General features: G+C 41.2%; 1 long non-coding RNA gene across 1 annotated transcript; it reads left to right on the top strand.

Moving 5' to 3' along the window:
- Positions 1-28,438: 28,438 nt before the first annotated feature.
- Positions 28,439-45,014, top strand: LOC135229902 (uncharacterized). Its single transcript, XR_010320570.1, has 4 exons — positions 28,439-29,339; positions 36,353-36,526; positions 39,573-39,613; positions 43,303-45,014. It is a non-coding gene; the product is annotated as an uncharacterized LOC135229902 (long non-coding RNA).
- Positions 45,015-72,089: the final 27,075 nt, after the last annotated feature.

The raw sequence follows: 72,089 nt of genomic DNA, 5'->3' as shown, positions 1-72,089 counted from the left end.
TAGTCTGTGCAACTTGCTGTCTTTCCCTGAGTGAAGCGCCTCTGGAACGCTACTGCCAGCCCCACTGCAGTCGCTCCAGGGAACGGTGCCTGAGGGTTCTTGGCAATTCAGGTCCAGTAACTCCTCTCCACTTCTGAATAGTCTCTCCCTCCCCATGCCGTTGAGTCCATTTTCTAACTTTGCCTTTGATGTTCAGGGTTCCTAGCTTGTCATAAATATAATCGCTTCACTTGTTTTTTTGGGTCTTTTTTGTAAGAGGGATCACTGGCAGCGTCTCACTAGTCTGCCATCTTGGCCTCGCCTCTCTAATATAATCAACAATTTTTTTAAAAAAGAAAGAAAAGAGTGAAACCTGTAGAAACAACAAATAACAGAATGAGATCCACAGAAAAACTAGATATTTGAACTATCAGACAAAAACAGTGAAATAACTCTATTATGTTCAAAGAAATAAAGGCAAGACTTAGAAATTTGGCAAAAAACTAGAAACTACGAAAAAGATCAACTTAGAAAGTCAACTGAAAACTACAGCTGAAGTTAAAATCTTAATGTATGTATATAACAGCAGATTACAAATGCTGAAGAGAGATTTAGTGAACTGGAAGACATGTTGGAAGAAAATAGAGGCATAGACAAAAGGAAAAATATATATAATATAAAAAGGAATAAGATACAGAGAATACAATGAGAATATCTAGCATAAAATACTTTAAGAAGGAAGAAAAAGAATGAGGCAGAAAAACTGAGATCATTGCTGAGAATTTTCCTCAAATGATTAAAGATATCAAGTCACGGATTCTAGAAGACTTACAAAACCCAAGCCAAAAAAAAAAAAAAAAAAAAGAACAAAGCCACTGCTGTCAAGTCGATTCTGACTCAAAGCGACCCTATAGGACAGAGTAGAACTGCCCCGTAGAGTTTCCAAGGAGCGCCTGGTGGATTCGAACTGCTGACCTTTTGCTTAGCAGTCGTAACGCTTAACCACTACGCCACCAGGGTTTCCTTATAAGACCCATGTAGGGTAAATACAAAGAAATTCATAGTAGGACTGCTGAAGCTAAAGACAAAAAACCCCACAAAAAGCAAATAATTGAACACTACTAAAAGATTATCTTTAAAGGACAAAGAAACTGACCGATGACTTCTGTACAGAAATAGTGAAAACCGTAAGACAATAAGATGGTATATTTAAATTATAGAGAGAAAATCCATGGCAACCCAGAACTCTATGCTGAGGAAAAACATCCTTCATGAACGAGCAAAGACCTTTTGTTTTCAGACAAACAAAACCTAGATAAGTTAACATCAGCATGCCCACATTAAAGAAAATTCCAAAGGTATTCTTCAAGCAGAAAGAAAATAGGGTGAAAGGCTTAAGATGCAAGAAGGAATGAAAGTTAATGAAATGGGTAAAAATAGAGGATTACTGACTGCATAACATAATAAGAATAGACTTTATTGGGTTTAAAATATGTAAGAAATTAAAATGTATGATAACGACAGCATTTTGACTTTTATGGCTTTATGGTCAGGAAACATGCTGTGTAATATTTTGATGTCTTGGATTCTGTTAATGCTTGCTTTGTGGCCTAATACGTGGTCTATTCTCAAGAATGCTCCATGAGCGTTAGAAAAGAAAGTTTACTTGACTACCGTTGGGTGAAGTGTTATGTTTAAGTCTATGAGATCAAGTTGGCTGATTGTGGTAGTTAGATCTTCCGTGTCTTTATTGAGCTTGTTTATGGATATCCTGTCTGTCATCAGAAGTGGTATGTTGAAGTCTTCGACTATTATTGTGGAGCTATTTCTCTTTTCAATGCTGTTTGAGTTTGTTTTATGTATTTTGGAGCCCTGTCATTGGGTATGTAAGTATTTATTATGATTTTGTCTTCCTGGTATATTGACCCTTTAATCATTATATAGTGTATTTCCTTTTCCTTTGTGGCGGATTTTACTTTAAAGCCTGTTTTATCAGAGATTAATATTGCCACTCTTATTTTTTATTGTTGTCTGCTTGATATATATATATATATTTCCATTCTTTGAGATTTAGTTTGTTTATGTCTTTGAGTCTATGGTGTGTCTCTTGCAGTCTGCATACAGAAGGATCATGTTTTTTAATCCATTCTGCTACTCTCTGTCTCCTTATTGGTGCAATTAAACCATTTACATTTATCGTAATTATTCATAGTTATGAGTTTAGTGCTGTCATTTTCGTCTTTTTTGTGAATGTCTTGTTGACATTTTCCTTATTCCACCTAATTTTCTCTGTTGAGTCGTTGTTCTTTGTGCATTTTCTTTTCATCCTCTTCATTTTTGTTGCCTTTGTATTTACTGCTAATTAATTTTTTCTGTGCTGAATCATTTTTCTTTTTAGTCTTTCATCTTTTTCCTTGTTGTTGCTTTTGTATTTGCCGAAAATTTATGTTTTCCTTGTTTTTTTTATTTTAATGTGTAGGATTGTTAGTTTCCTTTGGGTTACCTTAACATTTACCTCTGTTTTTCTAAATTTAAACCAATCTTTTATTTCTTTATATCGTCTTGACTTCCTCTCCATATGAAAGATCTATGACTACATTATTTAGTCCCTCTTTTTTCTCTTAATGTTGTCATCTTTTACAGATCGATGTCTCTGTTTCTACATTTTCAGTGTTTTAGCTTTGATTTATTTGTGACATCCCTACGTGGGTTGATATCTGGTTGTTCTGTCCCGTGTTCTAGTGTTGGGTTGTTAGCTGATGTTATTGATTTTCTAACTGGAGAACTCCCTTTATTATTTCTTGTCATATTGGTTAGGTTTTTAAAAATTCCCTAAACTTCTGCTTATCTGGAAATGTCCTAATTTCACCGTCATATTTGAGAGACAGTTTTGCTGGATATATAGTTCTTGGCAGGCGATTTTTTTTTTTTTTTCCTTCAGGGCTTTGTATAGGTCCTTCTTGCCTGCATGGTTTCTGCTGAGTAGTCCGAGCTTAGTCTTACTGACCCTTCTTTATAGGTGACTTTTTGTTTATCCCTAGCTACTCTTAAAATTCTCTCTTTATTTTTGGTTTTGGCAAGCAAGATTATAATACGTCCTGGTGACTTTATCTTGGCATCTACCTTGGGTGGGGTTCAGTAAGCATCTTGGGTAGATATCTTCTTATTTTTCACAAGATCAGCGAAGTTTTTAGCCAAAAAGTCTTCAACAGTTCTCACTGTGTTTTCTGCTATCCCTCCACCCCCTGCCGCAATTCTGGTGTTCCAATCACTCTTGATAGAGTCCCGCATAATTCTTAGAGTTTCTTCAATTTAAAAAAATTACTTTATCTGATTTTTCCTCAAATAAGTTGGCGTCAAGAGCTTTATCTTCAGTCTCACTAATTCTGACTTCCAGTGCCTCAATTCTGCTCCTCTCATTTTCTATTGGGTTGTCTAATTCTGAAATTTTATTGTTACTCTTTTGGATTTGCTTGCTGTCTTTCTATGGATTCTTGCAGCCTGTTACATTTGTCATTATATTCTTGTGTAACTTTCTTAAGTTCCTCTATTGTTTTATCTGTGTGTTCCTTGGCTTGTTCTTCGTTTTGCCTGATCTCCTCCTGGATCTCTTGAAGGGCTCAGTCTATTAATCTTTTAAATTCTACCTCCAGTAATTCCTGGAATTTTTCTTCATTTGGAAGATTTCTTGATTTGTTGTTTTGGGAGCTTCCTGAATCCATCATGGTCTGCCTCTTTATGTTATTTGATATTTACACTTGTCTCTGAGCCATCAATAAGTTATTATATTCATTTATTTTATGTTTGCATACTGAGTCGGAACCTACTTGATGGCACTGGGTTTGGTTTTGTTGTTGTTGTTGTTGTATTGTGTCCTAGTTTCTTGTTTTATTTTAATATGCCCAAATAGGCTGCTTGGTTGAGCTAGTTTGATTATTGGCACCTTTGAAGCTCTTACATCCTGTCACCAGGTGATCAGAGCTGTTACTAGGTATGTGAGCCTAGGAGCCCTTTTACTTTTCTTGTATGGATTCAGCTCAGTTGTCCACGTAGTCGGTCACCAAGTGTGTGGTGTAGGCTCTCACCTACAGTCCTGCATAGACAGGGTTGATTGGTGTAGGTACAGGTGTCTGGCTACTGTGGGGGGAATGACTGCCCCTGAGTGTCTGGGAGGAAAGCATGTCCCTGTTCCCTAGAGCACATAGGTGTGTGGGTTTTACAGCCAGACCATGGGCACCCAATGCTGTTGGTTGTAAGGACTGGGATTCACCACTTATTCTTGGACTCCTGAATTGGGTGGCTAGGTGACGTGGGTGGAGCCACCAACCCTCAGGTCACTGATGTGGGTAGGTGAGGACCCTGTTTAATTGGCAGAACATTGTCAAATATCCCGAACCTGCCACTCCACTTTATAGCTGATAGAGTTGAAAATAGGCTTCAGGTATATACCCTGTTGTAGTGTGCTAATGAGGGCCTACGCTGTTGAAATGGGCCCACACAGGTCTATGCAAGGGTGAAAGTCTTTGGACCCCTTATGTCTGTGCCTTTCCTGAGTTCCTGGCTTAGGGAAGCTGGCAGATTATTTTTTGTTGTTTGTTCCTGCTCCAGGGCATGTGATAGTTCCTACTTCTGGCCCAGGGGACCCAGAAATAGCCGAAGCTGGTCTAAGACTAAAAACAGAGAGGGAGGAAGCAGGTAAATGGGAGAGATGTTCTTCCCAAAGGGGATGATTTTTGATTTGTGTGGCATTTTAAATGCGTGTACTTATCTTTTGCCAACTGAGCACTGCTTTTCACTGGTTCTGGAGACTTGTGTAGACTTTCTACCACTCAGTCTCTTCTGATGTGAAAAACATGTCCCGAGCGTCACTGCTTGTGTCACCGCACATGCCATCCGATCCAGCCTGCAGGGTGCTGGTTTCTGCCGGGTCAGATCTGTCCACCTCTCACTGCTTCTGAACCATATCCCCCTCCCCCTGCCACTAAGTCCAATTCTGTGACTTCACCTTTGATGTTCAGGGCTCCTAGATTGTCATATATAATCGATTTACTTCTCTGGGTCTTTGTTATAAGAGGGGCTACACAAAGCATCTGACTATTCTGCCATCTTGGCCCCACCCCTACAAGAGACATTTTTCATCACATTCCTGAATCTGACACTATCACAGAAACTTATCTCTGAGAAAATGAAATAGGGATGAGGCAGTAGGCAGAACAAACCTGTTGGGTTGGAGTCGATTCTGATGCATAATGACCCTATAGGTCAGAGTAGAACTGCCTCATAGGGTTTTCAAGGAGCGGGTGTTGCATTTGAACTACTGGGCCAGAGTATATTTGGAGCACTGGTGGTGCAGTGGTTAAGAACTCAGCTGCTAACCAAAAGCTTGGCAGTTCGAATACATTAGCTGCTCCATGGAAACCCTATGGGGGCAATTCTATTCTGTCCTATAGCGTTGCTATGTGCTGAAATCAATTCACCAGCAATGGGTTTGGTTTTTTGGTTTACACGCCTACATGAGTAAAATTTGTCTTGAATCTCTAAACTTAATTCTAATGTAAGAATGAAATTGTAGCACTTCTCCATAAAGGTTTATCTTAAGTCATCAGGATAAAAACCAAACCCACTGCCGTCGAGTCGATTCTGACTCATCCCGCCCCTATAGGACAGAGTAGAACTCCCCGATAGAGTTTCCAAGGAGCGCCTGGTGGATTTGAACTGCTGTCCTCTGGGTTAGCATTCGTAGCACTTACCCACTGTGCCACCAGGGTTTTCTCGTCAGGATAAGCCTGTGCTGGTTTATTGGGTACCTTCAGGAATTCTTCATCAGTTATATTCACATTAAGAAGGAAAAAAATATCAGAAGGAACTTCATACATCTTCACCCTTCATTTCATGCAAGATTCAGGTGTGTCAGTGAGGATGGTTGTGTGAAATTGATCCCTGGCACTCAATACTTCTGGAGCATTTCTGTCATTTACTTGTTTCTTTTAATGCTTCTGCAACAATAAACTGCTTGATAATCAGTATTTGGCAGTATTTGTTTTATTGTGTTTTCAAAATATTCTCTTATGTAAATATCTTGTTAATAGCTGGTAGAGATCCATGCATGTCTATAAATTTACTTCTGAATCTTGGAGAATTGACTCGTCAAATGAAAATAATGCAATATATTATTATACATAACAAACATAAATATATGGGCTGTGTTTACATTTTGTTGGCGACGTTTTAAGCTTCTGATCTGGTATCTCCTTTTTGTGACTGGTCTTCAGCAATATTCTCTATGGCACCTAGAATCTGAGTGTGTGATTCCAGGATTGCACTCGTTGCTATAGCATGTGCTTCCCAGTGGGTATTAGAAAGACATTTTAATGCTGATCATTTCCTATGAAGAGCTCATCGGTGAATAGAGATGGCAAAAAATTTTGTAAAATATCTGAATAGAAGAAAAAATCATTTTTTTGACAAAAATCCATTGTGATACATCCTACAAAATTAAGTGAATATGCAGCACCTTGGTATGAAAATGGCATATTCATTACATTCCAGAATTTTCTGTTGCATGCCTTTATAATGCAGTGACATTTCACAGCATTGTCATAGGATTGGTCTCTGCACTTAGAAAAATCAATTTTGCAAGTTTCTCCTAATTAGTGAAACACTTGGTTTGCAATGTCTTTGAGGGCTAATGCGATGTGTTCTCCTGACTCGCTTGGTGCATGTTACGCCTTCTTTCCCTCAAGTTTCTTCAGTTTGTAATGCAAATGTCTAGCTTGTGCCTTTTATGCCATTGTACCTTTGGAAGCAGATAACTTGTGTCCTAGATTTCACAGATGAAGAGGGATTTTTGAATTTTGGACTTGGACTTGATTTAAGACTTTTTCTATGCTATGATGGGATGAGGAAACCCTGGTGGCGTAGTGGTTAAGTGCTATGGCTGCTAACTGAAAGGTCGGCAGTTCGAATCTGCCAGGCGCTCCTTGGAAACTCTATGGGGAAGTTCTACTCTGTCCTATAGGGTCGCTATGAGTCAGAATCAACTGGACGGCAGTGGGTTTGGTTTTGGTTTGTGATGGGATGAATATGTTTTCCATTTGCAAGAATGTGATTTGGGGTGGGGGCCAAAGGGTATAATGTCATGGATTGAATTATGTCCCCCCAAAATGTGTGTATCAACTTGGATAGGCCATGTGAGGTTGTCCTCCATTTTGTGATGGTAATTTTATGTTGAGAGGATTAGGGTGGGATTTTAACACCTCCCTGATCCGAGATACAGGGAGTTTCCCTAGGGTGTGGCCTGTACCACCTTTTATCTCTCAGGAGATGAAAGGAAAGAGAGTTGGGGACCTCATACTACCAAGAGCAGAGCATGTCCTTTGGACCCGGGGTCCCTGCGCCTGAGAAGCTCCTTGACCATGGGAAGATGGAGGACAAGGACCTTCTTCCAGAATCAACAGAGAGAGAAAACCTTCCCCTGGAGCTGACGTCCTGAATTGTAACCTTTTTTTTTTTTTTTTAGACTGTGAGAAAATAAATTTCTCTTTGTTAAAGCCATCCGCTTATGGTATCTGTTATGGCAGCACTAGATGACTAAGGCAGCGATGATTTTAGCTTCTGTTTTGGTGTTTCCTTTTTGTATCTGGTCTTCAGCAATATTCTGTGTGGCACCTAGAATTGTACTTGTTGCTATAGCATGTGCTTCCCAATGTGTATTAGACATTTTAATGCTCAATCATTGCCTGAATGTGTTTTAAGAACAGCTCATCAGTGAATAGAGGTGGCAAAAAATTTGTAAAGTAACTGAATATTAGAAAAAATATCAATTGCTTTTGGACAAAAAAAATCTATTGTGATACATCCTACAAAATTAAGTGAATGTGCAGCACCTTGGTATGAAAAGGGCATATTAATTTCATTCCAGAATTTTCTGTTGTATGCCTTTATTATGCAGTGACGTAATGGCAGCATTGTCACAGGATTGGTCTCTGCACTTAGAAAAATCAATTTTGCAAACTTCACATAATTAGTGAAACACTTGCTTCGCAATGTCTTTACTAGTATGATTTTTTAGATTTTTTAAGCTAGCAAATGTGATAAATCACCACACAGGTTTTCTGTCTGTTGGAGATATGGATCTTTAAACAATACTTAGCTGGCCTGTATGAGAAGGCTCAGAAGTGGAATCCACAGACAAAATAAAATATCGAGCTATACTTATTTCACTGACAGTGGTTGATTGAACTTCATCACTTATCAAGATTATAAATTTTTTACACATTATTTTAGAATTATAGGATGGATTGCCCTTTCCTGTGTTACCGTATTTTGAGATGTGACTTGCTAAAAATAGATCAAATGAGCAACAAGTTGAAGCCAACTTTAAAATTTTCCATTTCGTGGGGACCCAAAGACTTCATTTCTTTTTCACGAAGATAGTCCACATTCAGTGATTGTTAGGAAAACAAAGACACATTACAAAATGGCTTTTCAATACTGATGTTCATTAATTTGTGATTCCAGTTCATAAATTAAGCCAGAACAATGTGTTTGGTTTAAATATGATAACATAATCTCTGTGAATTGAACTATTTTCATGTTTACCGATCCTATTCAATTTGCACCAATTGCTAAATTCATCTGTAACAATTCGAGAATTAAATGAGGATGACGGGTTTGTTTGTTTGGTTAGTAGGTTTGCAAACAAAACAATACACAGAGCTGACTGATGGAGATTGCAGTAGCCACTCCCTCTCATAATTTTCATCATTAACATTGCACTCTAGAAAAAATTCTGGCTACAGAAGTTTGTTTACCGTCCAGGAATTTTCAACACAAATTTACAAGTGGAAAAATGTGATGTTGACAATCACTTGGGCCTCTTTTGATCCAGTAATTTACTTCATTGGAAGAAAATTATTCCACAAGGCAGGATCTGCATTTCTGTTATTTATGCGCTCTGCAGATGTGACAATTTAATATTCTTAGTTTCACTTTCTAGATCATTACTAATTTCTTTTTTTTTTTTTACTACAGCAAGAAATAGTTGCAGAATTTGGAACAAATTCTGTTATATTTGTATTGCCATTGTTAATTTCAGCACTAGTGGTACTAGTAAGATGATTCCCACCCATTAAGCACGTACCTTTAATGCAAGAAGTCTCTGCTGATTTATTACATTCTAAAAACGAATTTTGGAATAGTCTTTAGGGATTCACAGATCATTTTCTTTTTATCTTCTGCAGGCTTCCATTTTTGTACGGCACTTAGTTATTGCCGTTTCATTTTGCCTGGATTGAAAATTAATGTCACTTTTTAAATTTGATTCTACCATAACAATAAATTTGAATAATAGAAAATAAATTTATAAAACCGGAAGTTTATAAAATAAAATTTACTTTAGAATTTAGATATTAACACAAAAAAATTTATATTTGAAAATTAAATAACTCATTGCTGTGGATTAAATTTTAACTAACAGTGACCCTATTGGACAGAATAGAACTGCACAGTAGGGTTTCTAAGGAGAGGCTGGTTGAGACCTTTTAGTTTCAGCCAAGCTCTTAACCACTGTTCCACCAGGGCTACATTTGAAAATTAGTAAGTAAAAATGTTAATTTGGACCATGAGATTTTGTTCTTGAGGTCTTAGATAGTCCAAAGAAATAGTACATGATATCCTTCTCCATGGACTAATTCCTTCTGAAAACAGGTCCAAAGTATTGTAGGATGTAGTCTAGCCAGCCATCTTTGCTTCTAGGCTAGGGTACATTCTCGTTATACTTCTTTCAGGATAGATTTTTTCCTTCTTTTGGCAGTTCATGGTATATTCAGAATTCTTCACCAACACAATTAAAAGGCATCAATTCTTCTACGGTCTTCCTTATTCATCAGCCAGCTTTCCCACACATACGAGGCCACTGAAAACACCTTGGCTTGGATCAGTTGCATCTTAGTTTTCAAGGTGATGTCTTTGCTTTTCAACACTTTGGAGGTCTTTTGGGCCGATTTGCCTGATGTCAGTGCATCTTTTGATTTCTTAACTGCTGTTTCCATGGGTGTCGATTGTGGATCCAAATAAAATGAAATCCTTGACAACTTCAGTCTTTTCTCCGTTGATCATGATGTTGCTCATTGGCCCAGTTGTGAGGATTTTTGTTTTCTTTATGTTGAGGTGCAATCTATACTGAAGGCCGCGGTCTTTGATCTTCATCAGTAAGTGCTTCAAGTCCTCTTATCTTTTAGCAAGCAGGGTTGTGTCATCTGCAAAATGCAGGTTGTTAGTGAGTCTTCCTCCAATCCTGATGTCGTGTTCTTGGTAAAGTCCAGCTTCTCAGATTATTTGCAGATTAAATAAGTATTGTAAAAGAATACAACCCTGACACACACCTTTCCTGACTTTAAACCACGCAGTATCACCTTTTTCTGTTTGAACGTCTACCTCTTGATCAGGTTCCTCATCAGCACAATTAAGTGTTCTGGAATTCCCACTCTTTGCAATGTTATCCATAATTTGTTATTACCCAAGCAGTCAAATGCCTTTGCATAGTCAATAAAACACAGGTTTAAACATCTTTCTGGTATTCTCTGCTTTCAGCCAGAATCAATATGACATCAGCTGTGATATCCCTCCTTCCATGTCCTCTTCTGAATCCTGCTTAAATTTCTGGCAGTTCCCTGTCAATGTACTGCTGCAGCTGCTTTTGCATGATTTTTAGCAGAATATTACTTGCATGTGATATTAATGATATTGTTTGATAATTTCCACATTTGGTTGGATCACCTTTCTTAGGAATCGGCATAAATATGGATCCTTTCCAGTTCGTAGGCCAGGTAGCTGTATTCCAAATTTCTTGGGATTAGACAAGTGAGCGATTCCAGTGCTGCATCCATTTGGTGAAACATCTCAGTTGGTATTCCATCAATTCTCGGAGGCTTTTTTTTCTCACCAATTCCTTCAGTGCAGCATGGACTTCTTCCTTCAGTACCATTGGTTTCTGATCATATGCTACTTCCTGAAATGGTGGAAGGTCGACCAATTCTTTTTGGCATAGTGACTGTGGGTATTACTTTCATCTTCTTTTGATGCTTCCTGCGTCATTTAATATTATACCCGTAGAATCCTTCAGTATTGCAACTCAAGGGTTGAATTTTTTCTTCAGTTCTTTCAGCTTGAGAAATGCTGAGTGTGTTCTTCCGTTTTGGTTATCCATCCCCAGATCTTTACACATGTCATTATAATACTTTTTCTTCTCAAGCCACCCTTTGAAATCTTCTGTTCAGCTCTATTACTTCGTCATTTCTTCCTTTCCCTTTAGCTACTCGACATTCAAGAGCAACGTTCAGAGTCTCTTCCGACATCCATTATGGTCTTTTCTTTCTTTCCTGTCTTTTAAAGGACCTCTTGCTTTCTTCATGTGTGATGTCCTTGATGTCATTCCACAACTCACCTGGTCTTCAGTCATTAGTGTTTAACACATAAAATGTATTCTTGAGGTGGTCTCTAAATACAGGTGAGATATACTCAAGGTCATACTTTGGCCCTTTTTGACTTATTCCACTTTTCTTCCGTTTCAACTTGAACTCCCATATGAGCAATTGATAGTCTGTTTCACAATCGATCCCTGGCCTTGTTCCGACTGATGATATGAGTTTTCCCATCTTCTCTTTCCACAGATGTAGTCAGTTTGATTCCTGTGTATTCCAACTGGTAAAGTCCACGTGTATAGCTGCCGTTTATGTTGGTGAAAAAAAATATTTGCAGTGGATGAGTCACTGGTCTTGCAAACTTCTTTCATGAGATTTCTGGCATCATTTCTATCAGCAATGCTGTATTTTTCAACTACTTTTCCTTCTTTGTTTCCAACTTTAACATTCTAATGACCAGTAATTATCAATGCATCTTGATTGCACGTTTGATCAATCTCAGACTGCAGAAGTTGTTTAAAATCTTCAATTTCTTTGTCTTTGGCATTGGTGGTTGGTGCATAAATTTGAATAGTCATATAAACTGGTCTTCCTTATAAGTGTATGGATATTAGCCTATCAGTGACAACATTGTACTTGAGGCTAGATCTTGAAATGTTCTCTTTGATGATTAATGTAACGTCATTCTTTTGACTCTGGTGGAATATCCGTGTTTGTAAAACTGCTCACAGACTGTTTCACCAGAGAGTTTTCTGGTACTGCAATATCTACCACTAATCTCTGTGATCCCTGTGAATTGGCAAAATAAGAATAGTGCTATAGATTTCTTCCAAATACAGAAAACATAATTATGAAAATGTTCTTGCTATTGATTATGTTCTTTACCAATCCGTTCTGATGGGATTTTTGATACTTCACTCGAAAAACGAGTCCAAGGTACTGTGATGTGATTGTTTACTTTGTGTGGCCTTTCTAGCCATGGTCTTATAACATCTACCCTGGTGCTTGGGCAGGACTGTGTGATAGGGTAATTGTGGCTCACCAAGGGGATTGTTTAGTTTTCCCTTCAAAGAGAACCAGTTCCAGAGCAAAGAGGAGGATTCAACTCCCATCAAGGAAGAACAGCCAGGAGCTGAGCATATATTATGGACCTGAGATCCCTGCACTGAGAAGCTCCTAGAAGCAGGAGACTGAGATAGAGAGAGGAAGCTGTAACCCTGAAGACGGTAAGATGCCATGGCAGGAGAGACCAAGCAACAGGGACCCGGGTATAGGAGATGATGGCCCATGGAGAAGGAAAGCTGAGTGCCTTTGGAGAGAGTCCCAAGGCCAGGCAGAGGCACACCTATGAGCACAGGAGGGAAGAGGCTGTCCTAATAGAAGAACTGTATTCTGAGTATCTTTGAGCCTGAGTTATAACTGTTACTTCCCTAATAAACCCCATAATCATGAATATGGACTGTGAGCTCTGTGTGGCTGTTGCAATGAATTATTGAACCCAGCAGAGAAGTAGGGAGTGCTGTGTGAGGGACAGTTGGTGTCAGGGTTAGTGAAGATGGTGGAGAGAGGATAGTTTTTTCACCAATGCCTTCAATGCAGCTTCGATTTCTTCCTTTTATACCATCAGTTCTTGATCTTATGCTACCTCTTGAAATGGTTGAAAATTATCCAGTTCTACTGCAGTACTATATTAATATCAGACAAATTATACTTCAGAAAAAGGAGTATTATTGGGAATAGGTAGGGACATAACAAAATAAAGGTTCACTTCTCCAAAAAGATAAAACCATCCTAAATGTGTACATATTTAACAACAGGGCTCCAAAATACAAAAACTAATAAATCTGAAAGGGGAAATGGACAAATACGCATTTGTAATTGGTATCAGTACTTTTCTATCAATAATTAATAGAGCCCTGCTAGTCGAAGTCCAAAGCATCTGTATGAACCACTCATGGATGTCTATGTGTGTGTGTATGTATATAGTATAAAGACAAGTAATACAGAAATAAACATAGAGTCCTTGGGAGGTGCAAACGGTTAATGCATTCAGCTGCTAACCAAAATGTTGGAGGTTTGAGTCCACCCAGAGGCACTTCGGAAGAAAGGCTTGGTGATCTACTTTTGAAAAATTAGCCGTTGAACTGACACACTTGTGTGTCACTACTACTCTGACACACATGGGGCGAGGGGTCACCATGAGTCAGATCAGCTTGATAGCAATCAAATGATTTTTTTATTCATTCTGCCAGTGTTTGTCTTTTAATTGGTATCTTAGGCTGGGTTCTCTAGAGAAGCAAAACCAGTGAGATATATATATGTATGTATTTATATATAAATAGATTTATATCAAGGAAATGGTTCCCGAGGCTGTAGAGGCTGGTAAGTCTCAAGTCCGTGGGTCAGGCTGGTGGCTTCTCCTGACTCACATAGATGCAGGGACTGCAGAACTCAAGATCTGCAGGTCATACAACAGGTCTGTGGCTCACAGGCTGCAAAGGCTGACAAATCTCAAGATCGGCAGGTAAGCTGGCAGGCCGCGGCTCACAGACTGCGGAGGCTGATGAATCCCAAAATTGGAAGGTAAGCTGAGAGTTCAAGTCCCAAAAACTTGAGATCAGATGAAGAGGAGACAGCTGCAGGATTCAGAGTGAGCAAAAGCTCAAGAGCCTTGCCAGAAAGTCCACCTATATTGGATGCAGTCCACACCCCTGAGGAAACTCCCTTACATCTGATTGGCTACTCACAGCAGATCCCATCATGGAGGTAATCACATTATATCACATCTCATCATGGAAATGATTGCATCGTTATTCGACTGCTAAACTACATCATAACTGCCAAAGCACTGAGAATCATGGTCCAACAAAGTTGACACACAACTTTAATGATCCCAATTGTGAATTTAATCTATTTATATTTAAAGCGATTAATGATAAGGAAGGACTTATATCTTCTACTTTGTAATAGTAGGTGATATACGTATTTTGTTTCTCATTTTCTTCACTACTGTCCACTTTTGTGTTTGAATGATTTTTTTTCAAGTGTACAATTTTGATCCTCTCCTTGTTTCCTTTCCTTATATTTTTTAACTTCTTAGTGGTGAGCATGAGGATTACAATTAATATCTTATATTTATAACAATCTTCTTTTAATTAATACAAATTTAGCTTCAACAGTATAGAAAATTCTGCTTTTATTCAGCTCAGTTACCTCCCCTACTTACGTTGCTGATACAAAAATTGCATCTTTATACATTGTGTGTCCATTAAGAGAGATGTGTAAGTATTTTTATGCATTCGTGCTTTAAATCATATATGAAAAAAAGAGAGGCGTGATATAAAAATATTACTGACTTTGTTTTATCTAAGTAGTTACCTTTACGGAGTCTTTGTTTCTTTTTATGGCTTCCAGTTACTGTCTAGTGTCCTTCCATGCCAGCCAGAATGATTCCCTGTAGCATTTCTCATAAGGCAGTTCTGCTGCTAACACACTCCCTCAGGTTTTGTGTATCTGGGCATGTCTTAATTTCGCCTTCATTTTTGAAAGATAGTTTTGCTAGATATTGACATCTTGGTTCATAGTTTTGTTTCTGTATTTTTTTTCCAGTATCTTAAATACATCATCCCACTATTTTCTCATCTCAATGGTGTCTGATGAAAAATCAACAGTTAAACTTGTTGAGACTCTCTTCTTGTACATTAGGGGTCACTTATCTCTTGCTACTTTCAAGTTTCTGTCTTCGTCTTTTGACATTTTGATTATGTCTCTCTGTGGATATCTATGTATTTATTGTCCTTTGAGTTTATTGAGCTTCTTGGATATCTAGATGACATTTGGGAAACTTCCAGTCATTACGTTTTCAAATATTCTTTCTGTCCTTTCATCTTTCTTTCCTTTCTGGGACTCCTTAATGAGTATATTGGTATGCTTGATGTTGTCCCGCAGGTCCCTTAGGCTCTGTTCATTTTCTTCATTCTTTTTCCTTTACGCTCCTGAGTTAGAACAATTTCAGTTGTGCTTTTTCAAGTTTACATTTTCCTGCTTTCTTGCTCAAATCTGCTGTTGAGCTCCTCTAATGAAAATTTTATTTCAGCTATTCTACTTTTCAGCTCTATAATTTCTATTTGGTTCTTTTGTATAATATTTCTTTATTAATATTTTCTACTGGTTCATACATTCTTCTTTTGGTTTCCTTTTTTTTTTTTGTCTATGGTTTCTTGAGCTCTTTGAGGAAATTTAAGACAATTGGTTTAAAATCTTTGTCTAGTAATCCCAGTATCTGTGTTTCCTTAGGGATGCTTTCTGTTCATTCTCTTCTTTCTTTCTTCTTAACAAATGAACCATCCTTTTCTTTTTCCTTTTATGACTTAAAATAGTGTGTTGAAAACTGGATATCTTAAATATTATAATGTAACTCTGGAAATCAGATTCCCTCCAGTCATTAGGGTTTGCTTTTTTTTTTTTTTAATTGTTGAGGGCCAGTCATCCATTTGCTTAGTGATGTTTCCAAACTATTTCTGCAAAGATTGTATGTCTTCTCATGTGTGGACACTGAAGTTCTGTTCTGTTATGACAGCAGTCAGTTCATGACCTGACAGTGATTTCTTTAAATACTTGTAGCCAAAAAGAAAAAGTAACATTATCCCAGTCTTTGCAGATTGGCTCTGAACTGGGGTGTTCTTTCAGTGCTAAGCAAGAGCGCCTAAAACTCTGCCTTAGCCTTCACTTCCTGCCCCCGTGGAGCCCAAAGATCAGCCAGAGGTGCAAGCCTAAAGCTTTGTCAGGATCTTTATGAGCATGTCTTCATCCTTAGGCAAGAATATTGCACTCCAGATTCCTCAGTATATGTGGTAGCCCTTCAAAGCCCTTAAACCACCAACCATTGTCCTCTCAGCCCCCTTTTTTCCAAGCTTTTGGATGTCTCTGCTGTTTTCTCTGTCCTTCATCCTTTGACCCTGGAGGTAGGACCAATTCTTATACCTTTGTACTGCTCAGTTTCCATCACATCATACATTTTTTCTTATGTGCTGTTGAGTCAGTTCTGACTCATAGTGACTATAGGATGGAGTAGAACTTCTCCAAAGGGTTTCTAAGGCTGTAATCTTTATGGAAGGAAACTGTCATATCTTTCTCCTGTGGAATAGTTGGTGGATCAAATCAAAAGGTTTAACAGCTGAGTGCTTAACCACTGCACTACTGGGGCTCCTTTTGACATCATGCATCATAATAGATTTTTAACACACCCCTCAGAAACATAGAAGTCCATAAATTGTCAAGGATACAGAAGATTTAACATGTATAAAAATACCAAATTGATATATGTGTATGTGTGTGCATTATCTAACCACTAAAGAATATACATTCATCTCATGCATATACATAGTGTTTATAAAAATTAACTGTATACTGTGTTATAAAGCAAGTCTCAACAAATTTCAAGAGTCTGCAATAATATAGAGGATACTGTGTAAATACAGCATAATTAAAAAAAAATCTTAGAAAAAGAAAATACAAAATCTCCATGTGCTTGGATATTTTAAAATACTAGGCGTTAGAAAAGACATCATAATGAAAATTAGAATATATTTTGAAGTGAACAATTATGAACATAGTGCATATAAAAATTGGTGCAGTACAGACAATATAAAATAGGAAACTTATAGCCTGAAAAATATAATTGGAAAGAACAAATTTTGAAAAATAAGTGAGTTAAACATCCATTCAAAATGTTGGGAAAAAAACAGAAACAAACATTCATAGGAATTTTTGTTTCTATTAATGATTGGATACGTGCAAAAGACGATCAACGAAGACGAAAGTTGATTCTTAGAAAATGCTAGTAAAATTGACAAACTTTAGGCAAGATTGATCAAGTGAAAAAGAATGAAGGTATAAATAACGAATATCAGGAATTAGAAAGAAAATGACTATAGATCTTGCAGAACTTAAAGATAATGTGAGAATGTTATGAACCATATTAGCTAATAAATTTGCAAATTTAGGTAAAGTAGGCAAACGTATCATACCATGTAAGTTAATAACAACGATTCAAGAAGAAACAGGAAGCAAAAGTAATTCCACAATTGTTAATAGAATTGAATCGGAGCTCAAACTATTCTCAAAAAGAAAACTTCATGTCAGATGGCTTTTCCTGCAAATTCTGCCAAATATTCAAGAAATACTTCACAAATTCTTCAATATAAAATGAAATATATACCCAAACTCATTTTATAAAGCTTGTAGAATGAATATTGATACCAAAACCTGACAAGAGCAGCACAAGATGGGAAAATTACAGGCCAATGTCACTGATGAACATAGATGCAAAATATAAAAAGAAATAGGCAAAACAAATCCAGCAATACTCTAAAGAAGAATATATTATGACCAAGTTCGGTCTATCCCAAGAATTCAAGGTTAGTTTAACATTCAAAAATGAATCAGTATAATTTGCCATATGTACAGGAAAAATAAATGTGATTATACTAATAGGTGTAATAAAATAAGTATTTGATAACCTCCAGCATCCACTCATGTTTTTTAAAAGAACATCTAGCATGTCATGAGACCAGAAGAACCAGAAGGTTCCCGGCTACTGTCGCTGAACATTTTGATCAAAGAGTCCATAGAAAAGCCCTGATCAAAAGGGGGAAAATGCAGAACAGAATTTCAAATTCTCATGAACCCTAGACTTTTTGGAGCCATTGAGGGTGAATGAACTCCTGAAACTATTGCCGTGAGATAATCTTTAAACATTACACCAAAAGCATTCCGTTGAATCATCTTAAAACTGAAGTATAAAAAAGGAAACACCATACTGTTGCTGTTGAGTTGATTCCGACTCAGAGACCCTGTAGGACAGAATAGCACTGCCCCATAGAGTTTCCAAGGTGCAGGTGGTGGATTCAAACTGCTCTTCTTTTGCTTGGCTACCGTATCACTTAACCACTGTGCCACGAGGGCTCCAGAACATTAGCTACTTAACTAATAAAAATGGTCTACCTTGAGCATATGCTCTTTTAAGAACTGTCTATATGGCATCAGATTGACAACAGCTACTGAAAAGATTAGATAGGAACCTTAAGGAGCAGTGGGTTTATGCTAATGACAGAGGAACTACTCAGAAAAGGAGGGTAAGAATGGTTGCACAACTTGAATGTAACCAGTGTCGTTAAATTGTACAGGTAGAAACTGTTGAGTTGGTGTATTTTTTGCTGCATATATTCTCAACCACAAAAAATACATTTACAGGTAATAATTAACAAAAAATGTCAAGGAGAGCTAAATATTTTGAAAATAAGACAGAGTTGCATGTGAGGGAATGAGTGGGGTGAGCTGTTTTAGATTAATAGTTAGTAAAGGCTTATGGGATCAGGATATTTGAGGAGATAACTGACCTATATTAAAGGAGAGAATAGCTGTATGAAGTTCTGGAGGGAGGATATTGCCAATAAAGGAAAGAGTTGTTTCTGAGGCCCTTAAATAACCAAGTGTTCTGGCATGTTTTGAGGAAGCTCAGGAAATAAGTCATGGCTAGTGTGGAGTGAACCGAGGGAAGACTGTTAGGAAATGAGGTTAGTATGGTGGGCAAGCCCTGCATCATGAAAGACCATGGGAAGGATTTGGGAATTTTTCCTAATTGCCATGAGAAGCCACTGAGGTGATGCTGTTATGTAGACTGTAAGAGGGAAGATCGGTGGCATGGAGTCCAGTTTTAACCAAGAGATGATGGTGGCTGTAAGGTGGAGGTAGTGAGAAGTGGATAGAGTCAGGATTTATTTTAAGGTAGCGCCAAGAGTCCAGAATATGTGTCAATGGATTGGATGCAAGATTTGAATAAAGGAGAGAAATCAAGGATGATTTCTAGGTTTTTGTCCTGACCAACCCAGACGATAGTGAGAACATTTGCTGAGATAAGGAAGACTGGGAGGTAGATAAGACACTTGGACGAAGAATTTTATTTGAACCACATTAAGTTTGAGATGCCTAGTAGACATTCAAGGGGAGATGTGAGGTCAGCCATTTGTGAAGGAACAACAGGGCAGAGTATGTAAATGAGGGTATCCTAGGGCTCAGGTGGAATTGACTGCCATGAATTGGCTCAGATAACCTAGATAGTGAGAAGTAATGAATGATGTTACTTAAACAGGGCATGGAAATCAATGAAAAAGGTGTGGGAGTGGCAGGGAGGCTAAGGTAGAGAAGTTTCTCTGTTCCTAAACCTGATTGGCTGGATTTGAAGACATCATAAGTTCCTGTACGAGAAATATCCAGCAAATTACCAGTTGATTTAATAAATTGATAACAAAGTCTACCTTTCAGCCAAAGATTGAAAAACAAACAAACCAATTGCCATCCAGTGAATTCTGACTCTTAGCAACCCTATAGGACAGAGTAGAACTACCCCATACGGTTTCTAAGGAGCAGCTGTTGGATTCAAACAGCAGACCTTTTGGTTAGCAGCTGAGCTCTTAACCACTGCACCACCAGGCTCAAACCAAGAATAACACACATGAGGAACTTACTCCTTAGTTCAATCAAGTATGTAGAAATTCAAATTTGTGATTTTGGAGATTCCCCTCTTTTTTTTCAAAGTGGGGGGCATTGAGATGGAGGATTTTCCCATGCCCACCATCCTAAGGGATTTAATTAACCCATAGTTGAGACATTGTACACATCTCAAGAAATTATTACCTTTGAGAAACTTGAGGGTGAGTAGGCATATCACCTGGCTCCTCTTAAACTCCTTTTAAAAACCTGACTTGAAGACTCACCTGCCTTTTTGAATAAGTGCCAGCTTGAATAGGCAGGGTTCAGGGAATTGCCAACCAAAGGTAGGGTTTCTCCAGAGGCCTCCAAGGGGTGTAAAAGAAGAGTGGAGCCAGACCCCGTGCTTGGGACACACCCTTGGTAGGAAATATTTGAGTGTGTGTGTGGTGAGGGGAGCACTCGGTGTGGGAGAGTGGGGTGGGTGGGTAATAGGGAAATGCCTGTTTTTTTTGTTTTTTTTCTGGTTTTAAGAAACAGTTTTTTACTTTTTTTTTTTTTAATTACAACGAACAGTTCAGTGGAGACATGTTCCTTATCTGCACGGGCTAGTGGAATTGCTGATAGCTGAGAATGTAGCCTGCTCCCCAAGTGCGAGTTGGCATTTTGGAGAGAAATCTTGATGTTTGGAGCACTGACTGGCCCTGCCTTTTCTAAATAATTAAGGGTGGTGGGGTGGTGGTAAGAGAAAGAGGATGGTCTATGAACACTGACCCTGGAAAATTAACTCCCAAGTGTGTGGGTTGTGGATAACAGGAAAAGAACATCACCCGCAAATGACAGCAGCGCCTTTATTTATTTATTTATGTTTCTTTTTAGTTCTGAGTTGTTTTTAAGCCACAAATTAATGGGGCCACCATGAGTTTTCAGAGAATGAGTTTTACAAAAATCTAAGTGTTTTAAATATTGCAAGGATTTACTTATATATGCTGTATATGAGAAAAGTCCTTACAGTTACAGGGAGGAGAAAGAAAGTATATTCAGGAATTAAATTTTCACAGTTCTCTGAATTCTTATATTTCTCTTGTTGTCCATTTTTCTTTTTTTGTCCTTCATCCACCTCTTCCACCTTTACCCACTGTCTTCATCATCTAGTGCTGCCGTAACAGAAATACCATGAGTGGATGGCTTCAACCAAGAGAAATTTAATACCTCACATTAAAGTAGGCGAATAGTCCAAGGCATCAGCTCTAAGGGAAAGTTTTCTCTCTCTTTCGGCTCTGGAAGAAGGTCCTTGTCCTTAGCCTTCCCATGGTCAAGGAGCTTCTCAGGTGCAGGAACCCTGGGTCCAGAGGACATGCTCTGCTCCTGGTGCTGCTTTCTTGATAGTCTGAGGACCCCAACTCTCCGCTTGCTTCCCTTTCCTTTTACCTCTTGCGAGATAAAAGGTGGTGCAGGCCACACCTCAGGGAAAGGTGACCTGAGTGAGGGTGGTGTTACAATCCCACCCTAATCCTCTTACAGTAAAATTACAATCACAAAATGAAGGACAACTATGCAATAGTGGGAATCATGGCCTAACCAAGTTGAGACACACATTTTTTAGGGTCATAATTTAATCCAAACCAAATCAAACTTGTCACCATCAAGTTGATTCCAACCCGTACAGACCCTAGTTGATATTAACTCATAGAGACCCTATAGCATAGAGTAGAACTACCTCATAGAGTTTCCAAAGACTAGTTGGTGGATTCGAACTGCTGACCTTTTGGTTAGCAGCTGAGCTCTTAACCACTATGCCACCAGGCCTCCTCTTGATACACAGTCCACCCTAATACACCACTGTGTTAGAAAAAGGTTTTGCTATTCTGAAATAAGAACTTTTTACTATACTTTTGTGTTCGTGGTTGCTTTTGATATGTCTTTAAGCACTGAACAGTTAACTCATACCCATTAAAAACCCATTGCCACTGAGTCTATTCCAACTCATAGCGGCCCAATAGGGCAGAGCAGAACTGTGCCATAGACTTTCCAAGGAGCGCCTGGTGGATTTGAACTCATGACCTTTTGGTTAGCAGCTGTAGCTCTTAAACAGTACACCACCAGTGTGGGAGGGGTTTAATTGATAACATGATGTCTGGGCTCCAAGGGAGATGGAATGGATGTGCAGGAGAAGGGCATGCAGAGTCAGCCTGTATAGTCCCCTGAACTCTGTTCAAGATCATAACACACCTCAGTAATCACTTGAATCTAAACAGACAACTTTAACAGTTGATGTAAATGACTTTACACATGAATTTTGGAACGCAACTATTTCTCGATGGAAGTTTCTTCAACTAAGCTGTTTGTATTCCCTTAATAATTATGAAAGCTAACATTTATTGTGTTCATTCTGTGTGTAAGGCCTTTTTCTAAGTGCCTTGTGTGTTTTATTTAACCTGCGTAACAACCTTTTGAATAAGACCCATTTTAGAAATGGGAAACTGAGGCAGTGAGAGGTAAAGTAACGTGCCCAGATCAACCAGCTGATAGATTGAGTTAGGATTTAAACCCAGGCAGTTTGTTTCAGAATTTGCTTATGTAATCACTGTACATGACAGCAGTGAGCCCTAGTGGCTGTGTGGCTAAAGAACTTGGCTGCTAACTGAAAGGTCAGTGGTTCGAACCCACCAGCCTCTCTGCAGGAGACAGATGTGGCAGTCTGCTTCAGTGAAGACTTACAGCCTTGGAAACCCTATGTGGCAGTTTTACTCTGTCCTTTGGGGTCACTATGAGTTAGAATCGACTTGATGACAGTGGGTTTTGGCACATAATACTAATGTGCAGTGTATTCTGTATGCCGTGTATATGTTCAGAAACTAATTTTCCCAACATTTATGCCATATATAGATTACCAATCCAGTTGCCGTTGAGGAGATTTTCACTCCTGACGACCCCGTGAGTTTTCAGAGTAGGACTGCCCTCCATACGGTTTTCAATAGCTGTGACCATTTGGAGGTAGATTGCCAGGCCTTTCTTCCAAGGCAACTGAGTGGATTTAAACTGCCAACCTTTCAGTTAGTAGCTGAGCACTTAACTCTTTGTGCCACCTAATACATATATATACTAGGAGGTTTTCCTCCTTATTTGTACTTTAATGTTTTGTAGCCTCTTATGAATACTTGTTCCTGGCAGTGAACTAGATGCTAAAGAACAGAATAGGCACATGTAACCCTCTCTCACCTTCTCCCTCCCCTCTTGCACAGAGATGAAATGAAAAGGAATTAATGAGGACAGATTATTGGATTAGGGCCCACACTCAGGGCTCTAACAGCATGGGGAGTTTCTCCTGTCACTTCAGTTCTTGTTCAGGAATTGGCACCTGCTTTTTGTGAATCACAAAGACCAGTGCTTTATATCAAGCCATTTAGATTTGGGCTATGGAGCAGTGACTTAAAAAAATTAAATTTTATTTTCAGAGATTTTTTCTATTAATTGTTTACATTTATTTTAATTGTATATTCTGAAACCGCTACAAAAAGGCATGAAATAATTGTTTAAATTTTAATTCGTATGGGTCAAAATGTATGTTAAACTACCTATCGTCGCCTTCACAGTCGTTGTTATGTTTGAGCCGATTGTTGTGGCCACTTGTTACCAAGTATGACTTTCTTCTCCAGGGACCGATCTCTCCTGACAACATGTCCAAAATATGTGAGATGAAGCCTCGCCATTCTTGCTTCTAAGGAATATTCTGGCTGTACTTCTTTCAAGACAGATTTGTTCATTCTTTTGGCAGTCCGTGGTATATTCAATATTCTTTGCAAATACCGTAATTCAGTGCCTTCAATTTTTCTTTAGTCTTCCTTATTCATTGCCCACCTTTCGTGTGCGTATGAGGTGACCGAAAACACCATGGCTTGAGTCAGGGGCACATTAGTTTTCAAGGTGACATCTGTGCGTTTGAACACTTTAAAGAGGTCTCTGGCAGCAGATTTGCCCAATGCAATGTGTCGTTTGATTTCTTGACTGCTGCTTCCGTGGGTGTTTATTGTGGATCCAAGTAAAATGAAGCCCTTAGTGATGTCAACATTTTCTCCGTTGTCATGATGTTGCTTATTGGTCCTGTTGTTAGGCTGTTGGTCTGTAGTCTTTGATTTTCTTCAGTAAATGCTTTAAGGCCTCTTCACTTTCAACAAGCGAGATTGTATCATCTGCATATCTCAGGTTATTAATGAGTCTTCCTCCAATCCTGACGCCTTATTCTTCTTCAGACAGTCCAGCTTCTCGGATTATTTGCTCAGCATACAGGTCGAATAGGTATGGTGAAAGGATACAATGGAGATGCACACCTTTCTTGACTTTAAACCATGCAGTATTCCTTGTTCTGTTTAGATGACTGCCTCTTTTTCTGTGTACAGGTTTCTCATGAGAACAATTAAGTGTCCTGGAAATCTCATTCTTCCCCATGTTATCCATAATTTGTTATGAGCTGGAGTAGGTCTCAGAAATAATGTGCCATTTCTTCCAGTTGGTCCTGCACGGCTGCCTACTTCCCTAGGTGGTAGCAAGTAAGGCCTGTCTCAGAAACACTCCCCTCCTCACTAAGCATGATTCTTCACACTGCTCCATCTTCTTTCCCGTGTGTGTTTCCTGCCCTCCTCAGTGGCTGGGGAAAATGATAGTAGTCCACTATGAGATTTATTCTTTTATTATACTTTATTTTATCATTTGTTTTTATAACATAGTTCCGTTAAAATCAAGGGTAATAAAAATGTTTGTGTGATGGAAGTGGATAATCCCACCCATTGTGTCCATCTAAAGTTTCATGAGAAAACTGTGCCCACAACAGAGGGCTCCCACTCCTCTGGCTCACTGTATTTTCTCCTTGTTTATTTGCTCTTCCCTCTTTCCTGATGCATGCATGGGACCACTGAGCTTCAGGACTCCACAATTCTGCTTTTCATACCAGTGTTACTGTAATCTTGGGTTCATGGGCTGCCTTGCCACAGATTTACTCATTCTGTTTCTGTTGATTATTTCATTACTTAAAAATCTCTCATGAATTTTTCCAGAAGTACATTCTATTCCTCAAAAACTTGGAAGCAATGGGAAAGTATGCAATAAATAACAAGAAAACATACGTAATGCATAGAATAAATTATTAACGTTCCGATATGTCTGTTATCTTACTTACATTGGCATGTATGTGTGTTAGAGTCTCTGGTTGGTGCAAATGGTTAATATCTTGAGCTGCTGACAGAAAGTTGGAGTTCAGGTCCACCCAGAATTGCTATGAAAGAGAGGTCTGGCAGTCTACTTCCGAAAACTCAGCCATTGGAACCCCTATGGAGTACAGTTCTACTCTGGCACGCTGGTGTCATCATGAATCAGAACTGACTCAATGGCAACTGGTTTTATGTGTGTATTAGCACACACATTTATGTATATTAACACGGATATTATATCCTGATATTTTCATTCATCATTAGTCTTTTCTCATGATAATTTTTTTTGTTTTTTTTAATGAGAGCATTAAATTACTTTATAATATTCTGTGTGCATGTAGTATATTTTTTTTAACAATTTGAACTATAGTTGCAATAATAAATGTGCATGTTTCTAGTAATCTTCAACGTATACTTACATCTTTTTAACATACATCTCTGCCATTAAATCTCTTTGTTTAATTATTGTTTAACACTCTTTACGCCTAAGAGATGGTCTCAGAAGCAGCCCTGATCAGTTTTTCTCCCTCTTACTCATGAAGCTCCTTAATGTATCCCAAGGTATCAACTACGAAGGATTTTACGTACTTATCGTTTATTTTTCATTCAGTCAGTATATTCCATGGGCCAGAAGTAGTCTATGTTATGCAGATACAGTGGTGAAAGGTACACACTGTCCCTGTCCTCATGAAGGGGACAACCCAGTGCAGGTGGGAGGGGCACTGGGGAAATGCAGCTGAGAGCAAGGACAGACAACCCTCCAGGAACCACACTGGACTTCAGAGAGGCTTGTTGGCTGCTGTTCACCTGGCAGGCTTCTAGATACCCGAGTACCCTTGGGCTTGGTGCCTGTTCCTCTCTCTATTGACACCCTCCCTCTAGGATGCCTCAGTGAGTTTACTGCTGTCTATTTGTAGCTAAGGACGTGAGGTTTATACCTCCATCCATTCAAACTCCTCCTGGGTCCAGACTCATATATTCAAATGTGAGCCTAGCTCTCTGTATTGACCTCTTTATGCATTATAATGATACATTCCTCATATGGCCATCATGAAAAGCAAACATGAAAGAAAAAGCACAGGAGTGCCTGGCACCAGTGTAGGTACTCAATGAACATTAGCTGTTGGTATTATCCTTGACATCCCCATGTGGGGTGAAGTTTTATTACCTGACATCTCCATGTGAATATCTAACACCTGTACCATGTTATCTAGGCTATGAAACAATTCTTGGTTCCAACCACCATTCTTTTCTTATCCATGAATTTCTCAAGGCTTTGGTGATGGGATTGTGTGTTTTTCCACACAATGGACTTGATTAGGAATGGTTGGCCAGGTCCTACACAATAAATTGCTCTAGCATTCCTTTGGGTGACCATTGAGACAAGTTTCAGCCAACGAATGTAGCAAAGAATTGGAACCACTCTCAGCTGTTCATGCGAGTACTCTCAATCCAGAATATCTGGTAAGTCGACTGTTAGGGATTGAATTGTGTCCCTCCAAAATGTATGTGGAAATCCTAATCCCTGTACCTGTAAATCTGACCTTGTTAGGAAAGAGGGGGCCTGCTTTTATTATGTGAATGAGGTCATACCAATGTAGGGTGGGTCCTAAGCCTAACTCTTCTTAGTTATAAAAGGAGCAGAATACACACAGACTCAAACAGGTGAAAAGGAAGACAGACAAAGAAGACAGATGCTTCTAGAAGGCCAGGAACACAAATGATTGCTGGCATCTACTAGAAGCTGAGGTAGACAAGGAAGGACCTCCCACTACAGCCATGCCCTGAATTCGAACGACCACCTGCTAAACTGTGAGAAAATAAATTTCTGTTCTTTAAAGCCATCCAGTTGTGTTATTTTTTGTTATGGAGGGACTAGGTAACTAACACACATACCCGTTCTTATAAGTTCAGCCCAGTGCAGAATAATTTTCTTCCCTCCTTGGTCTAGACCACCCGAACCTGCTCTTTCCCTATCAGTGTCCTTTGCTTTCACCTAAGAGCTATGACAGAGTCAGCTTGATGCTGATGCATTGAAATTTCAATTTATTTTTTATTTATGATTACTATTAATTCCGGTATTTTCTACAGTTTTCAATGGAGACAGTCCTATAATCTATGAATAGCAGTTATACTTTTTCTCTTTTTGTACTAGCTTACACTTCTGGTGTTCAATGTTTAATAAAAGTAATGATAGAAGCACCCTTATTTTATTGTTTATTAATTTTAAAGAGAATGTCCCACACGTCACCATGAACTATCATGCTAGTTGTAGTTTTCCACGTTCGGGAACTCCTTTTCTGTTCCATATTTGCTCCTAGTCCTTATCTCTCCGTGTGATTGGATTTTATCAACCTGCTTTGCCCCCATCTCTTGAGGTGAGCATATGTCTTCTCTTCTTTCACCTATGCATGTGGTGAATGAAATTACTAAATCTTTAACGTTCACTCAAATTTGTATGCCTACATGATCATGGCATGTTACGTGGTTTATACTTTGCTGGATTTCCTTTGCTGGCATCTTACGTAGAGTTTTGCATCTCAGTTACTGAGTGTGCTTGTCCTCTAACTCTTCTTCTACCATCCTTCTCTAATTTGTTATCATTTTTAAACTAGCCTTAAGGATCAAGTTAGGGGAGTATCTCATGGTTTTCTAATCTCTGTTGACTATGTACAAGATTAAAATGACTGTTTCTTGCATGTTTGCTGGAACCTGACTGGAAACGATCTAGGTCTGCCGTTTTCTTTGTAGGGAGATCTTGAACTACTGACCCATTTTATTTAGTGGTTAAAGGCATCTTCTGGTGCTAATTTACTTAGAAAAAATTCTGATGCATGTTCTAGGTTGCTCGAATCTCATCTTCAAATATTGATTATCAGGGCTTGTAGCCTCATGCAAGGCAATTCATCAATCCCAGATTTCCCCAAAGTCAGGCTCTGCAACTCTTCCCGGTACCAAATTCCCTCATTTAAGACTTATTTGCAAAGAGACAACAGTATGCTATCTACGCGGTTGTTTATCCGCAACTTTCTTGAGTCCATAATGTGAGGATACAGTCTTCTAATACTTTTTTTGTAATTGTTCTCTTTCTTATTTTTTTTTTGCTTTTTTCACTGCCAATAACCTCCCCCCCCCCCCCCGTCTAGTAGTTTTAAAGTTGTGCGTTTCAGGTTCAAGTCTGTAATCCAACTGAGCTTCTGTGTGTGCTGCATGTGTACATCAAAAGAACACGCTTCTAGAAGCAGAAAGCAGGCAGTGCGACTGTTGGGTGGTTGGCGGGGGAGGGGGAGGGGAGCTGCTGCTCAGACAGGGCTCCCAAGGGAGGCACGAGATGCCGGGCTGCCCACTGCAAGCCCACAGGCTCCAAGGAGGAGGAACCTGAGTGCGCCATGAGCCTTTTGAGACAGGCCCAAGCCCACCCAGCCGGGTGCTAACCTCGCATCCGCCAGGCTTGCAGGTTCCACCAGGACTAGGGAAGCCTAAGGCCAAGGAGGGCAAGGTCTAGGGTCTGGACCTGAGAACTGGTTCTGCCACTTGTGATCGCAGCGCTTATGCTGGAAAGGAGGGCAGAAAGCATATCGCAACGTGTGTCCGGACGATGACCCAGAACGGGGGAGTTGTGGTCACCCACGGACTCTGGGTCTGCATATGGAGGCCCCCAGGGTGCAATTCCAGGAGCAGAAGGCAAAGCCACAGAGGCCAAAGTGCACCTCGCCGATGCTTCCCAGGGGCATTGCCCCAAATATGGGGAGCAGTCCCTCCTCTGGGCTAGGGACTTTGTTTCCTCCATTGTCATCACTGACTGTGAGCAGACTCTAGTCTATGCAGACTAATGAGGAGTTATCAAAATGAGCTCCAAACTCCAGATTTGAGTTAAGGATCATAAATTAACACAGAGAAATACGACTTTAGCAATATGTGACTGTTTGAAGCCCAAGTTGCCTTAAAACACGGAATTTCAGTCTTTCAGCTCCTCTGCTAATCTAGTGACTAAGAACAGGATCTCACTGGAGCTCAAAGATGTGGGGCACTGGGAATACTCTGGGTCTGTCTGCTCACGGCTGATTGCCTGATCCCAGTTTTATTATACAGCTTAAATACAGACCAGAAGAGGAGTTTGGGGCTTGACACCTGACGTCTTAACACCAGTTCCTGTTTCTTGAGGAAGGAAGAGGTAAAATAAATCAGCGTTTACTGTGTCCTTCTCCATCCCCGGAAGTCTTCATGAAGACCCTCTCAGGTAAGGATTGACAGGGAGTGGCTTGGTTTACCATTTGACTTTGTCCTTCAGTCACTTTGTTTATGTCCTGCATGTAAACTATTATGCATTGACAGAAGCATTCTAATTCTTATGCAGAAGGACTAGACCTGCTGCAGAATGACTATATTGTGCCTCCCTTGGGCACCCCTGTCTGCGCAGCACCCCCCACCCCCAACTGCCCAACCGCCTCTCTCCTGGCATTCTGCTTCTAGAAGCATGTTCTTTTGATGCAGAGATGCAGCACACACAGAATCCCAGCTGGATTACAGACTTGAACCTGAAGACCTTATGCAGAATGACTATTTATGAACCCCTAAGCTTAGTACTAAAGCAGGTACTTACTCCTCAGAGAAGGCCCTGGGGGAAGTTGATACATGCATTCCCCAGTGCTCCTGCTGCTCTAGAAGTGCCTGAAATGCCTCTCTGGGAAAGGCCTTCAGATTAGGCTCATGGCCCACGTGGGAATTCAAGCCTATTTTTCTGTTAGAACATCTCATTTCGCTCTGAAAATTTTATTATCCAGTTTATTCACCAGACATGAGTACAGACATCTCATATTTTCAAAATAATCCCATTCTCTAATACTAATTTGCCACCAAGAGTATATTCCAAAGTGTTTCCAATAGGCTAGCAAGTCTATCCAAAGAGGGGAGTCCTGCGCCATGTTGTGCAGTGACAGCAGGGTTGGCGTAATATGTTTACCCAGATACCTACCACTTTTTAAAAAATTTTTATTGTGCTTTATTTGAAACTTTACAAAGCAAATTACTTTCTTGTTCAGCCATTTATACACAATTGGTTTGTGACATTGGTGGCAATATTCATGATGTGTCAATATCCTCTTCTATGCTCCAGTTCCCCGTTCCCATCCGCCATGATTCCTGTTCCATCCTGCCCTCTTTTCTGTGCTTTTGGGCAGGTTTTGCACCTTTGGTCTCATACACACGATTGAACTAAGAAACACTTTCTTCACGTGTGTTATTGTTTGTTTTATAGACCTGTCTAATCTTTGGCTGAACGGCAAACTTCAGAAGGTACTTTCGACTTTGTTGCTTTCCATAATTCCTGAAATTCCAAGTCTACCACCTGAAGAACTTCCTTAGTGTTTCATTTAGAACAAGTCTGGTGGCGATGAATTCTCTTAAGCATCCTTCACCTGAGAATGTCAATATTTTTCCTTTACTCATGAAGGAAATAACAGCCTATAGAACACTGGGTTAATGTTTCTTTTCTTTCAGTGTTGAAAAAATGTTGTTTTCGCAGCCTTTTGGCCTCCATGGCTTCTGATGGTGAATACAGAGTCATTCCAATTGTTTCTCCTGTGTGAAATGAGTTGTTTTCTCTCTAGCTTCTTTGAAGACATTTTCTTGGTCCTTGTTATTCCACAATTGACAGTGAGGCATTTGGGTGTAAAATTATGTGAGTTGAACTTGTTGGAGTTTGCATAGCTTCTTGAATCTGTAAGTTTATGTCTTTCAACAAATTGGGAAAGTGTTGAGCCAGTATTTCTTCAGATATTTTTTTCTACACCACATATTTTCTCTACACCTTATGGAATTCCAATAAATAAATGTTAGGTATTTTTGGATTTTTTTGAGGCTCTGTTCATTTTTTTTTCAATATTTGTCCTCTGTTTTCAGATTGGATATTTTCAATTGAACTATTTTCATCTCATTGATCCTTTTGTCTGTCAACAGCATTCCGCTGGTCAAGTGAATTTTTTATCTCTATTTTTCCTGTCTAAAATTTTCATTTGTGAATGGTTTCTATGTATTTTTCTATTTTTCTAAGGTGTGACTGTTACTTCTTTGAGCATGGTTAAAGTAGCTTTTTAAAGTTTTTGTCTATGATTCTAAGACTATGTCTTACTTCAATCTTACAGAAAATGTCGATGTTGTTTGTTTTAGCAATCACTTGACCCAGTTATGTTCAGGCTGCATGTTCTTTCCCAACTTCTGGATGCTGTGGCTCAGATGTCAGTTCAGATTTTGAAGACTTTGCAATGATATTTGGATGTAATCTATGGGAGTGTCACTCAGTCTGGGACCTTGTTGGTGTTCTAACCCATAATGCAGTTCTCAAAGGATTGATCTACTTCTTGGGGTCAGAGGAAAGCATATGCAACTATGGGAGTGGAGGGGGGTATGAAAAACAACTTTATGGTATCCCTCTCTTGAGCCACCTGGTCTCTGTCTCTCTGAGGCTCTCTGATGTCTGAGCAGCTACCTTCCTGGTCCACTGGCAAGAATGTTGGGGCTTTAATCTCTTCATTCTGCCGTGCAATTAAGTGACTGGGTCTGCCTATGAGGCCAAATAACGGTAAGATGGAGAAAATGTAACAGAGATTCCTCTATATTATTTCGTCCTTATATACTTAGGTCAGAGAGAAGGCACACTGTTTCTGGTGATACTTCCAAATGGGTATGGAGAAAAAGGCATTAACAGGTCGATAGCTGCATACTAGGTGTTACGGATTAAACTCTGTCTTCCCAAAATGTATATATCAGCTTGACTGGGCCATGCTTCCCAGTATTGTGCGATTATCCACCATTTTGTCACCTGGTGTGATTTTCCAATGTATTGTAAATCCTACCTCTATGATGTTAATGAGCGAAAATTTGAAGCAGTTATGTTAAGGAGGCTGGGCTCAATCTACAAGATTAAGTTGTGTTTTAAGTCAGTCTCTTTTGAGATATAAAAGAGAAAAGAGCAGAGAGACGGGGGACCTCAGTACCACCAAGAAAGAAGTGTCAGGAGCAGTGCATCCTTTGGACCTAGGATCCCTGTGCTGAGAACCTTCTTGTCCAGGGGAAGACTGGTGACAAAGACCTTCCCCTAGGAGTGACAGAGAGAAAAAGTCTTCCCCTGGAATTGGCACCCTGAATTTGGACTTATAGAGCCTCCTGGACTGTGAGGGAATAATTTTCTTTGTTAAAGTCATCCGTTTGTGGTATTTCTGTTACAGGAGCACTAGATAGCTAAGACACTAGGTACCAGGAGATGTACATTTCCCAGCTCTTTCACTCCCAGGGCCACTATGACTAAGTAGCCATTGCCATAAATCCATGTGAGCAGACTATTCTGATTACTGCTTTGACTCTACTGTCTGTTATGGTAACCACACCCACCTTGTCTTTGTTCATTGAGTGCCACCACTTGGCTGTTACCACCATGGGGTCCAGTCAGCTGCATTGTAGTTAGGTGTCTTAATTCAGTTAGGGCAGTTCTCACTGTGGACTCTTACTTACATAAAATAGCAACCACAGAAGTCTTCAATAATGCTGGGGCTTGCTGCACAAATTTGTACCTCACTGCTATGGTAAAAAGAGAGCCCTCTGGGCACTCCGTGTGTGGGTCTGTGGGTCCAGCCTAATAAATCCATTCTAACATGCCAGTTTCCCTCAGCCTTTGGTTACCTTCTCCTACAGTATACAATGGCAGATCTGCCATTTCCACTTGATTTATTGTAGGCCACCACTTAATCCATGCTTCAGTAAACCAACCAAATAAACTATGAGATCCTTTTCTAACCTCTGAAGCTGAAACACTGAATGAAGAATCTATGCTTCCTGGGTCTATATCAATAAACTCAGACTAATCCACCTTTATGTTGCTTGCACCGTTATCCCACACCCATAATAGCCATTCCCACACATAGTCACCAGGTTTCTGTATATATATATTAGAAAAATCAAGTAGTTCTTTCGGAGTTTAGCATACCTTCTCCTGGGTCACACTTCATAGTTCACCTTTTGGGGCTTGTTGGGACTGAAGTCTAGGTATAGGTCTAGAAGCAAAAATGGGCAGTGGCAGTGGGATGTTCAGCCGTGTCTTATAAGACATCTGCCTAAGGTGATGCCCCAGGCAATGCCCCAGATACCACCCCAGGAGATAACTCAAACAAGACACTTCAGGCACAGCTGGGGTAATCTCATCAGATGGAGGTGGAAGGGATAATTGTTTTACTGGGAAGGGTGCCTTAGCAGGCAGAGTTAGAGAATCTCTTCAGATGGGAGTAAGAGGTCTGGTTCTGTTAGGAAGAGCGATACAATAGAAATTGGAGGTTCATTGTCCCCCGCTTCCTGACTGTCTGCCCATATGTCCTCATCCTGAGTTTCAGGATCCCATTTCTTCCCAATCAGTGCCCTCACTCTAACTTCAGACACCATTTGAGGCTGGATATTCAACTAGCGCTTTAATTCAGTCACTCTTATGATAAGAATCTGAGTTTATTTTTGGCAGCATTAGCCTTGTTACTATAAGAAATATGGTTTTCTTTCTGGGCACAAGTGGCAGCTTTCAGATCTTGTATGTGGTGCTTCAGCTTTGAGCCCATTTCTTTCATTCACCAGTGTGGCTAGCAAAAGCAGGACTAACCAAGCAGTTTCCTTATTATTCTTATTCTGACAAAATTATAGAAAAGTATCAAATATGTAATCAGGCAGAGCCTTGTCTCTCACAAATATTTGATCCAGTGGTAGTAGTATTTTGTGTATTTCTATTGTCACCTCCCACCATGGATTAGCAATAGCCTGTTTACTACTGGAGACAGTCATCAGTGCCTTTAAGACTAGCCAGACTTGAGAATCAATTCAGAAAACTCATCCTTAAGATTTGGTTCCTCTAGAACCACAGTAGGTACCAAATGTCTTAGCCTGGGATCTCTAGAGATGCAAAACTAGTGAAGAGAATATATATATATATAGAAACCCTAGTCGCATAATGGTTAATAGCTATAGCTGCTAACCAAAAGGTTAGCAGTTCGAATCCACCAGGCGCTCCTTGGGAACTCTGTGGGGCAGTTCTACTTTGTCCTGTAGGGTCACTATGAGTTGGAACCGACTCGATGGCAATGGGTATATATATATATACACACACACATACACACATACATATATACACGCATACATATGTTAGTTGTGGCTGTTAGATGCCATCGATCCTGTGTAAAACAGAATGAAACACCGCCTGATCCTGAACCATCCTCACAATCATTGCTATGTTTGAGCCCATTCTTGCAGCCATTGTGTCAGTTCATGTTGTTGAGCGCCTTCCTCTTTTTTTCTGACCCTCAGCTTTTCCAAGCATGATGAGCCTCTCCTGGGACAGGTCCCTCCTGAAAATATGTCCAAGGCACGTGAGACGAAGTCTCGCCATCCTTGCTTCTAAGGTGCATTCTTGGTGTACTTCTTCCAAGATGGTTTTGTTTATTCTTCTGGCAGTCCATGGTATATTCAGTATTCTTTGCCAACACCATATTTTAAATGAATCAGTTCTTCGGTTTTCCGTATTCATTGTCTAACTTGCTCAAGCATATGAGGTGATAGAAAATATCATGGCTTTGCTCAGGCACACCTTAGTCCTCAAAGTGACATCTTTCTTTCTCAACACTTCAAGGAGGTCTTTTGCAACAGATTTGCCCAATGCAATACATTGTTTGAATTCTTGACTGCTGCTTCTGTGGGCATTGATTATGGATTCAAGTTAAATGAAATGCTTGATGACTTCAGTATTTTCTCTGTTTATCATGGTGTTGCTTACTGGTCCAGTTGTGAGAATTTTTGTTTTCTTTATGTTGAGGTGTAATCCATACTGAAGGCTGTAGTGGTTGCTCTTCATCAGCAACTGCTTCAAGTCCTCTTTACTTTCAGCAAGCAAGGTCGTATCAGCTGCATATCATAGGTTGTTAGTGAATCTTTCTCCAAAACTAATGCCATGTTCTTGTTCTTCGAGACCAGCTTCTCAGAATGTTTGCTCAGCATACAGATTGAGTAAGTATGGTGAAAGGATACCACCATGACACATAACTTTCTGATTTTAAACCACAGAGTATCACCTTGCCCTACTCAAATGACTGCCTCTTGGTCTACGTAGATATTCCTCATGACTACAGTTAAGTGTTCTGGAATTCCCATTCTTTGCTAAGCTATCCATAATTTGTCATGAGCCACACAGTTGAGTGTGCTTGTATAGGAAACAAAAATAGGTAAACATCTTACTGATATTCTCTACTTTCAGCCAAGATCCATCAGACATCAGAAATGATATTCCACATTCCATGTCTTCCTCTGAATCCAGCTTGAATTTTTGGTAGTTGCCTATCTGTGTACTGCTGCAACTGTTTTTAAATTATATTCAGCAAAATTTTTCTTGCGTGGGATGTTAATGACATTGCTCGATAATTTCCGCATTGCGTTGGACCACCTCTCTTTGAAATGGGTACACATGTAGATCTCTTTCAGTCATTTGGTCAGGTAGCTGTCTTCCAAATATATTGGAATAGTCAAGTGAGCGCCTCCAGCACTGCGTCCCTGTGTTGAAACATCTCATTTGGTACTCCATCAGTTCCTGGAGCCGTGTTTTTTGCCAATGCCTTCAGTGCAGCTTGGAGTTCTTCCTTCAGTACCATCAGCTCTTGATCCAATGCTACCTCCTGAAATGGTTGAACGTCGACCAATTCTTTTTGGTGTATTGAGTCTGTGTATTCCTTCCATCTTCTTTTGATGTTTCCTGTGTTGTTCGATATTTTGCCCGTAGAATCCTTCCTTCAGTATTGCACCTAGAGGCTTGAATATTTCCTTCAGTTGTTTCAGCTTGAGAAATGCCAGGTGTTTTCTTCCCTTTTGGTTTTCTAACTCCAGATCTGTTCACATTATTATTATCATACTTTGTCTTCTCCAGCTTCGCTTTCAGGTATTCTGTTGAGCTCTTTTACTTTATTTTTCCTTCCATTCTCTTTAGCTACTGTACATTCAAGAGCAAGATTCAGAGTCTCTTGTGACATCCTCTTTGGTCTTTTCTTTCTTTCCTGTCTTTCTAATGACTTTTTGTTTTTTTCATATATGATGTCCTTGCTATCATCCCACAACTAATCTGGTCTTCGATCATTAGTGTGCAGTGCATCAAATCTATTCTTGAGATGGTCTCTAAATTCAGGTTTGATATACTCAAGGGCATACTTTGACTCATGGACTTGTTTGAATTTTCTTCAGCTTCTACTTGAACGTGAATATAGCAACTGATCATCTGTTCTGCAGTCAGCCCCTGGCCTGATTCTGACTCATGATATTGACCTTCTCCATCATCACCTTCCACAAATTTGATTCCTATCTATTCTGCCTGGAATAGTTCATGAGTATAGTCACCATTTATGTTCCTGACGAAAGGTATGTGCAATGAATAAGTCATTGGTCTTGCCAAATTCTATCATGTAAGCTTCATTGTCATTTCTATCATCAATACCTTATTTTCCAACTGCTGATTTGTCTGCTTTGTTTTCAACTTCGCATCCTAATTACGTAATTATCAGTACATCTTGATTGATTAATGCATCACGTTTGATCAGTTTCAAACTGCGGAACTTGGTAAAAACCTTCAACTTCTTCATCTTTCACATTCATGATTTGTGTGTAAATTTGAATAATAGTCTTATTAACTGGTCTTCCTAGTAGGCCTGTGGATATTATCCTATTGTTCGTAGTGTTCTACTTCAGAAAAGATCTTGAAATGTTCTTTTTATCGATGAATATGATGCCGTTCTCTTCAGTATCTCAATCCTGGCATAGTAGAACATATCATTGTCTACTTTAAAATGTCCAAAACCAAGCTATTTCAGCTCACTAATGCCTTGGATTACTGACCTTTATGCATTCCATTTCATTTTTGATGACTTCCAATTTCCCTAGATTCATACTTCCTTCATTCCACATTCTGATTATTAAAGGATATTTGCATCAGTTTCTTCTCATTATGAGTTGTGCCCATCAGGAAACGTCATTAAACTGGGATCTACTTTGAGGAGGTAGCTCTTCCCCACTTGTATTTTGAGTGCCTTCCAACCTAAGGGGTTATCCTCTGTCATTCAGTCAGACAGTGTTCCAGTACTATTCGTAAGATTTCACTGGCCAGTTTATTTTAGAAATAGATCACTAGGTCCTTTTTCCTAGTCTGTCTAAATCCAGAGCTCCACTCAAACCAGTCTACCATGGGTGAACCTGGTGGTATTTGAAATACCGGTGGCATAGCTTCTAACATCACAGCAACATGCAAGCCACCACAGTACAACAAACTGACAGAAGAGTGGTGGGAGTTAAAAATAAGAAGAACCAAAAAGAGTGCTTCTTCCATGTCTGCTGATTTAGAGGAACCATGAAAAATTGTCAAGTGAAGAGTGATTCAGAGGAAAACGTGGGTAGAATGTGACCTAATTTCCATAAAAACAAACAAATGAATGTACTTACATGTGTCCAAGCAAAAAGAAGTGTGTAAAAGGGTACATATGTATCTTTGGACACTGGACACTTTGGGGGAGCAGGTACAATATACTTATGTGGGGATGGCTCTTATTATAACTTCTGTATACAAATCTCTGTTGTTAAATGTGTTATAAGAATGTAACACCTTTTAAAGTTTAATAACATCATACGTGTATGTGTGTGTATTTGAAACATTTTTTTTTTTTTTTGACTATTTTATATATGTGTTTTTTAGTTATCTAGTGTGGCTATAGCAGAGATTCCACAAGTGGATGCCTTTAACAAACAGAAACTTATTCTCTCACAGTTTAAGAAGCAAGAAGTTTGAAGTCAGGACACCAGCTCTAGGAGAAAGCTTTCTCTCTTTGTGGCTCTGGGGGAAAGTCCTTGTCATCCATCTTCCCCTGGCCTAGGAAATTCTCAGTGCGTGGACGCTGGGTCAAAAGGACCTGCTCCACTCCAGGCACTTCTTCCTTGGTGGTATGAGGTCCCTCTCATTTCTGCTCACTTTTCTCTTTGTATCTCAAAAGAGACTGACTCAAGACTCACCCTTATCCTGTAGATTGTGTCCTCCCTCATTAACCTAACTGTCTCTAATCCCGCCTCATTAACATCACAGAGGTTAGAATTTACAACACATAAGTAATCACATCAGATCACAAAATGCAGGACAACCACACAATACTGGGAATCATGGCCTGGCCAGGTTGACACACATTTTGGGGGACACTATTCAATCCATAACAATAGAGAAAACACTGTCTTCAATGCCAGATTCAGAGACTTTTATCCATTTGTGAAGGGCAAACACAGAAATTGAACAAAATTCAGACCAGCGAATTATTGCTTGCTCTTGTAACTAATGACTTCTTCTGGTCTCCATGCCTGGAAATGGCCAAAAAGAATTCTGTGAGGATTAATTCAGTTATTGCTAAAACATCTACTGCATTTGCATGTCTACAGGTAAGGAAGAATGCTTGACACCGTCTGTGATTCATTAAGTAACACAGGGACCCTTAGACTATTGTTCTCCTTCTCTGATATGTCACTATCGCCTTCTCCCCTTGTTGCTCTCCTGAAAAACCCACACTTGTATATTCTAGGCTTTTATCCAGGATTGAATTTGCAGGAAGTTAAAGATATATCTTTGAAAGATAAAGAAGACTTTGGCCACATTGTCTTTAGACAGTCGAACTTCCCAGCCAACCTCTGTGCAGGATGGGAATTCACAATCCCTCCTACTCAGTACCTCTGAGCAGGACGGGATTTCTGTTTCATTGTCAGGAGAAGGCGGAATTCACCCCTCTTCAGAAAACTTACTTTCCTTTGCCTAAAACTGTCCCTCTCAGGATCTGTCACGGTCACTCTGAGAAATTCACATGGGCAGCCTGTATGGAAGTGCCCATCCTAGAGGCCCTGCCCTCCCTTCCTTGCTCCGTAGGGCTTCCTCTGACACTTGGGGTCGCATCTCCCAGGGAGTACACACCTCTGGCACTTCCAGGGATTCCAGGCCCTGGGATACTGTGAATGGGACTTGGAACTCAATCTGTTTCTTCCCATCCTCACCTTTGGTTATCTGTGTTCTGTCTTCACCAGATTTAGGAGGCCTTGTCTTCTCTTTGCTCGTTTCATCTCAGTCAGGCTTTTCTATTCCAACTCTCTGATCTCAGAACAGATCAGGTTAGACCACAGAAAAGAGAAAGACCAAGCAAACATCACTGATCTGTGCAGAAGCTGCTGGGAAGGGATTCGATTCTCATTGGTTTAGGGTTTTATGCCCACTGCTCACCGGCAGGCAGGTTCCCCCCAGAGTCTGGCTTCTGTCTGCTACCTTGTACTACAAAGAACTCAGTGACCAGCCCACCTTCACAATCACACCTCCCTTAGAGCTATCTTTGCAGAGGCTCTTTCTCAGACTTCCATGTCCCACTGAAATCTTATTTCTCTTTCCTTACAGACATTATGCTCATTCTCAGGGCCCTGAGACCTCATCTGCAGGTAAGTCTTGTCCTCTTCTCTCCTTGGCGGGGGAAGCTTTTGAGTGGGCCTCATGTCTTCGGACAGCTATCCTGGGGCTTCTTCCACCCTGGTGCCGTAGGGTTGCATCTCTCTTTGTACTAGAGGGGGCGTGGAAGGGGCACAAGGCTAAAAGAGGATGGATTTTCTAGGTGAGGTGAGTTTAAGAAGCTTGAATGAACTTCTTCCCTGAAGGGTGCATATTTTGCAGTCCAGACATCCTGCTTCTCTCAGTCTAAGAGTCCTAGCACGTCTTCAGGTGCTTTCTCCTTTGACCCTGAGGCCATGCCTGCAATCTCTGCAGCCAGGTCTCCCACATGTGTAGCAGCACCAGTAGGTGTGGTAGATTCTTCAGCCCCTGTCTCCTCCTCCAGATGCTCCTGGAGGTGCCTGGCTCTTCTTGCCAGGACTCCAGGATGCTGACCAGGGACTCAGTGTTGGTTAAAGGATGTCGGCCAGTGACCACGTGTCCTCATTTCCTTTGAAGGCTTAGGCTAGTTGCCTGGGCAGAAGACAGCCAAGATCAGTCTGAGCCTAGACACCTAGTGACCTGTGACACTGCAGCGAGTGACAGGTGTTAATTTCCATGCTCAGGTATCCGCAGGTGGCGGATTTAGAGTGGTCGGAGGAGAAGTGTAACTAGAGATCACACACTCATGAGGGCACGGGCCCAAGGTCAGGGAAAATAGCTGAGGTCGTGGAGCTCTAGCGGAGCCAGTCTAGGGCACAGGTCTCCCTCCTGTATGTGGCAAAGAGGCGATCCATGTGCCGCCTTCTGCAGACTCTGGACTGCTGGGGCCCTGGTTGCCCGGATTTCGGCCTTGTCTTTGGAGAAGTGACATGCATGCAGTGTGCCACCGGGGGCTGTGGCCCAGCAGAAGCAAAATCTTGACAATGGGGGCTTCAGTTGACTTTGCCTGTGCTCTCCTTTGGCTGAGTGACATCGTGTGTTTCCTAGCAGGTGAAGGCATTCGTGGAGAGAGGCGGTTTCCGTGCATGCAGGCAAAGTGTGTGCTGAGATGATGAGTCGCTGGAGACTGGGGTGGACTCTTCAGACCCAGGATAGGCCTCTGGCAGGTGTATGTCAATGTTTTCTGCCCATGGCACTCACCCGGGTATTTGCATACAATGTTATCAGTGGAATTAGTAGTCTCCAGAGAGGCTGCCACATGTCAGCAAGCTTCACCTGGCCAGGTCCGCCCAGGATGTAGCTCCCCAATCAATCACTACTCTCTAGACCTTCCAGATAGACTAGCAGATCTTCTCTGCCCATGGGCAACCAGTAGAGCCAGAGGCCTTCTCTCTTTGCTCTTTCGTCTCTAGGCATTCTATCAGGCATTCCAAGCTGTGAAGTGCCTGGGAGGAGAAGGAAGAGATTTCAGAGAATGAACACATACAGAGAGACAGGCAAGAGATGGTGAATGGGGATGTCTTGCCTACTGATATCCTGAGGAAAGTGGGAAAATTGGACCCTGGCCTGCTATGACAATGCCCTGAAGCAGTCCTCACCAGGGGCTCCCTTGTGCCTGCATAGCCTTTCCCAGGGTGTGCTCAAATCCTGTGGCCACTAGGTGTCCTGGGTCACAATGGAGGGCCCTGTGTCATCTGCCTGTTGGGCTGGATCTCTGCCATTGGCTGAGTCTTGTCACCAGGCCCATCATAAGCTCTGCCCACTCTTCCTGTGGGGGGACTGTCTCCATGGTGATGGCAAAGAAGCCTGAGTTCCGCCCACCTGGCCTTGACTTCACCTACCTGGCCTGCTGACCCTCACTCAGACCTCCGTGTTGATCAAAATGAATGTCCGCCAGTGGCCAGGTGTCAGCATCTGGGATAAAGGATTCGGGACCTTGCCTGGGGCAGAAGGCAGCCTAGGTCTGCGGGTACCTGGAAGTCTTGTGACTTCTGACGCTGCTGCCAGTGACAGATGGTGACTCCCACACTCACATATCCCCTGGTGGCAGAAGGATAGTGATGGGCGGAGAAACATGGCTCCGGAGCACACTTTAAATGCGGCACCAGCCAAAGGCCAGGGCAAGGAGTGGACGTCGTGGAGCTTAATTGCAAGCCAGTGAAGGGCCCAAGGATTTCTCCTATATGTGGCAAACAGGTCATCCGTGTCCCCACGTCCATAAACCATTGGACTGCAGTGCCAGACTGCCAGGATTTCGGCCTTGCCATCGGAGCCCGTCCACATACGCTGCGTTGCACCGGAGGCGGGGACATGTAGACAGCAAAAATTTGGAAAATGGCATCATCTCTTCAATTTCCCTAGCATTGGCCTTTTTCAGTGGCATGCTTTGTTTCCTAGTAGGATAAGGCACTGACGGAGAAAGGCAGGAGTATGTGTGTAGGAAAGGTGTGTGCCGAAAGGGTGACGACGTTGAGACCACGTTGGGATCTTTAGTCCCAGGAAAGGCCCCTGGCAGGTGTGGGTCAATGTTCTCTGCTCATCCGAGTTGGCGGGGGAGGTTTTCACGAAACAAAGCAGCAGTGGAATTATTCGTAGCCTGAGAGGTTGCATCTGCCCACAAGCTCCACCTGGCCAGGGTCCGCCCCTACTGTATTGCCCATGTCAATCAACAGAAGCTAAGACCTTCCAGAGAGACTACCTGCTATTGTCTACCCACCGGGAAGCGGTCCAGCCAGAAGCCTCCCCCGTTTCATCTCCAGGCTCTCTGTCAGGCCCCTCATACTTGTGATGTGTCTCAGGGGTAGAAGGAAGAGATTTCTCTGAATGAACACATCCAGAGAGGAGCCATAGATGCTGAGGAAGGGCGCCTTGTCTACTGATATCCTAGCGTAAGTGTAAAAGAGGTACCTGCCTGCTGTCCCAGTGTGTCGAACGTGTCCACATCAGGGGTTGGCTACTGTAAAATTATTCCCTGGTGCCCTCGATTTTGTGGCCAAAGACACGAGGGGCCGTTGTGTGTCCATGGGTACAATGGAGGGCTCTGCAGAACGGGCTGGTTAGGCTGGACTTCTCCTATTGGCTCAGTGTTTGTGACTCGTCCCCGTCAGAAGTTCCGCCCAGCCTTCTGGTGGCTGTCTCCATGGGGATTGGGAAAGAAGCCCTAGGCCCCATACTCGGCCTTCACCTGGCCTACCTGGCCTCTTTACCCTCATCTAGACCGCTCTGTGCATGAAAGAAAGGATGTCGGCCACTGACCAAGCATCCTCATTTCCTTGGAAGTATTAGGCTCCTTGCGTGGGCAGAAGACAGCCAAGGTCAGCCTGAGCCTAGACACCTAGTGACCTGTGACACTGCAGCCAGCGATAGATGTTGATGTCCACGCTCAGGTATCCGCAGTTGACGGATTCAGAGTGGTCAGAGGAGAAGTGTAACTAGAGATCACACACTCATGAGGGCACGGGCCAAAGGTCAGGGAAAATAGCTGAGGTCGTGGAGCTCTAGCGGAGCCAGTCAAGGGCCCAGGCCTCCCTCCTGTACGTGGCAAAGAGGTGTCACCTTCCGCAGAGTATGCTGCCACCCGCAGACTCTGGACTGCTGGGGCCCTGGATGCCCGGATTTCGGCCTTGTGTTTGGAGAGGTGACGTGCATGCAGTGTGCCACCGGGGGCTGTGGCCCAGCAGAAGCAAAATCTTGAAAATGGGGGCTTCAGTTGACTTTGCGTGTTCTCTCCCTTGGCTGAGTGCCATCCTGTGTTTCCTAGCAGGAGAAGGCATTTGTGGAGAAAGGCAGATTCCATGTGTGCAGGCAAAGTGTGTGCTGACATGATGAGACCCTGGAGACCAGGGTGGACTCTTCAGACCCAGGACAGGCCTCTGGCAGGTATGTGTCAATGTTTTCTGCCCGTGGCACTCACCCGGGTATTTGCATACAGTGTCATCAGCGGAATTAGTAGTCTCCGGAGAGGCTGCCACATGTCAACAAGCTTCACCTGGCCAGAGTCCACCCGTGATGTAGCTCCCCAATCAGTCACTACTGCCTAGACCTTCCAGATAGACTAGCAGATCTTCTCTGCCCATGGGCAACCAGTAGAGCCAGAGGCCTTCCCCCTTTGCTCTTTCGTCTCTAGGCACTCTATCAGGCACTCCAAGCTGTGAAGTGACTCAGGGAGAGAAGGAAGAGATTTCAGAGAATGAACACATACAGAGAGAGAGGCAAGAGATGCTGAGTGGGGATGTCTTGCGTACTGATATCCTCAGGAAAGTGGGAAAATTGGACCCTGGCCTGCTCTGCCAATGCCGTGAAGCAGTCCGCTCCAGGGGCTCCCTTGTGCCTGCATAGCCTTTCCCAGGGTGTGCTCAAATCCTGTGGCCACTAGGTGTCCTAGGTCACAATGGAGGACCCTGTGTCATCTGCCTGGCGGACTGGATCTCTGCCATTGGCTGAGTCTTGTCACCAGGCCCATCATAAGCTCTGCCCACTCTTCCGGTGGGGAGACTCTCTCCATGGTGATGGCAAAGAAACCTTAGTCCTGCCCACCTGGCCTTCACTTCACGTACCTGGCCTGCTGACCCTCACTCAGACCTCTGTGTTGATCAAAATGAATGTCCGCCAGTGGCCCGGTGTCAGCGTCTGGTAAAAAGGATTCGGGACCATGCCTGAGGCAGAAGGCAGCCTAGGTCTGCGGGTACCTGGAAGTCTAGTGACTTGTGACGCTGCTGCCAGTGACAAATGGTGACTCCCACACTCACATATCCCCTGGCGGCAGAAGGATAGTGATGGGTGGAGAAACATGGCTCCGGAGCACACGTTCAGTGGGGCACCGGCGAAATGCCAGGGCCAGTAGTGGACGTCGTGGAGCTGCATGGCGAGCCACTGAAGGGCCTAAGGATTTCTCCGATGAGGCAAAATGCAGATCAAGCCAAGGAACACAAAGATAAAGCAGCTGAAGAAATTAAAAAGGTTACTCAAGAACATAATTAAAAATTTAATAAGCTGTAAGAAACCATAGAGAGACTGCAATCAGAGATTGAGAAGATTAACAATAAAATTACAGTTAGAAAACTCAATAGAAAGTAAGAAGAGCACAATTGAGGAATTGGAAGGCAGAATTACTGAGATTGAAGATCAAACTCTTGGGACTAATATATTTGATGAGAAAGCAGATAAAAGAATTTTAAATGAAGAAATCCAAAGAATCATGTGGGACTTTATCAAGAGAAATAACTATGAGTGATTTCAGTACCAGAACAGGGAGGGCTAACAGAAAATACAAAGGGAACTGTTGAAGATTTGTTGGCAGAAAACTTCCATGATATCATGAAAGATGCTCATCGAATTCCACATAAGGTAGATCTCAAAAGAAAGTGACCGAGACACATAATAATCAAACTTGCCAAAATCAAATATAAAGAGAATTTTAAGAGAGGCTAGGGATAAAGGAAGTCACCAACAAAGGAGAGTAAATAATAAAAAACTTGGACTACTCAGCAGAAATCATGCAGGCAAAAAGGCAAAGGGATGACTTACACAAAATATTGAAGGAAAAAAATTGCCAGCCAGGAATCAAACCATAACCCTGGCCCTCTGGCCCTCTGGCCCTCTGGCCCTCTGGCCTTAGCCCTCTAACTCTAGCCCCTAAGCCCTGAGCCCCAAAGCCCCTAAGACCCTAAGCCCTTAGGTCCTAACCCCCAAGGCCCTAAACTCTAACCCTAACCCAAACCCTAACGCCTATACCCTAAACTCTACAACCTAAACACCTACACCCCAAAACACTACACATCAAAACCCTACACACTAAACCCTATACTCTAAGCCTCAAACCCTAAACCCAAACCTCAAACCCCAAACCCTAAACCTAACCGTAAACCCTAACACCTAACCCTAACCCCTAACCACCCTAACCCTAATGACCCTAACTCTAACCCTCGAACCCTAACCCTCTAACGCTAACATGAAACCCTAATCCGAAACCCGAACCCTCTAACTCTAACCTCTAACCCTCTAACCCTAGCCCTAATCCTAACCCTAACCTCCAAACCCAACCCCAAACCCTAAACCTCAAATCCCTAGCCCTAAACCTAAGAATGAGCCTAAGCCTAACCCTATCACTTAACTCTAAACCCTAAACCATAACACTTAAAACCCTAACACGCAAAACCCTAACACCCTTAGCCCTAACACATTTAACCCTAACACCCTAAACGCCAAAACCCTAAACACTAACACCCTTAACCCCAACCCCTAACCCCTAAACCCTAAACTTAAACACTAAACCGTCAAACCCTCTAACCCTAATACCCTAAACCCTAACCCCAGCCCCCAGCCTTAAAGCTCACTCTAAGCCTTAAACCTTAAGCCCTAAACCCTAGGCTCTAAGCCCTAAGCCCTAAACTCTAAATCCTAAAACCCTAAACTCTAAGCCCTAAGCCTAACCCTCTAATCCTAAACCCTAAAACCTTACCCCAAACCCCTAAACCTTAAGCCCTAGCCCTAACCCCTAACCCTAATCCTCTAAGCCTAACCCTCTAACCCTAACTCTCTAACCCTAACCACAACACCAACCCCAACCTCTGAACCCTGAAACCCTAACCCCCTAACCCCAAGCTTCTGAACCCTAAGCCTAAACCCTCTAACCCTAAACCCTAACCTTCACCCCCTCACACCCTCACCTTCTCACTCCCTCACTCTATAATCTTCTCACCTCTAACCCCCTCACCCTCTAACCCCTGACCCTCTAACTCCCTCAATCTCTAACCTCCAACCCTCTAGACCCCAACCCTCTAACACCCACCCTCTAACCCCAAACCACATATCCCAAACAAACCCAACACCAACCCCAACCCTAAACCTAACCCCTAACCCCTAAAACCTAACCCAAACCCTAACGACTAAACCCCAAAACCCTAAACCCCAAACTGCAACCCCTAACACCTAACCTGTAACTCCAAACTCTAACTTCAAACCCTAAACCTAACCCTAACACCTAACCCCAACCAAAAAATCCTAACCCTAAACTCTAACCCCAAACCCTAACAACCCTAACCCTAACATCCCTAACCCCAAACCCTAACCCTTTTTGTTAGCAGCCGTAGCACTTAACCACTAGCCACCAGGGTTTCCACGAGCAGTCACAGGAATAGACATATGCACACCCGTGTTCACTGCAACATTATTCACAGTAGCAAAAAGATGGGAACAACCTAAGTGCTCGTCCACAGAGGAATGGATAAACAAACTACGGTACATACACACAGTGGAACACTACACGACAATAAAGACCAATGATGAATCTCCGAAACATCTCACACCATGGATGAATCTGGGGCGCATCACACTGACTAAGTCAATCACAAAATGACATATACAGTGAGAGACCACTATCATAAAAACTCATGAAAACATTTACGCACAGAAACAATCCTTGATGTTCACCAGGGAGACGAAGAGTGGGTAGAGAAAAGCCAACTAAACAATAACCAAAAAAACCAAACCCACTGCTGTCGAGTCAATTCCAGCTCATAGCGATCCTACAGGACAGATTAGAACTGCCCCATAGAGTTTCCAAGGAGTGCCTGGTGGATTCGAACTGCAGACCTTTGGTTAGCACCGATGGCTCTCAACCGCTACGCCACCAGGGTTTCCAACCAAACAACAGATATGTGGTAACTCTGGCGAAGGAAAGACGGTACACAAGACTGGGGAATCAACCTCAGCCTCACTCTAACCCTAACCCTAAACCACTTGTGCCCGAGCCTAGTAACCCCAGCTCTAACCCCAACCCCCAACCACCTAAAACCTATACCCCTAAACCTAACTCCCAAACCTCTAACCCCCAAACCTGGACCCCTAACACCAAACCCTAACCCCTAACCCTAATCCTCCAACCCTTCTGCATCTATGGGCCTCTCGACTCTCCGTCTATTTTCTCCCTCGAAATCGTACTAACACTCAGTGGAATTTTGAAGTTTGAGCTGTGCTTTGCTTCTTGATGTCTCCACCGGTCCCATCAAGGCACTGCATCATTTGCTCTGCTTCACTATTCAGTTCCAAAACCATGGCTTAGAATCGCCTGACACTGAACTTCAGCGATTCGGTGCAAGGCCGCGAGAGGGCGCGCGCACCGCCGGTTCTGTTCTGCCCACCAGGCCCTCCGAGCATGGGAACCTCCTGGACCTAAGCCGGGACGACCTGGGTACCGCTCCAGTGGCGATAGCAGAAGCTTTTCTTCCCGAGGGACCCAACGCCCCAGGGCGCTCTCTCAATACTCCCATTAATGCTATGATTATCCTAACCCACTCCTTCTGCAAGACCTAGTGGGTCCTCGACCAGGTCCAGCCTTCACGACCCGCAACCCCCCCGCCGTGGTCACGTAGAGGAACCTGCAGGGCCGCGCCCTCCCCGCCCAAGCTCTGCCCCTCCATACCCTGATGCCCTGCAGGCCTCTACTAGGTCCCCACCCAGGGGAGAGTTGTCGCCCCGCACGGGTGGGGGGACACGAGGGAACATTCGGAAACCACCCCTAGGCACGAAGCTGACTGCCCGATTGCCGGTATTGAGACCATGTGAGCAGGGCTGCCCCGCCAACTGGAGCCTGCAGGACATCACTCACGTTTGTCAGCTTCTCACCGCCCTCTAGGCTCGGGGTCCCAGAGCAGCCAATCCCCCCGGGGGGGGGGGCGGTCCGTCCACAGGGGCTGGAAGATCGGGTTGGTGCCCATGGCCGGAGCGCTTAAAACCCTTAGAAACCCTCATAAACCGTCAGCTCCAGACCTTCAAATGTCAGCCCGAGAGACACCTAATCTCCAACCTAAAAAAAAAAAAAAAAAAACACACCCGTTGCCATCGAGTCAATTCTGACTCATAGTGACGCTATAGGACAGAGTAGAACTGCCCCACAGTTTCCAAGGAGCGCCTGGTGGATTCAAACTGCCAACCTGGGTAACCACCACGCCACCAGGGTAACCCACTAAACCTACTGCCACCAGGGTAGAGGCTCCAAATCGCGCCAGTGTGAGGAACCCTCAAATCCCCTCAGCACCAGAGACCGCATCCACAGTGACCGGTACACAGCGCCGCACAAACGTTTAAGTTAACAAACAACATGGTTGCTCAGGACCCCTTCCTGCTACCCCCACCCCCGCCACCCAGAGGGGGAGCGGGACCCGGCATCCACACTGTTAACAGACACTGAATCGCTGCTGCTTCCACAAGGAGTAGGATCCCCACGCTGCTCCACAGATTCCCAGGACCCCTTCCTTTCCCAGTGGGGCCGCGCCGACGCCCCAGCCCCAAGAGTAGACCGGCCGGGCGCGGGCGCGGGCGCGGGGTGCCTCAGCCTCCCAGGCACAGCGCCCAAAACAGTAAGGGGCAGCATGGCCTTGGGCGGGGGATCCCTCTCTCCCCTGTCCGTGGCACCCTACGGAGTCTGGTGGGGGTGGGAGGAGGAATGGGGGCGAGTGCCCCGCCCTCAGTCTGGAATCTCACCCTCCCGGGCGAACTCTAGGCCTTGGTTTCCCCCCTGGCAGAGGGAGCAGGTAGGGGGCGGGGTGGGCAGGCCCCCATCCTCCAGCTTGGCCCGCAAACCCGCCCCGGGCAGAGTAGGGACCTGGGCGCAGCCCTGGACACGGCCTTTCTCCTCAAGCCCTTCAAGCCCCCAGGCCCGAGGGCACTCCGCAGCTGGATCCCGTGGCTGGACCCCCCTCCCCCGCCGCAAATCCATGGGGATGCAAATTTCACAGACCAGCTGCGTCTCCCGGGCCAGAGGCTCCCTCTCGCAGCCCCTAGAGTGGCTGCATCCGCCCGCCCCCACGCAGCGTCCGCCCCCGAGGATCACTCAGGACGGGGTACGCTGGAGGGGGCGACGCGAGCTGCTAACCCAACGTCCGGACTCTCCAACCTCTGGAGCCCACGGGATGCTGGGACTGGGACCCGCACTCCTGGTGCCTTCCCTCCACACCTTCGAGGGGCCAGGCTTGTTCAGTCTGGGAGCGGGTCCCTCCACCCAGCTGCCGGAGTTTCATACCTTTCAGAGAACACGGCAGGGAAAGCAGCACGAACAGCATCCTCTCTAAGGCGCGCCATCCGGCCCGGACCCCTCACCGCCCGTCCCAGCGCTTCCGGGAGTAACTGGCTAGATGGCGTGGAACATGGCTGCTGGCCCGGCCCAGCAGCCCGGGTGTGGGGCAGGCGTGGGGGGGTTGGGCCTCCAGAGGGAAGGGTGGGGTCTAGAAGCAAGGAGAATGCCAAGGTGTGCGGGATGAGGAGACGGGAGACGTCAGGAGAGGGCCCTCTCGCGTGCAGAGTTAAGTATTGGAGGTGCAACGGTTAAGTGCTTGGCTAACTGAAAGGTGGGCCGTTGGAACCCACCAGCTCAAGGGTTGAAAAGATCTGGAGATGGGCTCCCGTAAAGATTCTAACCAAACAAAATCCAAACCAGTTGCTGTTGAATCAATTCCGACTCATAGTGACCCTATAGGGCAGAGCAGAACTGCCCCATAGGGTTTCTAAGACTATAAGTCTTTACAGAAGCAGACTGCCATGTCTTTCTGCAAAGAACCAACTGGTAGATTCGAACTGTCCACCCTTTGGTTAGTGGCCAAGCTCTTAACCACGGGGCCACCAGGGCTGTGCCATAAAGACTGCAACCTAGGAAACCTTGTGAGGCAGTTCTAAGTTGTCATACAGGGTTGATATGAGTCAGAATCTCTTGATGGCACACAACCATGATTGTACTAAGAAAAATTCCTCCAAGCAGCTGTCTACATGACCCCTGAAGCACGCATGCATGCACGCTATCAAAGCAGTGCGGCCAAAGACAGGAAATTGGAATAGAGACATTATAGAGTGAACAGTGAAAAGGGATTTCTGAGGGACATGCAGCTCAAGCAGAGGAGGTAGCATACAACTAAATGCCCTTCTCCTTCTATTGTTCAATGGTCTTGAGAAAGAATGTGTCCCAGGAATTAACTGTAGCCCAGGATAACTTGAAGACAGCAAATACAGAGGACCAGTCAGGATGCTTCTGCAGTGGTCAGGGTGAGGAGTGATGGTGGTAGTGCAGGTGGGAACAGTGGGCAGGCTTGAGGTGTACTTTGGAGCTTGAGCTGCCAAGAATTGCTGGTGGATCAGACGTATGGGATGAGGGGAACGGAGAATCAAAGGTGACTTCTAGAATTCAGGCTACCATGAGCGCATGGTCACCAGAGCTATTCTCTACCATGTGGAAAACTATGGAGGAACAAACTTGAGAAAATGACCAAACGATTTTTTCTGGACATGTTAGATTTGGATGTCTGAGGTCATCCAAGTGTGAAGAACAGTTCCCAGCTGTGGATACCACTCAGAGGTAGAGTAGTTTTCTGGGTTCTAAGAATTTGGAGATCATCAGCCTATAGCTGATTTGAAAGCCACTGGTGGTGCGATGATTATGCATTTGGGTGCTACCAAAAGGTCTGCAGTTTGAATCTACCAGTCACTCCTTGGAAACCCTGTGGGGAAGCTCTACTCTGTCCTATACGGTCCCTATGAGTCAGAATCCACTCGACAGCGACTTTTTTGTTTTGTTTTAATACTAAGCTCAGAAAAGTTGTGTGTCAGGGTTGTATTTTTTCACAATACTTATTCAAGCAGTTCGAATCTACCAGCCACTCCTTGGAAACCCTATGGGTCAATTCTACTCTGTCCTTTAGGGTTGCTATGAGATAGAATTGACTCAACAGCAATGAACTTAGTCTTAGAGGAGCGCTTTGTCTGTCAAAGCTGAGAGTTTTACTTCATACTTTTTAAAACTGCCATGTCTCATGTTACGTGGCTACCCTTACAGGAGCATTTTTGGTGCTAACTTGACTTGTTCTTGGTGAAGGGCTCTGTATTCATTTTCTAGGGCTGCCATAGTAAATTACCAAAAACTCAGTGTCTTTAAAAAAACATATAATCCAAACAGTCCAAGAAGCTGGATTATATGAAGAAGAAGGGGCATCAGGATTGGAGGAAGACTCATTAACAGCCTAGACATGCAGATGACACAACCTTGCTTACTGAAAGTGAAGACGACTTGAAGCACTTACTGATGAGGATCAAAGACTTCAGCCTTCAGTATGGATTACACTTCAACATAAAGAAAACAAAAATCCTCGCAACTGGAACAATAAAAAAATCACAGTAAACAGACAAAATACTGAAGTCGTCAAGGATTTCATTTTACTTGGATCCACAATCAACACCCATGGAAGCAGCCGTCAAGAAATCAAACGACATATTTTATTGGGCAAATCTGCTACAAAAGACCTCTTTAAAGTGTTAAAAATCGAAGATGTCACTTTGAGGACTAAGGTGTGCCTGAACCAAGCCATGATATTTTCAATCGCCTCATGTGCAGCTAAAGCTGGACAATGAATAAGGAAGGCAAAAGAACAGAAACTTGAATTATGTTGTTGGTGAAGAATAATGAATATACCATGGACTGCTAGAAGAATGAACACACCTGTCTTGGAAGAAGTACAGCCAGAATGCTCCTTAGAAAGGTGGGTGGCAAGACTTGGTCTCACGTCCTCTGGACATATTATCAGGAGGAATCAGTCCCTGGAAAAAGACATCGTGCTTGGTAAAGTAGAGGGTCAGTGAAAAAGACAAAGATCCTCAATGAGACAGATTGAGACAGTGGCTGCAACAGTGGGCTCAAACATCGCAATGAGAAAGGCCCAGGGCTGGGCACTGTTCCGTTCTGTTGTACACAGGGTCGCTATGAGTTGGAACTGACCCAACAGCACCTAACAACAACATCATAAACTCACTGGATCTCCTGGGGATAGAATGTCATATTCAGTGTAGAATAGATAGAGTTTCTTTGTTTGTTTGTTTACCATATTTACTATCACTTACATTTGATAACTTCCACAGTCTGTTGGATCGCTTTTCTTTGGAATGGATACAAACGTGCATCTCTTGCAGTCTGTTGGCCAGGTACCCAGCTTCCAAATTTCTTTGCATAGTGGAGTGGGCATGAACAGTGCTGCATCTGTTTGTTGAACCAACTCAGTGGGTATTCTGTCAGCTCCTGGAGCCTTGTTTTTCGCCAGTGCCTTCAGTGTAGCTTGGACTTCTTGCTTTACTACTACCAGTTCTTGATCATATGCCACCTCATGAAATGACTGAAAGTTGACCATTTCTTTTGGTACTGTGACTCTGTGTATTCTTTCCATCTTTTGTGTGTGTGCTTTAAGCGAAACTTTACAAATCAAGTCAGTCTCTCATACAAAAATTAGTATACAGCTTGCTATGTACTCCTAGTTCCTCTCCCACTAATGAGACAGCACACTCCTTCTCTCAGCCCTGTATTCCCCATGTCCATTCAGCCACTTTCTGTCCCCCTCTGCCTTCTCATCTCCCCTCCAAACGGGAGCTGCCCACATAGTCTCATGTGTCCACTTGAGACCAGAAGGTCACTCCTCACCACTATCATTTTCCATGCTATAATCCAGTCCAATCCCTGTCTGAAGAGTTGGCTTTGGGAATAGTTCCAGTCTTGGGCCAACAGAAGGTCTGGGGATCGTGACCTCCAGGGTTCCTCTAGTCTCAGTCAGATCATTAAGTCTGATTTTTTTATGGGACTTTGAGGTCTGCATCTCACTGCTCTCGTGCTCCGTCAGGGATGCTCTGTTTCGTTCCCTGTCGTAGCAGTCTTCAGTTGTAGACGGGCACCATCTAGTTCTTCTGGTCTCAGGCTGATGTAGTCTTGGATTTACGTGGCCATTTCTGTCTTTTGGACTCATAATTACCTTGTATCTTTGGTGTTCTTCATTCTCCTTTGCTCCAGGCGGGTTGAGACCAATTGATGCATCTTAGATGGCTGCTTAATAGTGTTTTTAAGACTGCAGACGCCACTCACCAAAGTGGGATGCAGAATGTTTTCTTAATAGATTTTATTATGCCAATTGACCTAGATGTCCCCTGAAAACATGGTCCCCCTACTGCTGCCCCTGCTACTCTGGCCTTTGGATCTTTTGGTTTATTCAGGAAACTGCTTTTGGTTTAGTCCAGTTATGCTGACCTCTCCTTTATTGTATGTTGTCTTTCCCTTCACCTAAAATAGTTCTTGTCTACTATCTCATTTGCGAATATCCTTCTCCCTCCCTTTCTCCCCACCCTCATCGCCATCAAAGAATATTTTCTTCTCTGTTTAAACTATTTCTTGAGTTCTTATAATAGTGGTCTCATACAATATTCGTCCTTTTGCAACTGACTAATTTCACTCAGCATAATGCCCTCCAGATTCCTCCAAGCTATGAAATATTTCACGGATTCATCATTGTTCTTGATCTGTGTGAAGTATTCTATCGTGTGAATGTACCACAATTTATTTATCCATTCATCTGTTGATGGGCACCTTGGTTACTTCCATCTTTCTCCTATTGTAAACAGTGCTGCAATGAACATGGTTGTGCATATATCTGTTCATATAAAGGCTCTTATTTCTCTAAGATATATTCCAAGGAGTGGGATTGCCATATGCTATGGTAGTTCTATTTCTAGCTTTTTAAGGAAGTGCCAGATTGATTTCCAAAGTGGCTGCACCATTTTAAATTCCCACCAGCAGTGAATAAGTGTTCCAGTCTCTCTACAACCTCTCGAACATTTATTATTTTGTGATTTGGGATTAATGGCAGCCTTGTTGGAGTGAGATGGTATCTCATTGTAGTTTTGATTTACATTTCTCTAACGGCTAATGATTATGAGCATTTCCTCATGTATCTGTTACCTGCCTGAATGTCTTCTTCGTTGAAGTGCCTATTCCTATCCTTTGCCCATTTTTAAAATGGATTATTTGTCTTTTTGTTATTGAGTTTTTGCAATATCATGTAGATTTTAGAGATCAGATGCTGATCGGAAATGTTATAGCTCAAAACTGTTTCCCAGGCTGTAGGCAATCAGTTTACTCTCCTGGTGAAGACTTTGGATGAGCATAAGTGTTTGATTTTTAGGAGTTACCTAATTTCTCTTTGGGTACTTGTACATTGTTAGTAATGTTTTTTGTTACAATCCCACCCTAATCCTCTTTAACATAAAATTACAATCACAAAATGGAGGACAACTACAGAACACTGGGAATCATGGCCTAACCAACTTGGTACACACATTTTTCGGGGGGGGGGACATAATACAATCCATGACATCCACCTTTTAGTATATTTTGGGGACTGGCTCTTTTAGTCAGAAACAGGTTGAATAAAAGTGCTTACTTACCAGCAGTTTCCCAGCAGTGTTGGTGACGGATCCCCAGTTGGATACACACAATCACACTGAGTGCATTTGCGGTGCCTCAGCAAGTCCCACTTGCCTTCGTAACACTGATCTTTAGAACAAAACACAGCTCTGTAAGCAAGTCAGTTAAAAATAAAGGCATTGGATATTGAACATCACTAAAGACATAAGTGCATATTGGTTCTGTGTTGGTTGCCAGAATCTAATTCTCTTAATTAATTCATATTTTTTGTAGATATTTTTCTTGCTCCATATACCCAGAGTTCTGTGTACATATAATGAACATTCTACACGTAGGTTTCTCGCAAATATTACCCAATGTCATTCATTTTTTTGACCATTCACTCAATGTTCAAGAATAAATTGAAGTATAGGAAATATTCTTATGGTTATTTAACTCTAAGGATGAAGAAATTGCATAGCGGGTCTTGGCTCCCTTTAGAAATTCTCTACCTGATGCAGTTCCGCACAGCAACACGGACCTTCATCTCAGCACAGGACGAAAGACAGCTTTGTCTCAATATTTGCCACTGCTCTTCACCTTCTACTAAGGTAAAAATTCTTCAGCCTGCCAAGAGCATTGTTCAAGAATTGGCTCCAAATCTCTCCTTGAAAAGTACAGTGAAAAATCTTATAAAAATGTTAAGTTTTATTATTAGGCAAACCACTATTTTGTCAAATCATCGTCTCTATATAAATTTTTCACCACTATGTGGCTTAAGGCAGCAATCAGGTGTGTAATAATGTGTATATCATTACATTTCAAATTATAAAGTGATGTTCCAATGGTTTAAAGAGTTGGAGGGACTATTGTGGCTAGAGAATATTGAATCAAAAAATATTTTGACATGAAAGTTTCAACAACAAATATGTTCCATAACTGTAGGTGTACTTGTAGATAAATATTTAATGTAATAATTCGGATGGTTAAAAAAGACAAAAACAAAAACACATTAAACAGCAGAATAAGTCAATAGATGTCTATTATCATGACAGATACAAACAAAAAACAAAGAATAAAAAATAAGTGCAGCAGAGGTTACCAGCGTTATGTAAAAGAGAGGAGCATCTTGACACCGAAATAAAGCAGCTAGATGCTTCAAAATGTGCATCCAGCAGCTTTTCCTTTTAGCAGGTGTTGCAATTTCTGATTTATTGGAATTAAACTAGTTGTCCATGTCATTCACGTATTATTTTAGTGCAATAAATCATTTTACAAGTCTCATGCTGTAGAAAAAATGCTTAAATCATTACATAGACATAGCTTTGCTCACAACTCTTCCCATTCTGAATCCATTACTTTTCCCTTTACCACTTCCTAAATAGCTTTGAAAATCTTCGCAAAGCTGTAAACCCAAGTTCTAGTCCCACCACCATTTTATGTGATACTGATCACTCTGTATCCCTGTGAAGTCTTTTTTTTTTTTTTTTACATCGTCACTATTGTCGACTCAACATGTTTACTGCCTTATTGCGCTCTTTACCTGTTGTTGAAGCCTTGGTATTTACTTTCAAATGTCTTTCTTATTTCTCTACCTTAACAGTTAAAACAGTGTTTCATTTTATTTGCTGTTGTTGTTTTCTTTTATTATATTTCTTCTTGTCCACTCAGGCATGATTAAACATATGGGTAATTACATTTTTGTGGAGACAGAATGGGATTTAGAATCAAGTTTCAATTACCCGGGTTTTACTTCCTTCATTGACTAGCTGTATATCGGCAATACTTACTGACTATAAAACTTAATTTCAACATTTGTAAAACAGGTTACAATCTATGCTTTTTTTAGATATATACATTTTTTAAAATTTCAAAATATAAATTCACCAAAAATGATGTTAACATTTAGATTTTTCTTGTGATAAAAAAACTAAACCAAACCTGTTGTCATCAAGTTGATTCCAACTCATACCGACTCTATAGGACAGAGGAGAGCTGCCCCATAAGGGCTTCCAAGGAGTGGCTGGTGGATTTGAACTGTCGGCCTTTTGGTTAGCAGCCAGGTTGTAATCCACTACATCACCAGGACTCCTTTCTTGTAATAAGTCAGATAAATTGATAAGCTTATATTCCAGCTATGTATTTAGTGCATGCAATATGTCAAAGAGAATTGTAATGTTTAAAAGTTTAAAATGTAAATTGATCAAAAATTATAATAAATTCCAAATAAGTAAGATAAAATGATTAGCTCCAAATCTCAGTAGGGGTTTAAATGTCTTTGAGACCAGTTGGTGCTCCTGTTTTCACCCATTCTCAATGGCACAAACTCAGCATCAGTCTCTGAATAGTGATTATGATGCTAACCCTGTAGACGATCAGGAGTGGTTAGGCTACTATTTTCACATGTTTTGCTGGCTAATAGATCTAAATTATCTTTACTGTCTAATATTTTTTATCTTTTACTTCTGGAGAACGAAGTCAATTGTTCATGTCGTATTATGTATGGTACAGCCTAGAGTGTTTGTAGTGTTCAATACTTTAAATTTCTCACCACTTTCATCATTACTTTTTTGTATAGGAAACTCAGGAATCAAATATTTTATACTGTCCAGCAATGCTTACATTGTAAGTATAAAGTGGGAGCCATTATAACGTTAAGGGAAATATCATTGATACAATGTTGGCTTTTTAATTAGGCAGATTTGTCTTTGTAATCCCACTCTGCCCTTAATTGGCTGATGACTTTAAGTATGCTTCTTTACTTTCCGTAGCCTTGATTTACTCACCCACAGAATGGGACGATGACCTTCATCTGGAAAGAATATACATATATACAGACGTATGAAGCTTACTTCTGACAATACTAACAAATATTGCTATTTTTTTTTTTTTTGCCTTCTTTACTCCAAGCTTCTAGACGGTTTACTCAGTTACATTTCCTTCCTTCCTTTCTTCTTTCTTTCTATGCTGCCTCTTTTTGTTTCCCTTTCAGTTTTATTGTGAATTCATAAACGCTAGGTTGAATTTCAGTGTTTATATGCTATTGGGGGTATGCATATAAGTAAGCAAATTTAGCTTCCTGAAATTGAAATGTAGGTAATTCCTGCACTGTCTGCCTCACATGACATGCGAAAGTTATTTAAAATAGTAAGAAAATATAAATATGTTACTTATTATCTATTGAATCCATACATCAGGCTAGATAACTTAACTGTCATGTTGAAGTGATAAATTTATAAATATGTTAATATTTTGTTATTAATGTAAGAAGAGTAAGTTAGAAACCTAATATGAAGAGCAGGTAAGGATTTCAAAAGGATTGGTTCTCAGAAGAGTAGGACTAGAACAGTAATAAACAAAATGTAAAATATGTTCGTAGCAGGAACATACAGAAGGTTGCTTCTACAATGGTGTTTAAAATAGAATAATGTATATTTGATTAGACAATCATTTATGGGAATAAAAAGATTAAGAAAATTTATCCTTACCTGCAAAATCTTAGAACCAAAAAACCAAACCAAACCCAGTGCCGTCGAGTCGACTCCACTCCTACTCATGGCGACCCTATAGGACAGAGTAGAACTGCCCCATAGAGTTTCCAAGGAGCGCCTGGAGGATTCAAACTGCTGACCCTTTGGTTAGCAGCTGTAGCACTTAACCACTATGCCACCAGGGTTTCCACAAAATCTTAGAAGCAGCAACATATTCATCATATTTCATCCAGAACTTTCCTGATGTCCTGCAGTCATGCATTTAAAGTCATTTTTGCAGAAACATTCATTTTTATAGCTACTTACCTTCCTGGTGATTACATCATTGGCTCATAAAGACGAGAAAAAGAACCAAATGCAATTTGGCTGTCTTGACTGGGTCCCAAAGAAGACTATTAAGTTAAACAAATGAATAGAAACATCTTAAATAAGCAATATCTTCTATGTGCAACTGCTTGTGTGTGGCACCAGGAAAATAAACACTAATCAAGGTAATTTTAATTCCCAGTGAAATGAAACATCATATGGAAACATGGGGATTTTACTCTCCCTTGATAATTACATCATCTAGAATCATCTCATGTGAGATTTTTATCATAAAGGAAGGGTCCATGGAAAGGAAATGCCTGACTGGAGCCCGCTGTGGATTATTCTTAATTGCCTCTCCACTCTCACATTCCCAAAAGGAAGGAGGATATCAGGGCTTAATATGACTCAAGTACAGCATGAAAAAATGGAATATGTTTGCAAATGTCAACACAACTATTTGTAAAATAATTAGATATTTATTAAATCATTTTGTGAGAAATGAAGTGGCTCTGATCAGACTTAAATAAATGGGTTGACTAATTTTTTTTTTGTTGTTAATATTTGAATGTACCATGCAACTAGGTTGATGGAAGTTGTATATAAAAGTTATCCAAATCACTCAGTAGGATCATTTCAAAGAATCTGAAAAAAGTTAGGAAAATAAATTTGAAATACTGTGGCACTATGAGTCAACCAGAATTACAGAGCGTTCAGTAAATTGGAGTAAAAAAGAACTGAAGGTATCATTTTCAAGTCGATTGTTGTTAGGTGCCATCAAGTCTGTTCTGACTCATAGCCAAACTATGTATCACAGAACAAAACACTGCCTGGTCCTGTGCCATTCTTACAATCGTTACTATGCTTGAGCCCATTGTCGCACCCACTGTGTCAATCTCTCTCTTTGAGGGTCTTCCTTTTTTTCCACTGATCCTGTACTGTACCAAGCATGATGTCCTTCTCCAGGAACTGATCTTTCCTGACAACATGTCCAAAGTATGTAAGACACAGTCTCGCCATCCTTGCTTCTAAGGAGCATTCTGGTTGTACTTCTTCCAAGACAGATTTGTTCCTTCTTTTGGCAGTGCATTCAATATTCTTTGCCAAGGCCACAATTCAAAGGTGTCAATTCTTCTTTGGTCTTCCTTATTCATTGTCCAGCTTTCACATGCATATTAGGCGACTGAAAACACAAGGGCTTGGGTCAGGTACACCTTAGTCTTCAAGGTGACATATTTGCTTTTCAACACTTTAAAGAAGTCCTTTGCAGCAGATTTACCTAATGCAATGCGTCTTTTGATTTGTTTAATTTTTTAAATTTTGTTGTGCTTTAAGTGAAAGTTTACAAATCAAGTCAGTCTCTTACACAAAAACTTATATTCACCTTGTTACATACTCCCAATTGCTCTTCCCCTAATGAGACAGCCTACTCCCTCCCTCCACTCTCTCTTTTCATGTCCATTCCTCCAGCTTCTAACCCTCTCTACCCTCTCCTCTTCCCTCCAGACAGGAGATGCCAGCATAGTCTCAAGTGTCCACCTGATCCAAGAAACTCACTCCTCACCAGCATCCCTCTCCAACCTATTGTCCAGTCCAATCCCTATCTGAAGAGTTGGTTTCTGTCCTGGGCCAACAGAAGGTCTGGGGGCCATGACCACCAGGGTCCTTCTAGTCTCAGTCAGACCATTAAGTCTGGTCTTTTTAGAGAATTTGGAGTCTGCATCCCACTGCTCTCCTGCTCCCTCAGGGGTTCTCTGTGTTCCCTGTCAGGGTAGTCATCAGTTGTAGCTGGGCACCATCTAGTTCTTCTGGTCTCAGGCTGTTGTAGTTTCTGGTTTATGTGGCCCTTTCTGTCTCTTGGGCTCTTAATGACCTTGTGTCCTTGGTGTTCTACATTCTCCTTTGATCCAGGTGGACTGAGACCAATTGATGCATCTTAGATGGCCGCTTGCTAGGGCCGAAGACCCCAGATGCCAATCTCCAAAGTAGGATGCAGAATGTTTTCTTAATAGATTTTATTATTCCAATTGACTTAGATGTCCCTTGAAACCATGGTCCCCAAACCCCTGCCCCTGCTACTCTGGCTTTCGAAGCGTTCAGTTTATTCAGGAAACTTCTTTGCTTTTGGTTTAGTCCAGTTGTGCTGACCTCCCCTGTATTGTGTGTTGTCTTTCCCATCACCTAAAGTAGTTCTTATCTACTACCTAATTAGTGAATATCCCTCTCCTTCCCCCCTCCCTCCCATCTCTCTTAACCATCAAAGAATATTTTCTTCTCTGTTTAAACTATTTCTCAGTTCTTATAGTAGTGGTCTTATACAATACTTATTCTTTTGTAACTAATTTCACTCAGCATAATGCCTTCCAGGTTCCTCCATGTTATGAAATGTTTCACAGATTTATCACTGTTCTTTATCAATGTGTAGTATTCTGTCGTGTGAATATACCAAAGTTTATTTATTCATTCATCCGTTAATGGGCACCTTGGTTGCTTCCATCTTTTTGCTATTTTAAACAGTGCTGCAATGAACATAAGGGTGCATATATCTGTTCCTGTAAAAGTTCTTATTTCTCTAGGATATATTCCAAGGAGTGGGATTGCTGGATCTTACGGTAGTTCTATTTGTAGCTTTTTAAGGAAGCGCCAAATTGATTTCCAAAGTGGTTGTACCATTTTACATTCCCACCAACCGTGTATAAGTGTTCCAATCTCTCCACGACTTCCCCAACATTTCTTGTTTTGTGTTTTTTGGATTAATGCCAGCCTTGTTGGAGTGAGATGAAATCTCATTGTAGTTTTGATCTGCATTTCTCTAATGGCTAATGACCATGAACATTTCCTCATGTATCTGTTAGCTACCTGAATGTCTTCTTTAGTGAAGTGTCTGTTCATATCTTTTACCAATTTTTTAATTGTGTTATTTGTCTTTTTGTAGTTGAATTTTTGCAGTATCATGTAGATTTTAGGGATCAGGCACTGATTGGAAATGTCATACCTAAAAACTTTTCCTCAGTCTGGGTTATCTTTTAACTCTTTTGGTGAAGTCTTTGGATGAGCATAGGTGTTCGATTTTTAGGAGCTCCCAGCTATCTAATTTTTCTTCTGCATTGTTAATAATGTTTTATATACTGTTTATGCCATGTATTAGGGCTCCGAACAGTGTCCCTATTTTTTCTTCCATGATCTTTATTATTTTAGATTTTATATTTAGGTCTTTGATCCATTTTGAGTTTGTTCTTGTGCATGGAGTGAGGTATGGGTCTTGTTTCATTTTTTTGCAGATGGATATCCAGTTATGCCAGCATCATTTGTTAAAAAAAACTGTCTTTTCCCCGTTTAACTGTTTTGGGGCCTTAGTCAAATATCAACGGCTCATATGTGGATGGATTTATGTCTGGATTCTCAAATCTGTTCCATTGGTCTATGTATCTGTTGTTGTAGGAGTACCAGGCTGTTTTGACTACTGTGGCAGTGTAATATGTTCTAAAATCAGGTAGAGTGAGGCCTCCCACTTTATTCTTCTTTTCCAGGAATGCTTTATTTATCTGGGGCCTCTTTCCCTTCCCTATGAAGATGGTGATTTTTTCTCCATCTCATTAAAAAATGTCATTGGACTCACTAGACCTGGATTGGACTGGACAACGGATTGGAGAGAGAGATGATGAGGAGTGAGCTACTTGTATCAGGTGGACACTTGAGGCTATGTTGGCATCTCCTGTTTGGAGGGAAGATGGGAGGGTTAGAAGCTTACAAAATGGTCACGAAAAGAGAGACTGGAAGGAGGGAGCGGGCTATCTCATTGTGTAGTAAGGTGTATATAAGTCTATATGTGAGAGACTGACTTGATTTGTAAGCTTTCACTTAAAGCACAATACAAATTATTTTTAAAAAGTTGGAATTTGGCTTGGAATTGCATTAAATCTATTGATTGCTTTTGGTAGAATAGACATTTTTATAATGTTAAGTCTTCCTATCCATGAGCAACATATGTTTTTCCACATAGGTAGGTCTCTTTTGGTTTCTTGCAGTAGCGTCTTCTAGTTTTCTATGTTTAGGTATTTTACATCTCTGGTAAGATGTATTCCTAAGTATTTTATCTTCTTCGGGGCTATTGTAAGCGGTATTGATTTGGGGATTTCCTTTTCGGTGTTCTTTTCGTTGGTGTAGAGGAATCCAACTGATTTTTGTATGTTTATCTTGTATCCCGATACTCTGCTGAACTCTTCTATTAGTTTCAGTAGTTTTCTGGAGGATTCCTTAGGGTTTTCTGTGTATAAGATATGTCATCTGCAAATAGAGATACTTTTATTTTTCCCTGCCAATCTGGATGTCTTTATGTCTTTATCTAGCCTAATTGCTATGGGTAGGACCTCCAGCACAGTGTTCAATAAAAGTGTTGATAAAGGGCAAACTTGTCTGGTTCCCTATCTCAAGGGGAATACTTTCAGGCTCTCTGCATTTAGGATGATGTTGGCTATCGGTTTTGTATCAAAGCCCTTTATTATGTTGAGGAATTTTCCTTCTATTCCTATTTTGCTGAGAGTTTTTATCATGAATGGTGTCGAACTTTGTCAAATGCCTTTTCTGCATCAACTGATGAAATCATGTGATTCTTGTCTTTTGTTTTATTTATATGATAGATTACATTAATGGTTTTTCCAATGTTGAACCATTCCTGCATACGTGGTATGAATCCCATTTGGTCATGGTGAATTATTTTTTTGATATGTTGTTGAACTCTATTGGCTAGAGTTTTGTTGAGGATTTTGGCATCTAAGTTCATGAGGGATATAGGTCTGTAATTTTTGTGTGTGTGTGTGATGTCTTTATGTGGTTTTGGTATCAGGGATATGGTGGCTTCACAGAATGAGTTTGGAAGTATTCTGTCCTTTTCTGTTCTCTGAAATACCTTTAGTAGTAGTGGTGTTAACCCTTCTCTGAAAGTTTGGTAGAACTCTTCAGTGAAACTGTTCGGGTCGGAGCTTTTTTTTGGGGGGGGAGAGTTTTTTGATTACCTTTTCCACCTCGTCTTTTGTTATGGGTCTATTTAGTTGTTCTACCTCTGTTTGTGTTAGTTTAAGTAGGTAATGTGTTTCTAGGAATTCATCCATTTCTTCTAGGTTTTCAAATTGTTAGAGTACCATTTTTCAGAGTAATCTGATATGAGTCTCTTAATTTCAGTTGGGTGTGTTGTGATATGGCCCATCTCATTTCTTATTCGGGTTATTTGGTTCCTCTCCTGTTTTTCTTTTGTCAGTTTGGCCAGTGGTTTATCAATTTTGTTCATTTTTTTCAAAAACACTAGCTTTTGATCTTGTTAATTCTTTCAATTGTTTTTATGTTTTCTATTTCATTTAGTTCTGCTCTAATTTTTATTATTTGTTTTCTTCTAGTGCCTGTGAGTTTCTTTTGTTGCTCTCTTTCTATTTCTTCAAGTTGTAGAGATAATTCTTTCATTTTGGCCATTTTTTCTTTTTGTATGTGTGCATTTATTGATATAAATTGGCCTCTGAGCACCGCTTTTGCTGTGTCCCAAAGGTTCTGTTAGGAAGTGTTTTCATTCTTATTGGATTCTATCAATTTCTTTATTCCATCCTTATTTTTTTTTTTTTAATGTCTTCTATAATCCAATCTTTTTGGAGCAGGGTATTGTTCAGTTTCCAAGTGTTTGATTTCTTTTTCCTGTTTTTCCTGTTATTGATTTCCACTTTTATGGCCTCTGGTCAGACAAAATGCTTTGTAATATTTCAATGTTTTGGATTCTGCTAAGGCTTGTTTTATGGCCTAATATGTGGTCTATTCTAGAGAATGTTCCATGTGCACTAGAAAAGAAAGTATAGTTGGTTGCTGTTGGGTGGAGTGTTCTGTATATGCCTATGAGGTCATGTTAGCTGATTGTGGCATTTAGATCTTCCGTGTCTTTATTGAGCTTCTTTCTGGATATCCTGTCCTTCAGCGAAAGTGGTGTGTTGAAATCTCCTGGTATTATTGTGGAGCTATCTATCTCACTTTTCAATGCTGATAGAGTTTGTTTTATGTATATTGCAGCCCTGTCATTGGGTGTGTAAATATTTAATATGGTTATATCTTCTTGGTGTATTGTCCCTTTAATCATTATATAGTGTCCTTCCTTATCCTTTCTGATGGATTTAACTTTAAAGTCTATTTTGTCAGAAATTAATATTGCTACTCCTGCTTTTTTTGATTGTTGTTTGCTTGATTTTTTTTTCCATCCTTTGAGTTTTAGTTTGTGTTTCTAATTCTAATGTATGTTTCTTGTAGGCAGCATATAGACGGATCTTGTTTTTTAATCCATTCTGCCACTCTCTGTCTCTTTATTGGTGCATTTAGTCCATTTACATTAAGAGTAATTATGGATAGGTGTGCATTTAGTGCTATCATTTTGATGTCTTTTTTTGTGTGTTGACAGTTTCTTTTTCCCACTTGATTTTATATGCTGAGTAGATTTTCTTTATATATTGTCTTTTCCTCATATTTGTTGTTGTTGATTTTGTTTCTGCTGAGTCTGTATTTTTCCCTTGTATTTTATTTTGATGAGTAGGATAGTTTGTCTCCTTTGTGGTTACCTTATTCTTTACCCCTATTTTTCCAAATTTAAATGTAACTTCTATTTCTTTGTATTGCCATATTTTCCTCTCCATATAGAAGGTGTATGATAACATTTCTTACTCCCTCTTTATTATTCTAATGTTGTCTTCTTTTATATGATAACATTGCTGTTACCCTGTTTTGAGCTTTTTTTTTTTTAAATAATTTTGCTTTGTTTTTTTGGATTTCCCCATCTGGGTTGACTTCTGGTTGCTCTGCCCAGTGTTCTAGTCTTTGGTTGATACTGATATTATCGATTTTCTAGCCAAAGAACTCCCTTTAGTATTTCTTGTAGTTTTGCTTTGGTTTTTATGAATTCTCTAAACTTCTGTTTATCTGGAAATGTCTTAATTTCACCTTTATATTTGAGAGACATTTTTGCTGGATATATGATTCTTGGTTGGCAATTTTTTCCTTCAACTTTTTATATGTCATCCCATTGCCTTCTTGCCTGTGTGGTTTCTGCCTAGTAGTCCAAGCTTACTCTTATTGGCTCTCCTTTCTAGGTGACTTTTCCTTTATCCCTAGCTACCCTTAAAATTCTTTCTTTATCTTTGGTTTTGGCAAGTTCAAGTATAATCTGTCTTGGAGACTTTCTTTTGACATCTGTCTCATGTTCAGTTAGATGAGTATCTTGGATAGATATCTTCTCATCTTTCATGACATCAGGGAAGTTTTCCGCTAAAAAATCTTCAACAATTTTCTCTGTATTTTGTGTTATCCCTCCCTGTTCTGATACTCCAATTACTCGTAGGTTATTTCCCTTGATACAGTCTGCCATGATTCTTAAGCTTTCTTCATTTTTTTAAAAATTCTTTTGTCTGATTTTTCTTCAAACATATGAGTGCCAAGTGCTTATCTTCAAGTTCAGAAATTATGCCTTCCATATGCTCAAATCTGCTTCTCTGGCTTTCTATTGGAGTTGTTTATTTCTTTAATTTTATTGTTAATTTTCTGAATTTCTGATTGCTGTCTGTCTATGGATTTTTCCAGCTTATGAAATTTTTCATTATGTTCCTGAATAATCTTTTTAATTTCTTCAATTGCTTTATCTGTATGTTCCTTGGCTTGTTCTGCGCATTGCCTTATTTCCTTCTTGATGTTTTGAAAGGTTCTGCATATTAATGTTTTGTTTTCTGCCTCTGGTAATTCCAGGAATGCACTTTCATCTAGAAGATCCCTTGATTCTTTGTTTTGAGAGTTTGTTGAGGTGATTATGGTCTGTTTCTTTATGTGACTTGAAATTGACTGTTTTCTCTGAGCCATCTATAAGTTATTGTATTAGTTTATTTTATGTTTGCTTACTGTGTCATAGCTTCTTGCTTTGTTTTGTTTTGATATGCCCAGATGGGTTGCTTGAGTGAGCTAACTTGATTATTTTCAATTTTGGTGCTCTGATGTCCTCTCACCAGATGGTTAGAGCTGTTATCAGGCAGATCAGTCTAGGAGTGCATTCAGTTTTCTTGTATGAATTCAGCTCAGTTGTCTAGGTAGCTGATCATCAAGTGTGTGGTGCAGGCTGTGTCCTACACCCTTAGAGGGGCAGGGGTGATTGGTGCAGGTACCTGTATCTGGTTGTAGCAGGTGGTCATACTCTGAACAAGGCAGGGGGCTGAGAATCATCCCCCAAGTGTCTCTGAGGAAAGTGTGCCCCTATTCCCTAGAGTGTACAGTTGGGTGGGTTCTTTAGATGGACCATGAGCACCCAATATTTTTGGTTGTAAGGACTGAGAAGTACCAGTTATCCTCGGACCCCTTTTGTGGTTGGCTGGGTGACCTGAGTGGAGCCATCTGTCCTTAGGCCCCTGATATGGGTAGGTGAGGACCCTGTTTAATAGGCAAAGCAATGTCAAACATCAAACACCCACCTTTCCACTGCACAGCTGAAATAGTTGCTGTCTGCCAACAGGGGCCTATTCTCCTGAAATAGGCCCAGACAGGTCCATGCAGAGGGGAAAGGTTGTCAAAGTCCATGGACCGCTTATGTCTGATCAGGAGCTGCTTCTGTCCTGAGCTTCCCTGGTTAATGGAGCTGGTAAATTAAGATTTTCCCCAGTTGCAAATTTACTCCTTCTCAAAGCCTGTGAGGATGGGTCTAGGCTCTAAACAGGACCTATCTCAGGCCCAGGGAAGTCAGCCACTGAAGCCATCTTGGGAGTAGGGGGGTGGGGGTGCAGAGTGGGGATTGCAGTGAAATATATGAAGGTAATTAGCTTTTGCTGAGAGCGCCATTCTTCTCTGGTTCCAGAGGTCTGAGTAGGCTGTATGGCTGGCTGCTTCTCCCTGAGGAAACTGTGGCCGAACGCTAGTACCAACCAGCCACTGCAGCTCCTGGGAATGGTGCCTGAGGGTTCCCCATGATTCAGGTCTGGTAACTCCTCTCCACTTCTGAACCATCTCTTCCTCCCCCTGCCCCTCAGTTCTTTTTCTAAGCTTGCCTTTGATACTCAGCGCTCCTAGCTTGTCATAAATATACTTGTTTCACTTGTTTTTTCAGGTGTTTGTTGTAAAGAGAGCTCGCTGGAAGCGCCTGTCTATTCTGCCACTTTGGCTCTGCCTCTGGAAATAGCATCTTTTGATTTCTTGATTGCTGCTGCTATGGGTATTGATTGTGGATCCAAGTAAAATGAAATCCTTGACAACTTCAATCTTTTTTCTGTTTATCATGGTTTGGCTTATTGGTCCAGTTGTGAGGATTTTTGGTTTTTTATGTTCAAGTGTAATCCATAATGAAGGCTGTAGTCTTTTATTTTCCTCAGTAAATGCTTCAAATCCTCTTCACTTTCAGCAAGCAAAGTTGTGTCATCTGCATAATGCAGGCTGTAATGAGTCTTCCTCCAATTCTGATACCTCATTCTTCTTCATGTAGTCCAGTTCCTCAGATTATTTGCTCAGCACAGAGATTGAATAGGTATGGTGAAAGGACACAACCCTGACACTCACCTTTCTTGTCTGTAAACCACTCAGTCTCCCCATGTTCTGTCTGAACAATTGGCTCTTGATCCATGGACAGGTTCCTGATAACACAATTATGTGTTCTGGAATTCCCATTCTTCACAATGTTATCCGTAATTTGTTATGATCCACACAGTCAAATGCCTTTGCATAGCCAGTAAAACACAAGTGAACATCCTTCTGGTATTCTCTGCTTTCAGCCAGGATCCATCTGACATCAGCAATGATATCCCTGGTTCCACTCCCTCTTCTGAATCTGGCTTGAATTTCATGCAGTTCCCTGTTGTTATACTGATATTCAAATCTATTAATGTCCCGTTTATCTTACCATTAATAAGGACCAGTTATAAAAATATATAAATGGTCACCTAATGGTATTAAAAATATGATATTCAAGTCAGCTATTATAGAGACATCTTTGGTTTAGGGTCTGTCAAAACCAATATGCCTATTGTTCATAGGAGACATCTATGATATCTCACTGGTTTCTAGTCATGCTTGTAGAGCAAGTCAAAATTTCACCCAAGCTCCTGTCAGTATTAATTATATAAAATACATATGGGTTGGGACGGGTGTATATCATCGCCATTATTATCAGCAACAGCACTTTTTTTGCATTATCACTAAATCAGTTAAAATTTGTTTTAACTGGGTTAAAAAAAAAAAAAACCTGAGTTCAAACTTGTATAATAATTACAGGTGCATGAACCCCTTTAGGAAAAATAAACAACTGACCTAATTAGACAACATCTGGTTTAATTCATGCTCCAGACATAATCACGACAAATGGGATTACAGTTATTGGTGAAATGGTTAGATTATATCCTTGGAACTGGGCTTGAACTCTATCCTAGTTGATTGACAATCCACAAGCTTCATTGACTTAAAATGTGGGGATATTTCTCATTTATAATACCTCTTGGATGTGAGTCAAGTGCAAATCTGCTCTGTATTATCATCTTTCCTATTTCATTTGTGGTTAGCAGCTCTTATGTTAGCCACTATCATGGCAAATGCATAGGAATATGCCTGGAACCAGATAAATGGCACTTAATTCTTCTGTTTGAATGTGGAATCCTTCACTTCACTCATATTCCATTTGCCCAGCAAGTCATATGGCAAATCCTGACGTGAAAGAGAAGAGAAATACCCCGCTACTCAGGATGCACCAAGGATAACCCTCTCCCTTGTTTCTAGGTATAGTGAATTAATCATATATTTCATATACCATTAGGCCTGTATTTGGCTTCCATATCATGTTCTTATATTAGTCGTGGAATCAACTCGAAGGCACTGGGTTGGGAAATTAGTCAGAATTTACTACAATAATGCATGAAAGACAACCACAGAATCTTAGTGACACATAATAAAAAGTATTTCATGCAACTCTACAGATCAGCTAGGTTTTGAGTTCAGGTTGTTTCCATGCATCTCTTAATTTCCTTGGACAAGTTGAAAGGGCAGCAGACACTTGAGGCATGTTCATCTCATGGTAGAACTTCAAGCTTTCAGAGGAGAAGTCTCGTGCAGACTAGGCTGGGAAACACCACACTCACACTCATATCCACATTCCATTAACCAAGTACCATGGCCAAGACTAGTGTCAGTGGGTCAGGAAATATACTCCTCCCATGGAGACAGTGTAGGTCTATGTGTGTGGGGGCAAGCAGGGGAATAATGTCAATATTTGGTGACTAATAATCTAATCTACACAAGTTGCATTCACTCATCCAAGAAATACTTTCTGGACACAAATATTTTTTTCGGGTACCAAGCAGGATGTCAAATTATATGCATTCTAGTTGTTGTTAGCTGCCATCAAGTTGGTTCCGAGTTATGGTGACTTTATGCATCATAAAATGAAAGATTGCCATGTCCTGTAACATCTTCATGATCTTTGGTATTTTGAGTCCATTGTTGCAGCTATTGGGTTAATCCGTCTCACTGAGGGTTTCCCCCATTTTGGTTGGCTCTCTACTTTACCAAACATGGTACCTTTTTCTAGCAATTAGTTTTTCCTGATGACATGTCCAAAGCAAGCAATTTGAAGTCTCACCATCTGTCATGGATTGAATTGTGTCCCCCCCAAAATATCTGTCAACTTGCCTAGATCATGATTCCCTTGTACGATTCTATGATTGCCTATCATTTTACGATCTGATGTGGTTTCGCTAAGTGTTGTACACCCTATCACTACGATGTAATAAGATGGATTAGCAGAAGTTATGTTGATGAAATGTATAAGATCAGGTAGTGTCTTAAGTGAATCTCTTTTGAGATACAAAAGAGCAAAGTGAGAAGAGAGACATGGGGGCCTCATACCACCGAGAAAGGAGTGCTGGAGCAGAGCATGTCCTTTGGGTCTGAGATTCCTGCACTGAGATGCTCCCAGACCAAGAGAAGATTGATGACAAGGGCATTCCTCCAGAGCAGACAGAGAGAGAAAGCCTTCCCCTGGAGCTGACGACTGAATTTGGACTTGTAGCCTACTAGACAGTGAGAGAATAAATTTTTCTTTGTTAAAGCCATCCTCCTGTGGTATTTCTGATATAGCAGCATTAGATGACTAAGACACCATCCTAATTTCTAAGGTACATTTTGGTTGTATTTCTTCTAAGACTGAATGAGTAAACATTCATTCTATTGGGAGTCTATGGTATATTCAACATTCTTCATCAATGCTGGAGTTTGCATGCATCGATTCTTTTTCTAGTAGTAGATAGACAGAAATAGATACACATAATTACATATATATAGTAAGATGGTGCCTTGCTATCTGAAGAAAAATTTAAAAAGTAGGGTAAAAAGACAAGATAGTAACTGGTTCAGGGATGAAGTCTCTCTATCATTTCTAGAAGCAGACTGCTCAAAGCAAATGAACTGGCTAAAGCCCTAAAATAAGAGATGAGTTATTATCCAAAGAAGAAACCTCAGCAAAATATAGATGTAATACAATGAAAGAGCCCAGTGAGGTAATAGGAATTGAGGAGCATACAATAATGGAGGCCAGGTGGAGTTGGGCCTTGAGTTTAATTTTAAAAGCTTTCCATTCAACTCAAGTTTTTGTAAAATTGAATAGAACCTTAATAAAATCTAACATACTTTAAATGGATTATTCCATGTGCTTTATGGTACAAAGATGGGCACAGTAAGACCATTTAGGTAGATACTACAAAAGTACAGGTGAGTAAGTATGATGACTTGAACCATCAGCTATGGAAAATAGCAAAAGTAGCAAAGTCCTGAAGACAATGAGGAAATGCTGAATAATGCATTCTTTGAGAGAACAGTGGAGTCAGGGATGCTACTAAAGCTTTGGTTGAATAAAGGCATCATTTAACGATAGGGTGAAGATTGAGCAGGAAAATATCCTGGAGAGCGTAAGCAACCTTTAAACTTCAAATATGTCAATTTTGAATACTTAATATATATCCTCATGGAGATATTACCTTGGAAGTTGATATTCAACCATGGATTTCAGGGAAGAGATTCTATTTGGAAGTATAAATTTGGTTGTAGAAATTAAACAATGACATAAACTAAAAAAAAAAAAAAAAAAAAAAACTGGATTTAGTCAAATGAGAAGTCTGTTTATTTAAATAAGGACACAGCACTGTTCATTTATTACAAAATGTCAGGTATCTGGTAGGGGCTGTTACTTATTTTTTGGTATTACTCTGGCTACTATTGGGCCTTTACGTACCTACATAAGTTTTAGAATTAGTTTGTCATTTTCTTTACAAATTTTGTTGTGATTTTTATTAGATTTGCGTAGAATATATAAACAGTATTGGTGGAATTTAGTCTTCTTAACCATTAACTTTCTATAACTCAAGAATTATTGAGATCTACCTTCATGTCAATATTATAATTTTATCCGTGAAATCCTTGAGTGGATATGTGTGTTCACGAGTGTAGGAGTGTGTGCATGCAAGTGTGCATTCATATACATGCGTGTAAGTCTGTTCACAGATATACATTAACAAA

This window comes from Loxodonta africana, unplaced genomic scaffold (genome assembly GCF_030014295.1).
Source record: "Loxodonta africana isolate mLoxAfr1 unplaced genomic scaffold, mLoxAfr1.hap2 scaffold_61, whole genome shotgun sequence".
Taxonomy (NCBI): Eukaryota; Metazoa; Chordata; class Mammalia; order Proboscidea; family Elephantidae; genus Loxodonta; species Loxodonta africana.
The sequence above is the reverse complement of the archived record's forward strand: the minus strand, read 5'-3'. Positions and strand labels throughout refer to the sequence as shown.